This window comes from Lagenorhynchus albirostris, chromosome 5 (assembly GCF_949774975.1).
Source record: "Lagenorhynchus albirostris chromosome 5, mLagAlb1.1, whole genome shotgun sequence".
Lineage (NCBI taxonomy): Eukaryota > Metazoa > Chordata > Mammalia > Artiodactyla > Delphinidae > Lagenorhynchus > Lagenorhynchus albirostris.
The window spans coordinates 96,560,749-96,628,804 of NC_083099.1; the positions used below are offsets into that span (position 1 = coordinate 96,560,749).

The 68,056-nt window shown below is 40.4% G+C and overlaps 1 protein-coding gene and 1 non-coding gene across 6 annotated transcripts; both read right to left on the reverse strand.

The window, feature by feature from the left end:
* Positions 1 to 1,360: 1,360 nt before the first annotated feature.
* NXPE3 (neurexophilin and PC-esterase domain family member 3) lies at positions 1,361 to 54,584 on the reverse strand. Of its 5 annotated transcripts, XM_060150654.1 has the most exons (9): positions 54,484 to 54,576; positions 53,604 to 53,735; positions 51,094 to 51,282; positions 50,350 to 50,461; positions 48,754 to 49,042; positions 27,535 to 28,289; positions 23,203 to 23,276; positions 6,168 to 6,374; positions 1,361 to 3,013 (listed from the first exon to the last, which is right to left on the reverse strand). In XM_060150654.1, the coding sequence occupies exons 5-9, from the start codon at positions 48,844 to 48,846 to the stop codon at positions 2,463 to 2,465; spliced, it is 1,680 nt and encodes a 559-aa protein (XP_060006637.1). In that variant the 5' UTR covers positions 48,847 to 49,042; positions 50,350 to 50,461; positions 51,094 to 51,282; positions 53,604 to 53,735; positions 54,484 to 54,576; the 3' UTR covers positions 1,361 to 2,462. The 5 variants fall into 5 exon arrangements, with proteins under 5 accessions (XP_060006637.1, XP_060006638.1, XP_060006639.1 ...); XM_060150655.1 differs by lacking the exon at positions 53,604 to 53,735 and having other exon boundaries at positions 54,484 to 54,584; XM_060150656.1 differs by lacking the exon at positions 50,350 to 50,461.
* Positions 28,912 to 28,984, reverse strand: TRNAR-CCG (transfer RNA arginine (anticodon CCG)). Its single transcript has one exon. It is a non-coding gene; the product is annotated as a tRNA-Arg (tRNA).
* Positions 54,585 to 68,056: the final 13,472 nt, after the last annotated feature.

Below are 68,056 nucleotides of genomic sequence, written 5' to 3' on the forward strand. Positions count from 1 at the left end.
ATGATCCTTGAGTAAATGCTCAAAAGTTCTTTCCTAAAAAATAAAACCTCTTTACAAAATCCAAAAAATTCTAGTTGAAAAGGGCTATGGACTCTCACATACCTTAGTTCAAATCTAAACTCAAGTTCCTCATCTATAAAATGGAACTATTATCTGCACTATTAGACCATGATCAGAATTAAATGTTATGGGAAAAGCTCCTAAAATAATAGACAAAAAATATTATTTCCTTAGTTCTATCTTCCCTCTGTGTTTCTCAAAACATAGAACACCACCATTGCATCAGAACTCCTGGGCATTTGTCACTAAGGTTGATTCCACAATTCCCAGAGGCATAGCTCCTAATTCTGCATTTTTATCAAATATTCCAAGTGAGGGACTTCCCTAGTGACGCAGTGGTTAAGAATCCGCCTGTCAGTGCAGGGGACACGGGTTCGAGCCCTGGTCCAGAAAGATCCCATGTGTCACAGAGCAACTAAGCCCATGCGCCACAACTACAGAGCCTGCGCTCTAGAGCCCGCAAGCCACAACTACTGAGCCTATGTGCCACAACTAATGAAGCCCACACGCCCAGAGCCTACACTGAGCAACAAGAGAAGCCACCACAGTGAGAAGCCCATGCACCGCAACAAAGAGTAGCCACCACTCACCGCAACGAGAGAAAACTCGCACGCAGCAATGAAGGCCCTACGCAGCCAAAAAAAACTAATTTAAAAAAAAACTTAAAAAAAAATATTCAGAGTGATCCTTAGACATTCTAAAGGTTAAAGGCCATTAAAATTAAGCCATCTTAATATATTTAACTACCTGCTCCACTTCAGACTCAGAAAATAATTTAAAATCATATTTATTTATTTTATAAACTTGAAGGTGGCCCTCAAGGCTAGGAAAGAAAGATCTTAAACTCTCTGTTTTAAGTTAAAAACGCAGATTCTTTTTTTTTTTTTTTTTTTTTTTTGCGGTACGCGGGCCTCTCGCTGTTGTGGCCTCTCCCGCTGCGGAGCACAGGCTCCGGATGCGCAGGCTCAGTGGCCACGGCTCACGGGCCCAGCCGCTCTGCGGCATGTGGGATCTTCCTGGACTGGGGCACGAACCCGCGTCCCCTGCATCGGCAGGCAGACTCCCAACCACTGCGCCACCAGAGAAGCCCAAAACCCAGATTCTTTGACCCATTCTTCTAAGGGTGTATTTTTTCATGCTTTAGGCATCTGTCTTCATCTCTAAAGCCTCCCCAGTTTCTTCACATGTTCACTTAGGGATAAACAAAACTATATTGTAGCTCAAAAAGAAAAGAGTACTTACTAAAATGGCACAAATTAATTTAAACTTATTTAAAATTAATAAGGTAAAGACAGTCAAGTAAAATTGATAATTCAATTATTTTAAGAGAGCCAATAGGAACAGCACCTTTTACTTCCAAGCATGACAGAATGTGTGTACCTTATGCCCAAATCAACCCATCACAGATTTCAATATCTAAATTTAATTTTTAATTAGATTTTAATTTCTAATTTGGGTATGCAATTCAAAATAACAACCAAAAAAGAAATACTCAAAATTGATGGAAATAATTTCTACAACTTTATAACAAACAATACCAATCTTTACATAAAAGTCAATTCTTAAAACCCTCAAACTTCAGAACACAAAAATAAATTTTCCTTTATAGATTTTCCCCTTCCAGCTCCAAAAGTGGTTATTTTAGAATAAGTATTCATCCTGTAAAATTTAGCTGAATCAGATAAGTAGCAATTACCCAATGCAAATATCAATTCAATGCACAGATTTTATATATACTGCTTTCATATTTCCCTTTTGCTTCTTTTCTAGATAAAAGCCAGACACTGTAAATATTCTCATTAGAAAGTTCTGACCAAGGACACTGGCCTTTTCAAGTAATCCAGAAAAAACTGGGTCATCAAGATAAACTTCTAAGACACAGCAGTCTTCAGTGTGTTACGGGAGCCACTGACTAAAAGCCTTGGGGTTAATTCACTTCCCGCTGAAGATGTACCAATTATGCTATTCATGTAGATGTGCTCAATTTCCTTTACCAGACAAGATACAAACACTCCACTGCCAACCAAACTTGCCCCTTCCACTTAGGTCACAACATTTTTCACACTTTTTAGCACAGTATCCCCTCCCCTCCCAGGAGAAGCTAGTTCAAACACACTCATTAGTATCTTTGGTTACGAGGGCAATATAGTGTGTAAATGCTGTTAATAATCGTTCCCCCATAGATAAGTCAAGATGGGAAAAAATCCTATAGGTAGGTATAAATGTAATCTGCATTTTCTAAGCTCCTTACAAGTCATTATATAAAGTCCATCTCTTTTTTTAAAATTTTAAATACATATCAATGGCAGCCATCTCTCCATAGGGCCACCCATAAACTTTCCGTAGTGCAGGTGATAGAGAAGGTCACTGAATGTGATTTCTCCAGTCTCCTGCAGGGCAGACTAGCTCTCCAAGGGGCACACAAAGGACAAGAACATGTCCAGCTGGTTCTTCACAATAACTTCATCTGGATGTAGCTTGTGGGGCAGATAATGGGCCAGGGTCATCTCCCAGGCATCAACGAGATATACCCCAACTCCTGAGAACATCTTCCGAAGGATGGTGTCCAGCTGAAAGTTATACCAGTCGCTGTTGAAAAGGCTCACTTCAGGTCCCAGCTCTTGGGCGTTGGCTGTCCGGATGACTACCACAGTCTTAGGGCTTCGATCCAAGAGCTGGACCACGGCTCGACGGATGTTCCTGAGCCGCCGGATATACACTTCCAAGGGGAAGGTGCTGAAATGAGACCACACAGCTATGGCAACGACTGTGTTCTTCCCTCCCACGATGCCATTCAGCTCATTCGCCACATAACGGAGGTCATTGCTAAAGACGGTCGTGAAGCGGATCGGTGGACCGTGGCAGCGGTATTTGAGCAGGATGTTGTGCTTCTGGTCCACCGCAAGGAAGGGACCCACATTCTTCGGGCTACCCAAGTTAAACTCCACTAAATCTGAAACAAGGGAAACTCAGATTCATAAGAATGTTTAAACCAAGCGATATATTTTGATTATTCTTTAGTTAGTGGCTTCAAAGAACAATTTTTTTTTTTCAAAGAACAATTTTTTAAAATAAAATAACAAAAAGGTACAATACAAATGTAAAGGAAACACCTATTGCACGTCACTTTGGCCCCCTTGGCTTCAATGGACCTTTATATTTTAACATATTTATTACTTAAATCACTCCATAAGCACGACATTACAAGTAATACCATCAGCAATTGATTCTAGACCTGAGAAGCAAAATAACCTGTTTACCTCTAATTATTAGGCCAAGAAATCTTCCTGTTTGCACTGACTGTTAAATATCTAAACATCGATTTGGCATTTACACATTACTGTTCTAACAGATCAAAATTATTTCTTCCAGGTCAAGAACCAGGTCTGCTTTTTTACAAACACATAATAGTAACCAAATACCTCTTTTTGAAATAAGCAAAAGAAAGAAGCAACCACGCTTCTTTTGACTTTCAATTTCACCCTATGGATGGAAAACCCTGTTTATGTCTTAGAAAACTTCTCTCTCTCTGTCGTAACAAACACAGCAGCACAAGTTAGAATTCCCTTCTCTCCCTCTACTTTATCTAGGTTGTGTTTCCAAGTCCTGCTCCTCTGAAGATCCCAGGAATCAATGATTATTCTCCCTTATTACTCCTCAAAAAGGCTGTACAATTCATCACTGAACATTCACCCCATGAGGAAAGAGGGTCTGTGTCATATCCCTAAATATTCCTATAAGTGCCTTACACAGACCAGATTAAGTAACCCTTGGCAGCCAAACTGAATTCACATTTCCTAAGCACCTCTTCCGTGCCAGCACTATTGTGCTATAAGCCAGCAATGCAGGACTTTGCTGGCGGTCCAGTGGTTAAGACTCCACACTTCCACTGCAGGGGGCATGGGTTCAATCCCTGGTCAGGGAATTAAGATCCCTCATGGCACGGCCAAAAAGAAAAAAAAATAGAATAAAAAAATAATAAAATAAATTAGAATAGTTTCCCAGCTTTAAAAAAAAAAAGCCAGCAATGCTCAGATGGGTAAGTCACAGTCCTTGCCCTCAAGGAGTTTATAGTCAATTCTGAAGAAGTACCATCAAACTATAATTGTCCCATATTATTTACTCTTAAGGGTTAAAGTCAAGGTTTCACTTTTTTCTCCATGAGTTCCCAGGCTCCTCTTCTAAATTCTCATACCTAATTCATTACTACTTAGCATGTGGCCCCCCTTAAATTGAATAGAAGCTCAATTAACCATTCTTTCTTTTGATTAAGATCAAGCCCAACACAAGGCTTTATCGGGTAAAGATCTGTCTGCAAAGGGTAGGGTGGAAAATGCTCAAGACACACAATGTGATCATTGCTATGAAAGGAAATACCAAGCTACGTCATTAGAACTTAAGAATCAAGCAACTGGGGCTTCCCTGGTGGCAGAGTGGTTAAGAATCCGCCTGCCGATGCAGGGGACACGGGTTCGAGCCCTGGTCCGGGAAGATCCCACATGCCGCAGAGCAACTAAGCCTGTGCGCCACAACTACTGAGCCTGCGCTCTAGAGCCCACGAGCACAACTACCGAAGCCCGTGTGCCACAACTACTGAAGCCCATGTGCCTAGAGCCTGTGCTCTGCAACAAGAGAAGCCACCACAATGAGAAGCCCTCGCACCGCAACAAAGAGTAGCCCCCACTTACCGCAACTAGAGGAAGCCCACATGCAGCAACGGAAGACCCAACGCACCCCAAAAAAATAAATAAAATAAATCTATTAAAAAAAAGAAAAGAATCAAGCAACTGCAGGCTCCTGGAGGGCCCTGACTGGTCAACACCGAACTATGCCTAGCATCATGTCATACAAATGATTTCCCTTCTCCTGCTTTTGAACTTACGCTTCATCAACTAGAATTCTGCTATGTCTGTTTCAATAAAAAAAGGAAGCAAATCAAAACCGGAATTAACTTTCTATTTTGGGGGGTCATATCTACTTCCTCCTTTCCTTCCTTCTAAAAATTAAATTTGAAACTAAGTTGATGTAACAAATAAAAGAGAAAAAAGAAAAACATCACACACAACCACTCCCAACTGTGGGAAGTTGCTTTATGAAAAGCCCTGTCCATAAACAGCCATCAGAAACAGTTCCCTCTGCTCAATGTTATGTGGCAGCCTGGATGGGAAGGGAGTTTGGGGGAGAATGGATACATGTATATGTATGGCAGAGTCGCTTTGCGGTACACCTGAAACTATCACAACATTGTTAATCGGCTATACTCCAAAAATCAAAAGTTTAAAAAAAAAATTTAAAACACACAAACAAACAAAAAAACCCAGTTCCCACAGAACTATTCATCAGCTCTCTAAACTCTAAGTGGGGCCTTTAGTCCTGCTGCCCCAAATCCATCCCTCCTCACTCCATCCACACCACTTCCAGGAAGAGGAAAAGGCCCACTGTGAATAAGGGATGGCCCTCCCATGAGTGGGGTTTTATTCCAAGTCTGGAGAGCTTCCCCAGAGCCCAGCAGGGAGACCAAGAAGCTAAGAAGACTGGGACTGACCAGAATCTCCCTTGCTGGGAGGCAGCTCCACCTCAGAGTCACACCAATGGACGGCCCAAGGGGTGAGCAGGGATGGCTCTGCCGCATGAATGCATTAAAATGCACGACAGTTTCGCTGCCTCCTTCCACTTAAATCTATGATAGACTTGGAGTTGGACCAAACAGAACTAGAAGAGAAACAACTGGAAATGTTCACTTCTATCTCACAGCCCAGAATGCTAGAAGTGAAAGACACCTGTTAGGTGATAGTGTCCTGCTGCCTCAGCTCACACTTGGAGAAGTGAAGCCCTGAGAAGTAGATGACTCGTCTAGGGTCACACAGCTCATGAGTGGTATGAACTTCAACAAGCAGCCAGTGCTTTCATCGATGCGTCACAGCCCCACCATTGATCAGAAACTATCACTCATCTCTCCAAGGTTAGGACACCTCTTCAGTCCTACAGAGAAATAACTGCTTCCTCACCTGATGCCTTTCTTCAGGCACCGGACTGGGTCTGCTTATTTCAAAGCTGAATTTTGTATGTGTGGGAAAGAGTTATGAAACAAAAAGCAAAGTACCAACCTGGAACAAATGTAGTGAGGTATTCAAACCATTGCCTGATTGTCGAGTCACCAAATAAATACACCACTTTTCTCTGTAAGCATTCTGTAATGTTGTCAGGGTCATTAAACTGGCGCATCTTAAACTTTCTGGGCCTCCACTGATTTTTGTAATAATAGCCAGAAGGAAAAGTTCCTAAGCCTTGAGATAGTTCTAGGTTGTTGGTTTCTGGGAAAAAAAAAAAAAAAAAGATATTCTGAAATTCTCCTCCAATAAACCATACCTAAAAAATGTTCCAAGAAACACAATTATGCCCCTATGTTTGTTAGCTTGCTGGCTACAGATAACATTTCCTGCCATCACATCTCAAAGAAATCCCAGACTTCCCCCCTCCTACAAAAAGTTCTCCTTTGCACAAAAATAGGAAGATCTGAAGTGGGTGTGAGGGTGTTTGTGGACACGCTCAAAGGGGAAAGGGGACGTTGATCATTCCCTCTGATTACGCATGTTTTTCTCAAAGCCAAAAATAAAGGCAGGCCAAAACCAAGAAAATGTGTAGATGTAAGCATTGTCCAGCATTATCCCAGAACAGGAGAAGAACTTCTCATCCAAATGCCTGTGAGGCAAGTAAAAATTTAAATTCATATTTTACATATGCATAATAATATTAATCCACACTGTTTCTCAGCCCATTAAAAAGAAATGTTTCAATCCATGGGTCCTACAATAAAATATTAACTCGGAAAACCACCACTGAATACAGAAAACAAACCAATGACACACATTCTAAAGATTTACTGCCCACAACACAAAAGGTTCAGAAGTCTTTATGCACAATGAACAATATTAAAATTGTATCAGCAGTGTGTACTCATGGTTGTAGCCTAGCTACACATGATAACACAAGTGCCGGGATACCTTTCACAGAGAAACTCAACACCTTTCTGCCCTAACACCTCCCTCAGAAAATGCCACTGCAAAAATGGCACGCTTTACGTGCTTCAACAGGGATGCCTAATATTTCTTGCAGGTTTACTCTGCACCAGACACTGTTCTGAGCAATTAAATTTATTATCTCATGGGATGCTCACAATAACCCTTTAAGGTAGGTCCTATTATCCCTACCTTTCAAAACATTTAAGCAACTTGATTCAGAGATAGTATGTAGCAAAGCCAGGATCTAATCCAAGCCGGTGAGCCCCCAAGCCCATGCTCTTAACCACTGTGTTACATCGCCTCTCAAAAAGAGATGTTAATAGATATCTTTCTTTTGGGCTTTTTTCCTGAAAGAGTACATTTATTCATTTCTAACATTTATTATTCAAACCTGCAATCTTCAAATAACCACCAAACATTTTATATCACTCCCTACACAGCCCAAAGTTGAAATCTTGATCATATTCCAGTAATTTTAAAGCCTCACCTGTTAAACCACGATTTAAAATCCAAATGCTCAGAAATTTAAATTTAAATATGACTCAGAAATTTAAATTTAAGTGAGTCTCCTATTTGTGACTATTTTCAGCTTCTTTGACTTCTTTGACTATATTATCTCTATACTAAAAATGATTTTGGAAGGAGACCTTCAAGATGGCGGAGGAGTAAGACGTGGAGATTTAAATTTAAATTTAAATCACCTTCCTCCCAACAAATTTAAATTTAAATCACCTTCCTCCCCACAAATACATCAGAAATACATCTACGTGTGGAACCACTCCTACAGAACACCTACTGAACGCTGGCAGAAGACCTCAGACCTCCCAAAAGGCAAGAAACTCCCCACGTACCTGGGTAGGGCAAAAGAAAAAATAAAAAACAGAGGCAAAAGAACAGGGACGGGACCTGCACCAGTGGGAGGGAGCTGTGAAGGAGGCAAGGTTTCCACACACTACGAAGGCCCTTCGCGGGCGGAGATTGCGGGAGGCGGAGGGGGGGAGCTATGGAACCGCGGAGGAGAGCGCAGCAACAGGGGTGCGGAAGGCAAAGCGGAGAGATTCCCGCACAGAGGATCAGTGCCAACCGGCACTCACCAGCCCGAGAGGCTTGTCTGCTCCCCCACCGCGGCGGGCGGGGGCTGGGAGCTGAGGCTCGGGTTTCGGAGGTCGGATCCCAGGGAGAGGGCTGGGGTTGGCTGCGTGAAGACAGCCTGAGGGGACCTACTGCACCCCAGCTAGCTGGGAGGGAGTCCAGGAAAAAGTCTAGAACTGCCTAAGGGGCAAGAGACCATTGTTTGGGGTGCGCGAGGAGAGGGGATTCAGAGCACCACCTAAACGAGCTCCAGAGATGGCCGTGAGCCACGGTTCTCAGCGCAGACCCCAGAGACGGGCATGAGACGCTAAGGCTGCTGCTGCCGCCACCAAGAAGCCTGTGTGTGAACACAGGTCACTATCCACACCTCCCCTCCGGGGAGCCTGTGCAGCCCATCACTGCCAGGGTCCCGTGATCCAGGGACAACTCCCCCGGGAGAACGCACGGCACACCTCAGGCTGGTGCAATGTCACGCCAGCCTCTGCCGCCGCAGGTTCACCCCGCATTCTGTACCCCTCCCTCCCCCCGGCCTGAGTGAGCCAGAGCCCCCTAATCAGCTGCTCCTTTAACTCTGTCCTGTCTGAACGAAGAACAGACGCCCTCAGGTGACGTACACGCACAGGTGGAGCCAAATCCAAAGCTGGACCCCAGGAGCTGTGTGTACAAAGAAGAGAAACGGAAATCTCTCCCAGCAGCCTCAGGAGCAGCGGACTAAATCTCCACAATCAACGTGATGTACCCTGCATCTCTGGAATACCTGAACAGACAACAAATCATCTCAAAATCGAGGTGGTGGACTCCGGGAGCAACTGTAGACTAGGGGTTTGCTTTCTGCATCTAATTTGTTTCTGGCTTTATGTTTATCTTAGTTTAGTATTTAGAGATTATTATTATTGGTAGATTTATTGATTGATTTGATTGCTCTCTTCCTCTTTTTTTTTTAATATATAGATATATTTTTTTTTTCTTTTTCTCTTTTTGTGAGTGTGTATGTGTATGCTTCTTTGTGTGATTCTGCCTGTATAGCTTTGCTTTTACCATTTGTCCTAGAGTTCTGTCCATTTTTCTGTTGGTTTTTTTTTTAGTATAATTTTTAGCACTTATCATCATTGGTGGATTTGTTTTTTGGTTTGGTTGCTCCCTTCTTTCTTTCGTTTTTTTTATTACTTTTTAATTTTTTTATTTTTAATAATTACTTTTTAATTTTTTATTTTAATTCTTCCTTCCTTCCTTCCTTCCTCCCTTCCTTCCCCCCTTCCTTCCTTCCTTCCTTTTTTCTTCCATCCATCCTTCCTTTCCCTCTCTCTATCTCTCTCTCTCTTTCTTTCTTTCTTTCTCCCTTTTCTTCTGAGCCGTGTAGCTCACAAGTTCTCAGTGCTCCGGCTGGGTGTCAGGCCTGAGCCTCTGAGGTGGGAGAGCCGAGTTCACGACATTGGTCCACCAGAGACCACCCAGCCCCACGTAATATCATCAGTCACTGAGAGCTCTCTCAGAGATCTCCATCTCAACGCTAAGACCCAGCTCCACTCAACGACCAGCAAGCTACAGTGCTCGACACCCTATGCCAAACAACTAGCAAGACAGGAACACAACCCTACCCATTAGCAGAGAGGCTGCCTAAAATCATAATAAGGTCACAGACACCCCAAAACACACCACCGGACACAGTCCTGCCCATGAGAAAGACAAGATCCAGCTTCAACCACCAGAACACAGGCACTAGTCCCCTCCACCAGGAATCCTACACAATGTACTGAACCAATCTTACCCACGGCGGGCCAACACCAAAAACAACGGGAACTACGAACTTACAGCCTATGAAAAAGAGACCCCAAACAGAGTAAGTTAGGCAAAATGAGAAGACAGACAAACACACAGCAGATGAAGGAGCAAGCTAAAAACACATCAGACCAAACAAACAAAGAGGAAATAGTCAGTCTACCTGAAAAAGAATTGAGAGTAATGATAGTAAAGATGATCCAAAGTCTTGGAAATAGAATGGAGAAAATTCAAGAAAGGTTTAACAAGGACCTAGAAGAACTAAAGAGCAAAAAAACAATGATGAACAACACAATAAATGAAATTAAAAATTCTCTAGAAGGAATCAACAGCAGAATAACTGACACAGGAGAACACATAAGTGACCTGGAAGATAAAATAGTGTAAATAACTACTGCAGAGCAGAATAAAGAAAAAACAATGAAAAGAATTGAGGACAGTCTTAGAGACCTCTGGGACAACAGTAAACGCACCAACATTCGAAATATAGGGGTCCCAGAAGAAGAAGAGAAAAAGAAAGGGACTGAGAAAATATTTGAAGAGATTATAGTTAAAAACTTCCCTAATATGGGAAAGGAAATAGTTGATCAACTCCAGGAAGCATAGAGAGTTCCATACAGGATAAATCCAAGGAGAAACATGCCAAGATACATATTAATCAAACTATCAAAAATTAAATACAAAGAAAAAATATTAAAAGCAGCAAGGGAAAAACAACAAATAACATACAAGGGAATCCCCATAAGGTTAACAGCTGATCTTTCAGCTGAAACTCTACAAGGCAGAAGGGAGTGGCAGGACATACTTAAAGTGATGTAAGGGAAAAACCTACAACCAAGATTACTCTACCCAGCAAGGATCTCATTCAGATTCGACAGAGAAATTAAAACCTTTACAAACAAGCAAAAGCTAAGAAAATTCAGCACCGCCAAACCAGCTTTACAACAAATGCTAAAGGAACTTCTCTAGGCAGGAAACACAAGAGAAGGAAAAGACCTACAATAACAAACCCAAAACAATTAAGACAATGGTAATAGGAATATATATATCGATAATTACCTTAAATGTAAATGGATTAAATATTCCAAGCAAAACACATAGAAGTGGCTGAATGGATACAGAAACAAGACCCATATATACACTATCTACAAGAGACTCACTTCAGACCTAGGGACACATACAGAATGAAAGTGAGGGGATGGAAAAAGATATTCCATGTAAATGGAAATAAAAAGAAAGTTGGAGTAGCAATTCTCATATCAGACAAAAGAGACTTTAAAATAAAGACTATTACAAGAGACAAAGAAGGACACTACATAATAATCAAGGGGTCAAACCAAGAAGAAGATATAACAATTGTAAATATGCATGCACCCAACATAGGAGCACCTCAATACATAAGGCAACTGCTAACAGCCATAAAAGGGGAAAGCGACAGTAACACAATCATACTAGGGGAGTTTAACACTCCACTTTCACCAATGGACAGATTATCCAAAATGAAAATAAATAAGGAAACACAAGCTTTAAATGATACATTAAACAAGATGGACTTAATTGATATTTTGAGGACATTCCATCCAAAAACAACAGAATACACTTTCTTTTCAAGTGCTAATGGAACATTCTCCAGGACATATCCTATCCTGGCTCACAAATCAAGCCTTGGTAAATTTAAGAAAACTGAAATTGTACCAAGTATCTTTTCTGACCACAACACTATCACACTACATATCAATTACAGGAAAAAATCTGTAAAAAGTACAAACACATGGAGCCTAAACAGTACACAACTTAATAACCAAGAGATCACTGAAGAAATGAAAGAGGAAATCAAAAAATACCTAGAAACAAATGACAAAACATGACGACACAAAACCTATGGGATGCAGCAAAACCAGTTCTAAGAGGGAAGTTTATAGCAATACAATCCTACCTCAAGAAACAAGAAACATCTCAAGTAAACAACCTAACTTTACACGTAAAGCAATTAGAGAAAGCAGAACAACAACAACAACAAAAAAAACCCAAGTTAGCAGAAGGAAAGAAATCATAAAGGTCAGATCAGAAAAAAATGAAAAAGATATGAAGGAAAGAATAGCAAAGATCAGTAAAAGTAAAAGCTGGTTCTTTGAGAAGATAAACAAAATTGATAAACCATTAGCCAAACTCATCAAGAAAAAAAGGGAGAAGACTCAAAGCAACAGAATTAGGATTGAAAAAGGAGAAGTAACAACTGACACTGCAGAAATACAAAGGATCATGAGAGATAACTACAAGCAACTATATGCCAATAAAATGGATAACCTGGAAGAAATGGACAAATTCTTAAAAAAGCACAACCTTCTGAGACTGAACCAGGAAGAAATAGAAAATATAAACAGACCAATCACAAGCACTGAAATTGAGACTGTGATTAAAATCTTCCAACAAACAAAAGCCCATGATGAGATGGCTACACAGGCGAATTCTATCAAATATTTAGAGAAGAGCTAACACCTGTCCTTCTCAAACTCTTCCAAAATATAGCAGAGGGAGGAACACTCCCAAACTCATTCTATGAGGCCACCATCACCCTGATACCAAAACCAAACAAAGATGTCACAAAGTAAGAAAACTACAGGCCAATATCACTGATGAACATAGATGCAAAACTCCTCAACAAAATACTAGCAAACAGAACCCAACAGCACATTAAAAGGATCACACACCATGACTAAGTGGGGTTTATCCCAGGAATGCAAGGATTCTTCAATATATGCAAATCAGTCAATGTGATAGGGACTTTCCTGGTGGTGCAGTGGTTAAGAATCTGCCTGCCAATGCAGGGGACACAGGTTTGAGCTCTGGTCCAGGAAGATCCCACATGCCGCGGTGCAACTAAGCCCGTGCATCACAACTACTGAGCCTGCACTCTAGAGCCTGCGAGCCACAACTACTGAGCCTGCGTGCCACAACTACTGAAGCCCACACACCTAGAGCCCATGCTCTGCAACAAGAGAAGCCAATGCTGCAATGAGAAGCCTGTGCACCACAACAAAGAGTAGCCCCCGCTCACCACAACTAGAGAAAGCCCATGCCCAGCAATGAAAATCCAACGCAGCCAAAATCAATCAATCAATCAATCAATGAGATAAACCATATTAGCAAATTGAAGGAGAAAAACCACATGATCATCTCAACAGATGCAGAAAAAGCTTTGGACAAAATTCAACACCCATGGGCTTCCCTGGTGGCGCAGTGGTTGAGAATCTGCCTGATAATGCAGGGGACACGGGTTCAAGCCCTGTTCTGGGAGGATCCCACATGCCGCGGAGCAACTAGGCCCGTGTGTCACAACTACTGAGCCTGCGCGTCTGGAGCCTGTGCTCCACAACAAGAGAGGCCGAGACAGTGAGAGGTCCGCGTACCACGATGAAGAGTGGCCCCCACTTGCCACAATTAGAGAAAGCACTCGCACAGAAACAAAGACCCAACACAGCAAATAAATAAATAAATAAATTACTAAACTCCTTCCCCCAACATCTTAAAAAAAAAAAAAAATCAACACCCATTTATGATAAAAACCCTCCAGAAAGTAGGCATAGAGAGAACTTACCTCAACATAATAAAGGCTATATATGACGAACCCACAGCTAACGTTGTTCTCAGTGGTGAAAAGCTGAAACCATTTCCTCTAAGATCAGGAACAAGACAAGGCTGTCCACTCTCACCACTGTTATTCAACATAGTTTTGGAGTTTTAGCCACATCAATCAGAGAAGAAAAAGAAATAAAAGGAATCCAAATCGGAAAAGAAGAAGTAAAGCTGTCCCTATTTGCAGATGACATGATACTATTCATAGAGAATCCTAAAGATGCTACCAGAAAATGACTAGAGCTAATCAATGAATTTGGTAAAGCAGCAGGATACAAAATTAATGTACAGAAATCTCTTGCATTCCTATATACTAAGGATGAAAAATCTGACAGAGAAATTAAGGAAACATTCCCATTTACCACTGCAACAAAAAGAATAAAATACTTAGGAATAAACCTACCTAAGGAGACAAGACCTGTACGCAGAAAACTATAAGACACTAAGGAAAGAAATTAAAGATGATACAAATAGATGGAGAGATATACCATGTTCTTGGATTGGAAGAATCAACATTTTGAAAATGACTCTACTACCCAAAGCAATCTACAGATTCAATGCAATCCCTATCAAACTACCATTGGCATTTTTCACAGAACTAGAAAAACAAATTTCACAATTTGTATGGAAACACAAAAGACCCCAAATAGCCAAAGCAATCTTGACAAAGAAAAATGGAGCTGGAGGAATCAGGCTCCTGGACTTCAGACTATACTACAAAGCTACAGTAATCTAGACAGTATGGTACTGGCACAAAAACAGAAATATAGATCAATGGGACAGGATAGAAAGCCCAGAAATAAACCCATGCACATATGGTCACCTTATCTTTGATAAATGAGGCAAAAATATACAAAGGAGAAAAGACAGCCTCTTCAATAAGTGGTGCTGGGAAAACTGGACAGCTATATGTAAAAGAATGAAACTAGAACACTCCCTAACACCATACACAAAAATAAACTCAAAATGGATTAAAGACCTAAATGTAGGCCAGACACTATAAAACTCTTAGAATAAAACATAGGCAGAAGACTCTATGACATAAATCACAGCAAAATCCATTTTGACCCACCTCCTAGAGAAATGGAAATAAAAACAAAAATAAACAAGTGGGACCTAATGAAACTTAAAAGCTTTTGCACAGCAAAGGAAACTATAAACAAGACGAAAAGACAGCCCTCTGAATGGGAGAAAATATTTGCAAATGAAACAACTGACAAAGGATTAATCTCCAAAATATATAAACAGCTCATGCAGCTCAATATTAAAAAAACAAAAAACCCAATCAAAAATTTGTCAGAAGACCTAAATAGACATTTTTCCAAAGAAGGTATACCGATTGCCAACAAACACATGAAAGAATGCTCAACATCACTAATCATTAGAAAAATGCAAATCAAAACTGCAAGGAGGTATCACCTCACACCAGTGAGAATGGCCATCATCAAAAAATCTACAAACAATAAATGCTGGAGAGGGTGTGGAGAAAAGGGGACCCTCTTGCACTGTTGGTGGGAATGTAAATTGATACAGCCACTATGGAGAACAGTAGGGAGGTTCCTTAAAAAACTAAAAATTGAACTACCATATGACCCAGCAATCCCACTACTGGGCATATACCCTGAGAAAACCATAATTCAAAGAGTCATGTACCACAATGTTCATTGCAGCTCTATTTACAATAGCCAGGACATGGAAGCAACCTAAGTGTCCATCGACAGATGAATGGATAAAAAAGATGTGGCACATATATACAATGGAGTTTTACTCAGCCATATAAAGAAACAAATTTGAGTTATGTGTAGTGAGGTGGATGGGCCTAGAGTCTGTCATACATAGTGAATTAAGTCAAAAAGAGAAAAACAAATACCGCATATATAACACATATATATGGATTCTAAAAATAAAGGTTCTGAAGAACGTAGGGGTAGGACAGGAATAAAGACACAGACGCAGAGAATGGCCTTGCAGACACTGGGAGGGGGAAGAGTAAGCTGAGACAAAGTGAGAGAGTGGCATGGACTTATATATACTACCAAATGTAAAACAGATAGCTATTGGGAAATAGGGAGATCAGCTGGTGCTTTGTGACCACCTAGGGGTGGATAGGGAGGGTGGGAGGGAGACGCAAGAGGGAGGAGATATGCGGATATATGTATATGTTTAGCTGATTCACTTTGTTATAAAGCAGAAACTAACACACCGTTGTAAAGCAATTATAATCCAATAAAGGTGTTAAAAAAGAAAAAAAAAGAAAATTATTTTGGTTTTACTCCCTTCAAAGATGCTCTATTTGACAGTGCATACTTAATCTTTTTTCTTAGGTATCTGCTAATGCTTTGCAGGTTCAGGGTCTAAATTGAAAAGTACACAGACTTGTAAATGCTCTTCTGGCCAATGTGATTATCAAAGAAAAATGAGGGTTAGGGTAAACACTCGCTTGGCTTATTCAAAAGCAATTTCTCAACATGCTACCAAGTGTGGCTTTACCATGTCACCACACCTTGCCCAAAGCTCCTCACTGTATCATCACATCAAGGCTGCACAGGCCAGAGAGCTCCTGAGCAGACACCTGGGGCATAAAGAAAACATTTACTGGAATGGGAATTAAAAGTGATTTTGAAGTCACAATATTTACCACAGTTAAGTCTGTAGACTCAGTAGCTGAGTCTACTGTCAAATAAGGGTCATAAAGAAACGGGTATATCATACAGGAAACAATTACCATTTCCATTCAAATGTTAATTATATTTACTATCAGAGTTAAGTCAAGCAAAGCAAATCAATTACTGAACCTGACATTAATTCTTTAAACATGCAGCGCTAGATAACAGAACATATTTTTAAAGTGAAATGTGTTTACCTACATTGCCCTCTTATGGTCAACTGGGACAAAAACATTTCCTGACTAATATGATTTCAAGCAGTCTGAAGTTGTTTAAAAAGTCAGTGTTGCTTGGAGCTCAGAATGCATTTTCACATAAGATATCTGAGATATGAAAGCCCCTTAAATCAATAATATAATTCTTAATGTACTGTACAAGTGGAATGAAAATAATTAAAAAACAAAAATGAGTTATTACTCAATTTTATGGTTGTCTTGAACATTGATGGTGAAGGAAGTTTACAGGCAGGCGATTGTAAGAGCAGATATAAAGATCTTTATGCAAAATCAGGAGGGACAGTTTTGATTATTTGCAAGTAAGGTCCCTGCTTCTCTAAAATGTCCTGGCTTAATAAATAAATAAATAAAATAAAATAAAATAAAATAAAATGTCCTGGCTTCTCTTTAAAAGCCGACAGCTTACATTTTCCTCCAAAGGGCATCATCCCATATCATTCATTAGCCATAATAAGGGCTATTTGGACCACAAATGTGACAAAACGAGAGAGAAAAAGGCAGAGATAAATTTTCCTAAATGATCTAGAAAGAGCTGGACGAGAGGGATACTGTGTGAATTAAGGGTTGGAGGTGTGAACACAGGTCCCTTAATTTTCTGGCATGGAGTTAGAAGTAAGAACACTGAAAGGCTGACCAAAGGGAGAACGTGGTTCATGAGGGGAAGGAAAGACAAGTCAGAGAAGAAATCGAGGCAAACAATTCCCTGGCCAGGGAACATGAGCACAGGAGTGCCCGGGCACCACCTCGGGGAGGTAAGGAGTGAGGATAGCGTGCCAAGCTCTGGGCATGCCCCGTCCAGTGCTGGGAATGTGAGGAGGTCCTAGCTACTCAGCCACCATACTGGTTTGAGTTTCCCCCCACAAAACCTTGGGAAATTGATTTTTTTCCATTCTATTTTAGTCCCCTAAAACTATGCATTTTACAAAGGAAAGATAAAAATGCTAATGTGAGGTAGAAATACCTGTAGATTCAGAGAATGTTGAAAGGGACCTCAGAGAATAGCTAGTCCAAATATCTTTTAGAGGTAAAGAAAGCAAGTCAGAGTGACTTGCCAACGTTTCTCAGAGTTGAAGAGACAGGAGGTAGCAGAGATGGGACCATTTACAGAGACCTACATTTATTATTGAAACGGCTGTGGGCTTCCTTCCCCCAAATGATATCAGTTTGCTGGATGTTATGTGTAGGATGTGAGTCCTTTGATTTCCTAAGTTAATTGGACCTGGACCTTGGTTTCATTATCTGTAAAACGGACAAACTACTAGTTATTCTGAAGGGCTGTTGTGAAAATTCGATACTGTAATAGTGTGAAAGTGCAGTTGTCACAATAAGGGGCCATACTGGAATGCTGGAAATATTCTATACACTGTAAACATTCTATATCTTGATCTGGGTGGTAGTTAATTAGTTTTCTATTGCTGTGTAACAAATCACCACAAACTTAACAGCTTAAAAACAAGGGGCATTTATTTTCCCACAGTTCTGCACGTCAGGAATCTGCACGTGGTATGGCTAGGTTCTCTGCTCAGGATCTCACAGGTGGAAATCAGGATGTTAGCAGGGCTGTGTTCCTTTCTGAAGGCTCTGGAGAAAAATCTGCTTCCAAGTTTGTTCAAGTTGTTAGCCAAATTCAGTTCCTTGTGGTTATAAGATTGAGTTTCTCATTTCCTTGCTGGTCGTCAGCCAGGGAATGCCCTTCAGCTCCTAGAAGCTGCCTACATTCCCTGCCCCATGGCCTCCTTCATCTTGAAAGCCAGCAATGAAGTATCTCCCTCACATGGAATCCTTTTCACACTTTCAATCTCTTTCTTCTGGAAGAACCTGGTCCCTGTTAAGGACTTATCTGGTTAGGTCAGATCCACCCACGAAAATCTCTTTTTTTTTTTTTTTTTTGTGGTACGCGGGCCTCTCACTGTTGTGGCTTCTCCTGTTAAGGAGCTCAGACTCCGGACGCGCAGGCTCAGCGGCCATGGCTCACGGGCCCAGCCGCTCCACAGCATGTGGGATCCTCCCGGACCGGGGCACGAACCCGCGTCCCCTGCATCGGCAGGCGGACTCTCAACCACTGTGCCACCAGGGGAGCCCAATCTATCTTTTTTTAAAGTCAACTTTGTCATATAATTGAAGGGACGGGTTTATATAAGGGCATGGATCATTGGGAGTCATCTTAGAATTCACCCTACAAAGATATGTACACATGTAAAACTCCGTCGTACTGTATGCTTATGATCTGTGTGCTCTATTGCATATGAGATAAATTTCAATAAACAGAGAAAATAGTAAAAAGCTATAAAGATGTTGATATTTATCCTATTGCTATTAAATCTAGTCCTATCCTAAACTTTCAGTAAACTCCCCCAAAAATATGAGCTCTAGTTTAGTTGCTGATGAGGTTAGAAGCCATCAAGGTCCCACACCATTAGGCTATAATGGTCTGAGGACCACAGTGCAGATGCTTATGAAAATTCAGTAGTAATTCTGACACTGGAAAAGCCTGTCAGAAACCAGATGCTTGCCCTTGATAAGATAGTCTAGTCTAATTGAAAGCTGTGTTTCTTTGCTTTTTACTGGAATTATGTGTGCATGGGGGTAGCACTGGCAGCCTCAAGCAATCCACCAGACTCTAAACATGCACCTGAGAAGAGTTTTACCTTGTACAAAAATCAATTAACTAATATATAAATTATGAAGTGTCATAGGGAAAATAAAACCTTCAAAATATAGGATTCATAAGTGAAATAATATAAGTGTAAATATTATGAACACTTCCAAGGCCTGGGCAAAGAAAATATAAGATGGACCTGAAATATCCTGTGGTACCATAAAGTAAGGAAGTGCTCAAAAAAAATAAGTTAATTAATTAAAAGAATGAGAGCATGTCATGGGGAGGGGGAAGGGTGAGCTGTGACAAAGCGAGAGAGAGGCATGGACATATATACACTACCAAACGTAAGGTAGACAGCTAGTGGGACGCAGCCGCATGGCACAGGGATATCGGCTCGGTGCTTTGTGACCACCTGGAGGGGTGGGATAGGGAGGGTGGGAGGGAGGGAGATGCAAGAGGGAAGAGATATGGGAACATATGTATATATATTTTGTTATAAAGCAGATTCACTTTGTTATAAAGCAGAAACTAACACACCATTGTAAAGCAATTATACCCCAACAAAGATGTAAAAATAAAATAAAATAAAATGGAAATAACAATCCCTGTCCTACTTATCACATTGAAAATAAAATTATAAGTGATAGATAAATGTAAGTTATTTGCATTGAATTAAAACATACGTGAATGGAAAAAAAAAAAAAGAATGAGAGCATGTCAAAAGGGCACAGAAGCCAAACTAAAAAAGTTCTCAACTACCAAAAGTGGAACAATTTGAACTGAATTGGATTATAATCCAAAGAATGAAATAGTCAGGAGTCTATGATGATAAAATTAAATTAATGGTGAAGAAGGGACAACTCTTTCTTACAGAAAAATTTCAATTAATAAATGTCTTAAAAATGAGAGACAGAGCAAGTCACCATTAGAACACCACAGAAATAACTGCTGCAGGGAAGATCGAATGATGAATGCTAAAATTAGTAGGTGAAAGGTTAAGCAGAAACAGAATGTTTACATAGTCTCTGTATTCGTTTCCTGTAGCTGCTGTAACAAATTACCACAAATTTAGTGGCTTAAAACAACACAACTTTATTCTCTTACAGTTCTGAGGCCAGGAGTCCAAAATCAGTATCGCTGGGCCAACACCAAGGTGTTAGGAGAGTCACGCTGTCTCTGGAGGATCTAGGGAAGAATTTGTTCCCTTGCCTTTTCTAGAGCTATATTCTTTGGCTCATGGCCCCTTTCTCCATTTCTAAAGCCAATGTCATGGCATCCTCAAATCTCTCTCTGCTTCCGTCTTCACATGGCTTTCTGTCTTCTGTATGAAATCTCCCTCTGCCTCCCTCCTAAAAGGACACTTGTGATTGCATTTAGTGCCCACTCAGATAATCCAGATAATCTCCCCCACAGCTCAAAACTCTTAACTTAATCACATCTGTAAAGTTTCTTTTGCCATATAAGGTAACATTCACAAATTCAACGGATTAGGATCTGGATATATTTAGGGGCCATTATTCAGCCTACCACAGTCTCAAAGTACCTCCCCAGAATACTGAGTAAATACAAAGATAAAAATAATTAGTTTAGGGAATTCCCTGGCAGTCCAGTGGTTAGGACTCCATGCTATCACTGCTGAGGGCCTGGGTTCAATCCCTCATCAGGGAACTAAGATCCCACAAGCCGAGAGGCACAGCCGAAAAAAAAAAAAAAAAAAGGAAAGAAAGAAAACTAATTAGTTTACAGTGGAAAACCGAGGTAGACACCACTTTAACCAAGTGATCAAGGTTAACATTGTTAGCAATACATATCAACATCATGTACCCCCTCAAAAGGATACAACATCATTTCTGTCCTATTCTTTCCAAAAATGCATAACCTCATTCCAATCAAAAGAAAACACTAGACAAACCCAAGTTTAGAGAGATTCTAAAAACTATCTGACCAATGCTCTTCAAAAGTGTCAAAGTCATGGAAGACAATAAGAGCCTGAGGATCTGTCACAGAGGAAAGACTGAGGAAACATGCAACTAAATGCAATGTGAGATCTGCACTGGATTCTGAAACAAAAAAGGACATTAGTGGAAAAACTGATGAAATCCAAATAAACTCTATAGTTTAGTTAATAACATTATATGGATGTTAAATTCTTGGTTTTGATAAGTGTTCTGTGATTTCTTAAGAAGTTAGCATAAGGGGGGACTTCCCTGGTGGTCCAGTGGTTAAGACTCCACACTCCCAGTGCAGGGGGCCTGGGTTCGATCCCTGGTCAGGAACTAAGATCCCACATACCTCAACTAGAGAGCCCGCATGCCACAATGAAGACCCAGCACAGCCAAGCAATTAATCGATTAATCAGAAATTAGCATAAGGGAAACTTGGTGAAGGCTATATGGGCACTTTGTACTATTTCCACAACTCTTCCTTAAGTCTAAAATTATCTGAAAACAAAAGATTTTAAAAAGAGAACAAAGGGAATGAAGGAATTAAGAGAGGAAGGCAGGGAGAGAGGGAAGAAGGAAGGAATTAAAGAAGGAAGAATGTGAGCCCTTCGTTTAGCATCTTTGAGTGCCCCCTGCTGGTCACTAAGGTGAATTTAGGTGAAGTTCCCCCAAGCCGGACTTCGTTGATTTATAAAGTAATTGTCCTTCTCTTTTCTTTCCAATTATTTACCTGCTCTGAGACAGTTTTATCAAAGCCAGGCTACCCTGCTCCTACTGATTCATGGTTTCTTTCTTCCTCTAAAAATCCATCAAAAGCCCCACTAGTTACTGAATCTTTCTTCTCTCTAAACAGAATGTACATCACAAACCCACAACCACTTCCTGGCTGAATCCCAAGACCTGTCAGGTGCAAGTAAACCACCCAAAGCTCCTCCCACTGGACAGCCAGGGAATCACAAGGTGGGTGAGCCAGATAACCAGGGCTGTGGAAGAGGGGGATAGATCTGGTAGTGGGACGGGGCCTCCGGAGGTGTCAGATGTGAGGATATGAAGGGTTGAGCACTACTGGGTGATCCCATGTTTACTGATATCTCGGCTGTGGGGTTAAGGGCCAGGCAGATAAAAGGTAAGCAATTTCTATTAACGATGTTTCGCATATGTACCCTCTAAAATTAGTAACTTACTGGGTTCAAGTAAATCAAATACAGCTCTTCACTAGGAAAAGATCAGGATTTCTTGTGGCACATGACAGCGAACACCAGAGATACAGACTGACAGTGTCCTGCCTGCATCTGGGCCTCAAATTTTATTTAGCCCACACAATAGTTTTAAAGTTTTTAACTGGATGCCAATGTTTTGAAATCTGGAGATATTAACATTCAAAAATTCATTTCTGGTTTTTCATGAAAAAAATCTATAGATCTGGCTATGCTGGGTCTACATTTTTGCATAGCAACAATGTTTGCATAGCAACATAGGAACTGAGCGGACACCCCCTTTAGATGGTCCTTGCTCTGCAGTTCCCCCTTTAGATGGTCCTTGCTCTGCAGTTCCCCCTTTAGATGGTCCTTGCTCTGCAGTTCCCCCTTTAGATGGTCCTTGCTCTGCAGTTCCCCCTTTAGATGGTCCTTGCTCTGCAGCTCCCCCTTTAGATGGCCCTTGCTCTGCAGTTCCAGTGTGGGTCAATACCCACACTGGTGGGTTCATATGTGTTATATACCTCATCCCTGTGGCATTGGTGTTGGCACTATCTGCTCTGTAGGATACTACATACATGCTTTCAACAGCTAAAAGGACCTCGTCTGCCATCTGCACTTGATCTTAGCCAAAAGGCCAAGGAGTGATCACCTTCCATCTGCATAACCTCCTTAATAATGTTCATCCTTTCTTTCTACAAGTCACTATAGCTCATTATACCTATTATGCAAAAACAAAACACATACATTTACTCTTCTAAATTTCATTCTTTTACTCTTAATAGTATCCTATACAATGGATCAGAATCACCTGGAACGTTTGTTAAAACACAGTTAAAACCGTGCCCAGCAGTAACCGGGACATATTAAAAAAGGAAAAAAAAAAGGGCTTTGTAACATCAGTGTAACTACAGAGCCTCAACACACTTAGCAGGAAAAACAACAAATCATCAAGCTCATTCCTTTTTACCTTTTATACTGCTGGGAATCACAGTCACCCAATCAGGTCCACTGGAGTTGATTGGCATTTTGATATTGACACCACTTGAAAGAGGAATAAAAAGAGTACAAGCTTAGATTCAGGAACATTTATTTTCTAATATGTATCTTTATTTTCAAATTTTTAAATGGACAGGATTTCACAAAGCTTTACTAAGATGAAATATTCTTATAAATGTTACTCAATAAAATTGATAATTAATAAACTAGGTATATTATAATAAGCAGGTTATATGGATACATAAACTGAATAAGAATTAAACAAGTTTTTAATTTTTCACTGCTTCACCCTTAGAGTGCAAACTCCAAAATGACAAATTCTATTTGAATTACTTACCTCCCTTGGACTCAGAGAATGGCTCACACTGATGAGAATGTCTATTTTGTCACTACTTAGTTTTCAGGCTGCAAGACTACGGAGCATTAAGTAATACGTCAGATTCCTTAGGCCTTGCCCAGAGCTGAGTCCTACCTAGGGACATGTGTCCCCAGATACGTGCTCATGCATGTACTCTGTTCATCATTACTATGGCTCTGTAGTGTCTGTTCCCCTTAATAAAACATGTACTCCTCAAAGACATGGATTATGTCCCATTCATCTTTCATCTTCAGTACTTAGCACAGGCCCTGGACTAGAGTCCATACTCAGAAAATATCTGATAGAGGGCTGTGTGAAAAGGTGGGGGACAGTGGAGTCCAGGAGAAGTATACTGAAAACATGGTGTAACTATTCCAGAAACTGGCTCATAATAATTAGGCCTCTTGCACTTAGACCAAAAACAAACAAAACAATAAAATGTTAACTTTCCAAACTCGATATGGGAACTTGCAGTCACGATATTTCATTTCATCAAAAATCAATTCAAAACAGGTTTGTTCTTAAATAATTCTTAAGCTTCTACTATGTGCCAGGCACTATTCTAGCTACTAGGGATATAACAGTAAACAAAACACACAGCATCAGGAATTCCCTGGAGGTCCAGTGGTTAGGACTCTAGGTTTTCACTGCCGAGGGCCCAGGTTCGATCCCTGGTTGGGGAACTAAGATCCCACAAGCCAAGTGGCACAGCCAAACAAAAAAAAAAAACAGCATCTCCTCCTTCATGGCACTGACATTCTAATGAATAAGGGAGAATTATAGGGGGCTATGTTAGAGAATAACAGCATTTCATAGATTATAAAAGAGACAATTAATATACATGACTTTAAGAGAGCACATATAAACTACTTTCATGAGTTTAAAGCTTTAAGGTAAGGAAAAGAAGAAACCTTCACCACTGTAATTTGCTTGTAAAAATGTTTACTCTCAATCTAATCACGCAGAAACAATAAAGCAGCAAATCCAATTTAAGCAATATTCTACAAAAACAGCAACATCAAAATTGTCAATGTCGTAAAAACCAAAACAAGTTAGAGAACTCTTCTGGACTAAAAGATTAAAGAGACAACTAAAAAGATTGTGTGTGATCAGAGACTCAGTTAAAATAAAAGAGATAGCAATAAAGGATATTATTGGGACAACTGGATAAACTTGAATATAGACTGCATATTAAATAACAATGTTGTGTCAATGATAAAAGGCCCAAGTGTGATCACTGTGTCATGGTTATACGTTGGAGAAGGTCCTAGGAGATGCATACGCCTGGGGTGCAGTGCCATGATGTCTGCACCTTACTCTCAAATGGTCTGAGGGGAAAGAATTATACACAAATACACACATATAAACACATAGAAAGAGAGAAAGCAAATGCGGCAAAACATAACAATGGTGAGTCTAAGCTAAAGGTATATGGGTGCTCACTGTTGTTATTCCTGCAGGGGTTCTACAGATTTGAACATTTTGTTTTTTTTTTTTTTTTTTTTTTTAGCGGTACGCGGGCCTCTCACTGTTGTGGCCTCTCCCGTTGCAGAGCACAGGCTCCGAACGCGCAGGCTCAGCGGCCATGGCTCACGCGCCCAGCCGCTCCGCGGCATGTGGGATCTTCCCGGACCGGGGCACGAACCCGTGTCCCCTGCATCGGCAGGCAGACTCTCAACCACTGCGCCACCAGGGAAGCCCCTGAACATTTTTAATACAAAGTTAGAAAGAAAAAAAAAGTATAAATCATGCTAAAATAAAAGGGAAGCTTTTAATGTGATAAGCTCATTCTTTCAAAAGACGTCCTCTTATTATCAGAATCTTTTAAGCAAAGTATTATGGTTCTTTCTAAAACCAACACTTTTTTTTTTTCCTCGAGAGATTAGATCACCTTAATTGTCCAACTGTCATTTGGGAACCAAAGACCAAGGCTAAGCTTCTTAATCCTTTCTGAATTAAACAACATTACGAGCCACCAAGGAAGAGAGGTAAAAATGAGCGTAGCTTAACATATTCAGGCCATGAGCTCAAAATACTGCACTCAAAGATCCCTCAAATGATCAATTTCAATCTTTCTCTTTTTCTTTTCAGTTAGCCTAATGCAAAATTTCAGATTTTTAACAGAGCAAACAATGCAAAAAAAAAATCTGTATCAGGACTCTGTCAAATGTTTGGTTTCCAAAAACTTATGCCACCTCAAATGCTTTCGCGGAAAACTTCCAGGTAAGTAGAACCTTTTTTAATGATTCTACTACAAAGTACCCTCAGCCAGCCTCATCCAGGATATGCAAGTAAAGGCAGGGGCAGACATTATTTTATCCTTCTGGATTCACAGGTGTTCTTTGGTTTTAATGGTAGGATTTAGTGTTAGGAACATTTTAAATTTTACACGAACTTAATTCTCTAACCTTTTTCCCACTTTTTTCCACGTGGAATTTCAGTAAATTACATGCTATGCTTCCTCCTCTTTGCTAAGCCACTAAGTAGACTGACAACACAACTCTAAAAGGGAGTAAGACTTTAAAAAATGGTCCACATAAAAAAAAAAAAACTTTAAAAAAAAGTTATTTAAAATAAAATAAAAGGGGGTAACTGAAAAGTCTTCATACATAGGCACAAAGTACACAGAAATAAAATCATCTGCTCATAGTCATTGATAAATAATGTGTCTAAGATCTGAACCCAAGAATAAACCTAAAGTCCTTTTGTACTGAGCCACAAAAAACTAGGCAGTCCCCTCAAGAGTACAGTGAATACACTGGGAGTAGTGCTCCCTCTGCTGGCCTTCTGAAAGCATGGCATCAAATATGTACTTAAAACTGTTACCACCAAAAGCTGACTCAGGGAGTAAAAAATCAGAGTTTTATTTTAGAAGCTCATACAGACCACACATCTTATGTGATCCCTCTCTACAAGGGAATATTTTTTTATATAAATTTTTTGATTTTTTATTTTTATTTTAATTTTGGCTGCGTCAGGTCTTTGCTGCTGCGTGCGGGCTTTCTCTACTTGCAGCAAGCAAGGGCTACTCTTCGTTGCAGTGCGCCGGCTTCTCTTTGCGGTGGCTTCTCTTGTGCAGCATGGGCTCTAGAGCGCAGGCTCAGTAGTTGTGGCGCACGAGCTTAGTCTCTCCGCGGCATGTGGGATCTTCCCGGACCAGGGCTCGAACCTGTGTCCCCTGCACTGGCAGGCAGATTCTTAACCACTGCGCCACCAGGGAAGCCCAAGGGAATATTTTTAAAGTACAGATTTCATTTAAAAATAAAAAATGTTTTACATTCTCTCAAGTAATTGTACTTTCTATGTTATTTTTCTTTTTATTCCTTAAGAATGTTATTTTATTTCAGAACTATATGGAATGCAATAATTTCAACAACTATTAACCTTCAAAAATACAGTTTGCTGTGGTATTCCTGGCTTCCCATGCTTATCATTATATCAGTCCAGCAATGTTACCATATTCATAGTCTTTTTCCTATCCATAAATGTTTATATGATTTTAACAACTAATAATATGTCACTTAAAACTTTTTTCAGTTTATTAGACATGAAGCTAAAACACTACCCTGACTATATAAAACTTTTTTCAGTTTATTAGACATGAAGCTAAAACACTACCCTGACTATAAGACCTCTAGCAGCCCTGTTCTTGGATGATTTTTTTTATCTGTTCTGTGAATAAGTGATCTTGCTTATACAGATATACTATGTAATTCTGAAGTTAAAGATATTAGGGTAAAAGAACAAAAATTTAAGGTCATTAATTTGAACTGAAATAAGCACACTAATCATAAAATATATTTATTTTCTTACCACCTCTCTTGAATTGGGCCAAGTTCAGAAAGATATAAGAAGCACATAACCAAAACAAGAAAGTCTCCTAAGTAGGACAAAGACAATGAAAAAGGACCTCTTAAATTACCCCCTAGAGCAAGGAGCACGTACCTCTGGAAGAAAGCATTCTCTGCAGCAGTTAGGAGGCCCTTCAGGTATCCGCCCTTGAAATGGTTAATTCTGCTACTGCAAGGGAGCTTCTTTGGTTTGAAGCAGAACCAGGGTTCTCCAGTATAGAGATCTGTAAAGTTGCACAGGGGAAGACTCCCAGGAAGACACACATTACACTCTGTAGTTTCAGAAATTCTTCCTGAACGGAAGAGGCTCTTGAAATAGACCCTGTCTGGTTTCTCTTCCTGTAGATTCTGAAGAACTCTGATTCCTTCACTGGGGTGGACCAGAGATATGGACACTTTAACTCTGCCTGGCCAGAGCAGAGTAAAAAAGACCTTGTAAAACCCATTCTGGTAGTCCACCACTCTACCCACGGCCCCTGCCTGCAGCTTAGGGGAGTGGATTCTGGCCTGCAGGTAGTCTCCACCATACTTCTTGGGCTTTCCTTGAAAATCCTGTACATGAACCAGCACCTCTAGCTGGCTTCCCACCTTGAAGAAGGCTGCAGAGTTCAATATGACAAAGTAGCTGGAAGAAGGGTCAGTGCTCTTCAAAAAGGGGACTGGGCCCACATCAGGCACCTGCCACTGTAAGGCGGCCAACAAGGAGTCCTCCTCCAGGCGCTCCCGGCTGGACAGAGTCTGGTGCTCATAGCCACAGTAAGGATTCCGGCTAATTCCTGTCACCTGGGAGAAAACAAACTGTCCACCACTGTCGATGAATGTGGCTGATGCAGTCTCATGGTCCAAGTACTGAAGAGAAAGACACAAACAACAGAAACCACAGCTACAATAAATCTCCTTATAGTCAACAAATAAATCCCTGCTTCAGCTTAAATTTTAATAAAACTTACTTGAGATGACATTGTTTCAAAAACCACAGCTCACCAGTTTTACAGATTCCCACAGCAAATATCAGAGAAAAATCCCTTTGGTGCTTCCAGAAGGAGAAAGGGAAAAGGAATCATTTTGAAGGACAGTAGTCCCCCTTTATCCACAGGAGATATTTCCAAGACCCCCAGTGGATGCCTGAAACTGCGTCACATCAAACCCTATATATACTGCTTTTTCCTATACATATATACCTATGATAAAGTTTAATTTATAAATTAGGCACAGTAAGAAATTAACAATAATAATAAAATAGAACAATAATAATAATATACTAGAATAAAAGTTATGTGAATGAGATCTCTCTCAAAATATCTTTTTTTTTAAATTTATTTGGCAGCGCTGGGTCTTAGTTGCGGCATGCAGGATCTTTGTTGCCGTGTGCAGGGTCCTCATTGCCGTGTGCAGGATTTTTCAGTTGCAGCATGTAAACTCTTAGTTGCAGCACGCGAAGTCTTCGTTGCAGCATGCATGTGGGATCTAGCTCCCCAACCAGGGATCGAACCCGGGCCCCCTGCATTCGGAGCACAGAGTCTTAGCCACTGGACCACCAGGGAAGTCCCTCTCTCAAAACATCTTATTGGTGTACTGTCCTTCTTCTTCTTGTGATGACGTAAAAGGATAAAAGGCCTACGTGATGAGATGAAGTGAGGTGAATGATGTAGGCATTGTGACGTAGTGTTAGGCTACTACTGACCTTCTGACAACACATCAGAAGAAGGATCATCTGTGTCAGGTGATCGTGGATTGAGCTACAGTGATGTCAGTGGTTGAGGATCCTGGGTGGGAAACAGCAGGATGGCACAAGATTTCATCACGCTACTCAGAACAATGCACAACTTCAAACTGGTAAGTTGTTCATTTCTGGAATTTTCCATATAATATTTTCAGATCATGGTTGACCATGGGTAAATGACACCACAGAAAGCAAGACAGTGGATGGAGGGAGTACTGAATACCAGAGTATTCCATTCTTCTTAACAAGGCCTGCCCTCAAGCCAAACTATTTTACCAGAGCCTAACCTACTGAGGTTTTACCAGAGCCTAACCTACTGAGGTTTTATCAGAGCCTAACCAAACTGAGGTAAGGAACATACCCAACTCCAGCCCACTCTAACCATTCTATCCAATTTAAGGGTTGGGGGTAAGACTAAAAAACAATTCTGAAGTTCACAGACTCACCAGAGGACTGAGGATCATAGGACTATAAAATGTTTCACCTCCCTTACACCTCACCCCCACACCACTAAAAGCCTATTTATTGGAGTTCGTTTTACCCAGTACATCATGTCCAGCTTTCAACAAAAATTACAAGACATACTAAAAGGAAAAAAATACAGCAATTATCAAGGGACAGGAGGGAGGAATTAGGAATATTTTGTTATTAATAATGTACCTGCACTACCCATGAAGCAGTATGGTATTATTTGATAGTGGACTTGAGTTGCTTGTAAATGCATACTGAAAACTCTAGGGCAACCACTTAAAGCCAAATGAGAAGTATAACTGATACACTAAGAAAGGAGACAAAATGGAATCTATAAAATGTTCAATTAGGGACTTCCCTGGTGGTCCAGTGGTTAAGATTCCGCCTTCCAATGCAGGGGACACAGGTTCCATCCCTGGTCGGGGAACTAAGATCCCACATGCTGTGGGGCAACTAAGCCCACGGCCACAACTAATGAGCCCAAGCACCTCAACTAGAGAGCCCGCAGGCCACAACTACAGAGCCCATGCGCTCTGGACCCTGCGCACCACAACTAGAGAGAAGCCCGTGCACCACAACTAGAGAGAAGCCCGCACGCACGCCACAAGAGAGTAGCCCGCACACCACAACTAGAGAGTAGCCCTCGTGCTGCAAGAAGAGCCTGTGTGCAGCAACAAAAGATCCCTCATGCCACAACTAAGACCCCATGCAACCAAAAATAAAAATAAATAAATAAAATAAGTATTTTTTTAAATGCTCAATTAAAACCACAAGAGTCAGAAAAAGAGCAGAAGACAAAAATAGGAACAAAGAACAAGGACAATGAATAGAAAACAGTAACAACTATGGTAGATATTAATCCAACTATATCAATAATCACCTTGAACACCAATGGACTAAAGACACCAGTTAGAAGACAGAGGTTGTCAGACTCAATTATATGGTGTCTCTAAGAAACTTACTTTAAATATAAAGACTTATATAGATTAAAAGTAAGTGGATGGAGAAAGATATACCAGGCTAGCACTAATCAAAAGAAAGCAGGAATAGTTATATTAACTTCAGACAGAGTAGACTTCAGAGCGAGGAAAGTCATCAGAGATAAAGAAGGATATTATATAATAATAAAAGGGTCAGTTCTCCAAGAAGACATAACAATCTTTAACATGTATGTGCCTAACAACAGAAAGTCAAATATGTGAGGCAAACACTGATAGAACTGCAAGAAAAAATAGATAAATTCACTATTGTAGTTAAAGACTTCAATACCCCACTATCAGAAATGGATGGATCCAGCAAGCAGAAAGTCAGTGAGGACACAGTTGAACTCAACAGCACCACCAATCAACTAGATATGATGGACATCTATAAACTACTTACCTAGCAACAGCAGAATACACATTCTTCTCAAGCTCACATGAAAGATGCACAAAAACAGATCATAGTCTGGGCCATAAAACATACCATAAAAAATTGAAAAGAACAGAAACCATACAATGTCTGCTCTCAGACTACAATGGCATTAAAGGAGAAATTAATAACAGAACGATAGCTAGGAAATCCCAAAATACCTGGAGATTAAACAACACGCTTCTGGGAATTCCCTGGCAGTCCAGTGCTTAATACTCCACGCTCTCACTGATGAGGGCCCAGGTTCAATCTCTGGTTGGGGAACTTAAAAAACCCCACAAGCCACGAGGGGTGCCCAATAAATAAATAAATAAATAATAAAACAAACTAAACAACACACTTCTAAATAAAACAAGGGTCAAAGAAGAAATATCAATAGAAAATTTAAATCTTTTTAGTTAAATGAAAATGAAAACACAACTTATCAAAATTTATGGGATGCCATAAAAGTAGGTCTTAGAGGGAAATTTACAGCACTGAATGCACATTATTAGAAAAGAGGAAAGATCTAAAATCAATCATCTTAACTCCAACCTTAGGAAACTAGAAAAAGAAAAGCAAATCAACTCCAAAGTAAGGAGAAGAAAAGAAATTAGAAATTAGAGCAGAAATCAATGAAACTGAAAACAGGAAATCAATAGAGGAAAGACAATGAGGCCAAAAGCTGGTTCTTTGAAAATATCAATAAAATCAATAAGCCTGCAGCAAGACTAACTATGGAAAACAGACAGGACACAAATTACCATTATCAGAAATGAAAGAAGAGACATCACTATAGATCCCATAGACATTAAAAGGATAATCAAGGGACTTCCCTGGTAGTGCAGTAGTTAAGAATCTGCCTCCCAATGCAGGGGACATGGGTTCAAGCCCTGGTCAGAGAAGATCCCACATGCTGTGGAGCAACTAAGCCCATGCGCCACAACTACTGAGCCTGCGCTCTAGAGCCCGCGAGCCACAACTACTGAAGCTTGCATGTCTAGAGCCCATGCTTCGCAACAAGAGAAGCCACCGCAATGAGAAGCCCGCGCACCACAACCAAGAGTAGTCCCCGCTCACTACAACTAGAGAAAGCCCGTGCGCAGCAACAAAGACCCAACATGGCCAAAAATAAATAGGTAAATAAATAAATTAATTTTTAAAAAAAGGTAATCAAGGAATACCACGAACAACTCTATACCCACAAATTTGATAACTGAGATGAAATGCACCTATTCCTTGAAAGATACACTCTGCCAAAACTCATGCAAGAAGAAACAGATCATCTGAATAGGCTTATAATCTCTAGTAAAGAATCTGGATCAATAATTAATGACCTTTCAAAACGGACACCACCAGGTCCAGGTGGGATTCATTGATGAATTCTACCAAATATTTAAGGAGGAAATTGTATCAATTCTCTACACTCTCTGTCAGAATATAGAAGCAGAGGGAATACTTCTTTCTATAAAGCCAGCATTACCCTAATACCAAAACTAGATGACATTACAAGAAAACTACAAATTTCCCTCATAAACACAGATGTAAAATCATCAACAAAATATTAACAAATCAAATCCAACAATGTGTAAAAAGAATTATACACCATGACCAAGTGAGATTTATCCCAGGTATGCAAGAAAGTGCCTTAATAGAACTCCAGTGCTTCCCAAAGACCATGTCTTACACCCTCTTAGAACTGGTCCTTAATCTTCACTTTGGCCTTTCTGCTTAGAAGACAACCTTATAAGGACTTCAGTCTTTTCTAGTTTGGACATTAATTGCTATTTATATTGTGGCATTTTGCTCTATATATCGTACAACACAATGGCTTTCTAATATTTTGTATCTCAAAATTTTATACTCTATCTCTAAATTTCAGATGTTTAAGCTCTTTTCTTATTAGTGAGCAGATCTGCCTGTTTGACAATAAAGTTTTCTACCAAAAAAAAAAAAACACCTCACCTTAGAGCCTTGTAAAATTTCACAGGTAAAGAAGAGGTCCTAATAGCTTCCAGAAAGGAGAACAATGTTACCAATAAAGAAACAAGAATTAGATTCGCATTAGCCTTGTCTTTTGCTACACTGGACACTAGAAGACAGTAGAGCAAAGTTGTAAGGTTCTGAGGGAAAAGGATTTTGAATACGGCATTCTAAATACAAATCATACATGAGGGCAAAATAAAGACAGTTTCAGACATGTAAGCTTTGTTCCCATGTGCCCTTTCAGAAAAACATTATTTGAAGATTTAACCCAGTAAAATGGAAAGAAAAATCCAAGGAAGTGAAAGACATGAGCAAGAGTGAAACCAACCCAGGAATTCAATGAAAAGCAAACTCAGAATAACAGCTGGGCAACAGGTCAAGACAATAATGAGTGAACACTGAAACAGGAAGATAGAGGGCTCTGAGGAAAAAGAACCAAAATGCCTTGAAGAAGCAAGTGGAGGGACTTCCCTGGCAGTGCAGTGGTTAAGACTTCGCCTTCCAATACAGGGGGTGTGGGTTTGATCCCTGGTCAGGGAACTGGTATCCCACATGCCTCACGGCCAAAAAACCAAAACATGAAACAGAAGCAATATTGTAGCAAATTCAATAAAGACTTTAAAAATGGTCCACATCAGGGGCTTCCCTGGTGGCGCAGTGTTTGAGAGTCCGCCTGCCAATGCAGGGGACGTGGGTTCGTGCCCCGGTCCGGGAGGATCCCACATGGCGCGGAGCGGCTAGGCCCGTGAGCCATGGCCGCTGAGCCTGCGCGTCTGGAGACTGTGCTCCGCAACGGGAGAGGCCACAACAGTGAGAGGCCTGCGTACCGCAAAAAAAAAAAAAAGGAGAAGAAGCAAGTGGATTCAATTCAACAAATCATATGAAGGAAAATCCTCATGACATGTTACAGAAGGTGGTATTCTCTCTCATCAGAAAAAAAAAGCAATTAGCACTCCAGGAAAAAAAAAAACAAGAAGAGGTATAAGAAAGTCATCATTAAAATATGAAGCAAATTAAAATGCAGCATGATTAAGCAACTGAGGTAGTGTATAAAAAAGATCCATTTGACCTTGATGTTTGGGAAATTCTCCATCAAGAGATATAGATTTGGTTTCAAAGGATCATGTTCTATATTGACTAACATTTACATGATTATCATAATGTTATTTTTTTTTAAGTATAAGGATCAATCCAGGGCTTCCCTGGTGGTGCAGTGGTTGAGAATCTGCCTGCCAATGCAGGGGACACAGGTTCAATCCCTGGTCTGGGAAGATCCCACATGCCACGGAGCAACTAAGCCCGTGTGCCACAACTACTGAGCCTGCATGCCACAACTACTGAAGCCCGCGCGCCTAGAGCCCGTGCTCCACAACGAGAGAAGCCACCGTAATGAGAAGCCCGCGCATCGCAACAAAGAGTAGCCCCCGCTAGCCGCAACTAGAGAAAGCCCGTGTGTAGCAACAAAGACCCAATGCAGCCAAAAATAAATTAATTAAATAAATAAATTTAAAAAAAAAGAATCAATCCATAAAGATTGATATAATTAAGGCTACACGATAGCCTTAATTATAGTTAGAGCAATAAAACTAAAGATTATAAAGCCTGATGATGCAAAAGTTATACGCTAGCTAACGGAAGTCAAATGTAAAATAATGCAGAAGTGATTTTCTTCCTCACTTACAGGAGGGAGTTAAAATGTGCTATCTAATGCTATTAGGGAAAGAAAAGGTCTAAATACATTATTCTAATGCACAGAAATAAAAATAATTTTATAAAGTTTAGAAAGAGAGTGACAGAAAGTGTGAGTCAGCAGAAGACCTCATCTTTCATTATCTTAACAGGAACAGCAGTATCAACCAACATGTACTAAGCACCTATGTGCCGGACACTCTTTTGAAGACTTTACATAAATCTTTTAATACAATGTTTAAATTATCCCATGAGATAAGTCCTATTATTATGCCATATGATAGACAGGGAAACTGAGGCAATGAATGGCTTGATAATTTGCCCAAGGTCACATAGGTTAGAAGCAGCAAACCTGGACTAGAACCCAAGCAGTCTGAGTTCGGTCTGTGTTTTAACTTAACCATCCATGCTGTACTGCCTGATGTGGAAAGGTCAGAAGGTACAGTGTAAAGCTGACAAAACAAGATATAACTGTGTAATGTGTAATTAGCACTAACTAAGCAAATAATTAAAAACAAGCAGTTACATCCAAGAAACAACATTGAGAGTGACGACTGGGGAGGGAATTCATTTATGTACTTAATACCACTCTCTATTTTTTCAAGTGTTTTATACTTTTCATTAATTATTTTCTTAATAGACAGAAGGACAGATGAACACATGGATGGGAAAAATAGCTATGTACCTGCAATACTGTGATTTGTAAGAAATATACATTTGGTCTTCATCCACAGTTCCTGGCTCACAGCTCCCAAAATCCTTGGCAGCGATAAGAGCAATGGGAGCATCTTTTGCTGTAATATTTGGTTTCGTGTCCTCAGTTCCTGAAAACACTTCAGAGTCATAAAGGGGAAATGGGTGCCTTGTTCTTCGTTACAAGCCCCTTTCCACCACAGCAGGGTGTATGTTACTTTGGTGGCTTTTGGAAAGCACCTGAGGATGGGGGCTGGTTGGGTTGTCAGGAGAACCAACCATGATTAGAGGGTTGGAACCTTCAGTCCCATCCTGGACCTCCACCCCTGGAGGCTGAATCAATAACACCTATGGAATAAAGCCTCCATAAAAACCCAAAAGGATGGGGTTTGGAGAGCTTCCGGGTTGGTGAACACATGGAGATTCAAGGAGAATGGTGCACTCAGAGCATGGAAGCTCTATGTCCTTCCCATATACCTTGCCCTATGCATCTCCTCCTTCTGGCTGTTCCTGAGTTATAATTGGTTATAATAAACCAGTAATCTTGTAAGTAAAATGTTTCTCTGATTTCTGTGAGCTGCTCTAGCAAATCAACTGAAGCCAAGGCAGAGACCATTGGAACTTCTGATCTACAGTCAGTCCAAAGCACAGGTGACAACCTGGACTTGTGACTGGCATCTGAAGTTGGGCCTGGGGAGAGTCTTATAGGACTGAGCCCTTAACCTGTGGGATTTGATGCCATCTCCAGATAGACAGTGTTGTTACCAAACCAAACTTGGGTCCACTCGCCTGCTCACAGTAAAGCCAATCTACTGACACCAGGTTGTGGGGAAGTAAAGTGCAGCGTTTATCGTAAAGCGCCCAACTAGGAGTCCAGGGCAGCTAGTGCTCAGAAACACCCCAACTCCCGAATGGGTTTCAGGGAAGCATTTTTAAAGGGAAGGTGAGGGAGGGGAGTCACAGAGTATATGATCAGCTCGTGCACAATTCTCTGACTGGCTGATGGTGTGGTAGCAAGGTGGTGTCACAGGGGTTAACATTACCAATCTTCAGGTTCCAGATGGTCTGGGGGCTATGTGCTCATGATCATCAAATAGTTAACTTCTTCCATTTGGTGGGGGTTTTAGCATCTGTAAAACAACTCAGGAATGTGGATCAGATACTGTTATCTATGTATTTCAGGGAGGAACTATGGATACTGTGACTGCCATGTGGCTGATTTACTGTTTCAATTGTTACCAGTTCTCCTGGCCCAACTGCTACTTTTGTCACTATATTGTCCTTTCAATCATTAATTCTTGGGCCAGGCTTTTGTGACTCTCGGGAGGCCTGAGAAACTACAGCTTTTCTACAAAGGAGAGGCAGGCAGAGGACCTGGGGGAGGGGGTCTGTCCAGGAAGGGCCCATAGGGTCCTGCTCAGTTACAGTGTCAGAATTGACTTGAACTGTAGGTCACCCTGCTGGTGTCCAAGAATTGCCTGGTGGTATGGAAAAATCTCCCCTACCCACATTGGAAATTGGGTGTAGGACCTTTTTAGTACCTAACCCAGGGAACTGAATCTGACATTATGCAATAAGTTAAATTGCAAGGGAAAACAACAACAGCAAAGCAAAACTGAAAATCACTCTCCTCAATAGCTAGTATTACCTGTTATAAACCACTTAAACAAGCCTCAGGCTCCCCATGACCGCCTGGAGGGGTGGGAGAGGGAGGGTGGGAGGGAGGGAGACGCAAGAGGGAAGAGATATGGGAACATATGTATATGTATAACTGATTCACTTTGTTATGAAGCAGAAACTAACACACCATTGAAAAGCAATTATACTCCAATAAAGATGTAAAAAAAAAAAATCCTATACGAGGTAAACGTAATGCCAAACAAGGTAAAAATAATCCCAAAATACAAAAGGATTTTTAATGATCTTCTTAGATTCTGTATTTTTTCCCTTTCATTTTACACTTGTATCCAGACACTCTCAAATGGAAGAATTTCATTGGGCTCCTTCATTTTAAAGGAACACACAGTATTATTTGTTCATTAAAAAGGGTAATAATGACTTTGAAAATTTTTCCCTGGCAGAGTTGACATCAGCGCCATGACATGGCATAAGACACTCCTCCTTTTTAACAACAAATTAGGCACCCATCCAAAAGACAAAAGTGCCTCTGTGGGAATTGAAGGATCCAGTACCACATGCCAAGGGACCTAGGAGGAGTCTCAACCACATGTGTATCTGGTAACAGGCAGATAAACCTCAGTGAAGACAGCACAGCCAGTGAACTTGTCCCAATCCCTCTTGGCCATAGTCAGGGAAAACCTGGAGCGTGCTGACCCAGGCAGATACCAACAGATGAGAAAGAATTTGTAGAAATCCAGTCTTCCCAAGGGGAAATCCCAGAAAGAAAAAAAATACAAGTTTGGATGTGACTAAGAGGGTACGAGGAACTTTGCCAGCACCGCCCCTCCCCACACATAACAAGTCCAGGGCTGAACAACCCAGGAGCGCTCTCTTCCAAGAGGGAAAAGGAGAGTGGCAAGTCAGTGCCCAGCTACCCCCACTGTGAGAGAAACCCACTTAACTCAGCAGCACCCCAAGTACTGAGGTGGGATCTCCATGACTGGAGGGAGGGAAGGGATCAGGAAAGAGGCAGATAAGAATACCAAAGGGCACTGAAGGGATGCAGTTCCTGCTAACTGTGCTCAGGACTTTAGCAGGGAGTCCGCCCATGAGCCCATGGGAGACCCTCACCCGACAATCTTTCCACAGAGCCCACGGGCACTCCCAATGCCCTGAGTGCTAAACCCACACCTCCCCACACTCTGGAACCAGCAGCTCCTGTGCATGCTCCCAAATGAGGCAGTAAGTGAGACTCTGCTAAACAGGACACTATCAGTCTCTGTGGACAAGGGAGAAATACAAACTTAAGCCATAGTGCCTCCTTCTGGAAAACAAAAGCTTAACAGCAGCTAGCCTGGTGGATTGTAAGAAAAGGTTAAGAACTGCGCCACAAGAAGAAGCAAGACATGGGAAGCAAGTGTACCCGTACAAGGGCAGAAAAAACCACAGATAAAACAGGACTAATGAACATTTTATCCCATCCAAAGGCAACTAGTAAGACGGGAGGAGGTATCTGCTATTTCAAGTGTGAAAGCAGCAATGCAAATGTACAAGGAACTATAAAGAATCAAGGAAACATGTCATCACCAAAAGACAACAATAATCCTCCAATAACCAAGCTCAAAGGCACAGAATTAACAACCTAGAAGATAAAGAATTCAAAATAGCTGTTTGAGGAAACTCAATGAGCTACAATGAAACAGAGACAAACAAGTCAAAATATACATGAACAAAATCAGAAACTTACCAAGAGATAGAAATCATAAAGAAGCAGCAAATGGAAATTTTGGAGCTGAAAAATTCCATGAATAAAATGAAAAAAATGCAATAGAGAGCATCTATAGCAAAGGAGATCATATGGAAGACTGAATAAGGGAGCTAGAGGACAGGAACTTTGAAATAAACCAATCAGAAGAGAACGCAGGAAAAAAAGAATGAAAAAGAGCATAGAAAGCTTACATGACGTATGCGATGCCACCAAATGTACAAATATTAGAATAATCAGGGTTTGAGAGAGAGGAGAGAGGGAAAAGGGGGCAGAGTTTATTTCAAGAAATAATAGCTGAGGACTTCCCAAACCTAGGGATATACTTGGACAACCAAGTTCAAGAAGCTAAGAGATCACCCTATTATCTCTATGCAAAAAGACCTTCTCCAAGACACATTATAATGAAACTGTCAAAAAACAAGCGTAAAGAGAGAATCCTAAATGCAGCCAAAGGAAAAATTATTGTAATCTACAAAAGAATGCCCATTCAGCTCTCAGTGGATTTCTAAGCAGAAAACCTACAGGCCAGGAGAGAGTGGATGACATATCCAAAGTGTTGAAAGAAAAAAACTGCCAGTCAAGAATACCCAGAAAAGTTATCCTTCAGATGTGAAGGAAAAATAAAGACTTTCCTTGACAGACAAAAGCTGAGGGAGTTCATCACCACTAGACCTGCCTTGCAAGAAATACTGAAAGGAGTTCTTCAAGCTGAAATGAAAAGATGCTAGTGATATGAAAACATACAAAAGTATACAACACACTGGTGAAGATAAATATACAGATTTAGAAAACTCTAATTCTGTAATAGGATGGTGTGTTAACCACTTAACTATAGTATAAAGGTTAAAGAAAATAACTACAGCTACTATAACTTGTTAACAAATACACAGTACAAAAAGAGGTAAACTGTGACATCAAAAATATAAAAGGGAGGGAATAAAAAGGTGGAGCTTTGTGTGCAATTGAAGTTATGCTGTTATCAGCCTAAAATGGTCTGCTTTATCTATGAAATGTTTTATGTAACCACGAAACAAAAACATAAAGAAAATTCACAAAAGCGAAAGAAATGAAAACAGAGCATACCACCATGGAAAATCACTAATTTACAAAAAAAGGAAGGCACAAACAGAGGGGAAAAGAAACAATGAAAATGCAAAACAAATAGAAAGCAATTAATAAGCTAGCATTAATAAGTCCTAATGTATCAATAAATACTCAAAATGTAAGTGGACTGAATTCACCAAAAGGCACAGAGTGGCTGAATGAATAAAAAAATAAGACCCAACTACATGCAGCCTAGATTCACTTTAGATTTCATGACACAAAAAGACTCAACATGAAGGGATGGAAAAAGACATTACATGCAAATAGAAACCAAAAGAAAGGGGGTTATCTATACTTATATGAGACAAAATAGGCTTTAAACCAAAACCAGTAACAAGAGATAAAGATCATTATATGATGATAAATGGTCAATACATCAAGAAAATATAACAATCATAAATCTATACCTACCCAATGTCAAAACACCTAAATCTATTACACAAATACCAACAAAACTGAAGGGAAAAATACACATGAATATAGTAATAGTAGGGGGTTTCAATACCCCAGTTTCAGCAATGGATGGATCCCCCAGACAGATAGTCAATAAAGAAGCATTGGACTGGAAACATATATTAGATCAAATGAACCTAAGAGACGTTTATAGAACATTCAATCACAGCAGTAGAATATACATTCTTCTCAAGTGCACATGGAACATGCCCCACTTTAGATCACATGATAGGCCACAAAGCAAGTCTTAGCAAATTTAAGAAGAATGAAATCATACCAACTATCCTTTTTGACCACAGTGGTATGAAACTAGACATCAACAACAAGAGGAAAGCTGGAAAATCTACAAATATGTAGAAATTAAACAACGTACTCCTGAACAACCAATAGATCAAAGAATAAGTTGAAAAAGAATATTTTTAAATATCTCAAAACAAATGAAGCTGGAAATAACATACTAAAACCTATGGAAAACCTACCACAAAAGCAGTTCTGAGAGGGATGTTCATAGCAACAAATGTATATATTAAGAAAACAGATCTATCTCATGCAACCTAACTTTACACCTCAGGGAAGTAGAATGGCCAAGTGGGATTTATCCCTGGGATGAAAGTATGATTCAGCATACACAAAACAATAAATGTGATACACCATATTAATAGAATGAAAATGTATTTGATAAAATACAACATCCTTTCGTGATAAAAACATCGCAACCAACTGGGTATAGAAGGTAAATTTAATAAAGGCTATTTACAACAAACCCACAGCTAATATCACACTCAATGGTGAAAGATTAAAAGCTTTTATTCTAAAATCAAGAACAAGACAAGGATGTCCACAGTCACCACTCTGATTCAACATAGTACTATAAGTGTCAGCTAGAGTAATTAGGCAAGACAAAGAAATAAAAGGCATCCAAATCAGAAATGAAGAAGTAAAATTGTCATTATTTGAAGATGATATCATCTCATACAGTTGACTCTTGAATAATGCAGAGGTTAGGGGCACTTACCCTCCACACAGTAGAAAATCTGCATATAACTTATAGTCAGCCCTCCTTATACACAATGTCTCCACATCTGCAGTTCCACATCCATAGATTCAACCAACTGTGGATTATGTAGTACTGTAGTATTTACTACTGAAAAAAATCCATGTATAAGTGAACCCATACAGTTTAAACCCATCTTGTTCAAGGGTCACCTGTATTTAGAAAATCCTAAAGACTCAATCAAAAACCTGCTGGAACTAATCAACAAATTCAGTAAAGCTGCAGGATATAAAATCAACATACAGAAATAAATTGCATTTCTATACACTAACAACAAAACATCTGGAAAAAAATAAAGAAAACTATCCCATTCACAGTAGCATCAAAAACAGTAAAATAATTAGGAATAAATTTAACCAAGGAAGTGAAAGATCTATACAATGAAAACTTTGATGAAAGAAACTGAAGTAGACATAAACAAATGGAAAGAGAGCCCATGTTCATAGATTGGAAGAATTAATATTGTTAAAACACCTATACTAACAGAGTCATCTATAGATCCAGTGAAAACCCTATCAAAATTCCAATGGCATTTTCCACAGTAATAGAAAAAACAATCCTAAAATTTATGTGGAACAACAAAAGATCCCAAATAGCCAAAGCAATCCTGAGAAAAAAGAACAAATCTAAAGGTATCACACGTCCTGATTTCAAACTGCACTACAAAGCTATAGTAATCAAAACAGTATGGTACTGGCATAAATACAGACATATAGACCAATGGAATACAATCAAGAGTTTAGAAATAAACCTCCACATAAACAGTCAACTAATATTTGATAAGGGAGCAAACAAATACTCAATGATGAAAGCATAGTCTCTTCAAAAATGGTGCTGGGAAGACTGGTTAACCACAAATAAACAAATGAAATTGAACCCCTATCTTACACAACTCACAAAAATGAACTCAAAATGGATTAAAAACAAACATAAGATCTGATACTGTAAAATACTAGAAGAAGAAGTGTCTTGGCATGGGTCTTGGCAATGATTTTTTTAGATATGACACCAAAAGCACCAGCAACAAAAGCAAAAATCAACAAGGGGTATTATATCAAACTAGAAAGCTTCTGCACTGCAATAGATAGCTCCAATAAAATGAAAAGATAACCTATGGAATGGGAGAAATATTTGCAACCTATATATCAGATAAAGGGTGACTATCTAAAATATATAGAGAACTCATACAACTCAATAAGAATAACAACAAAATCCAATTTTAAAAATGGGCAGAGGGTGACTTCCCTGGTGGCACAGTGGTTAAGAATCCGCCTGCCAATGCAGGGGACACAGGTTCAAGCCCTGGTCCGGGAAGATTCCACATGCCGTGGAGCAACTAAGCCCATGCACCACAACTACTGAGCCTGCGCTATAGAGCCCACGAGCCACAACTACTGAGCCCACGTGTCTAGAGCCCGTGCTCCGCAACAAGAGAAGCCACCACAATGAGAAGCCCATGCACTGCAACAAAGAGTAGCCCCCACTTGCCACAACTAGAGAAAACCTGTGCACAGCAACAAAAACCCAACACAGCCAAAAATACATAAATAAATAAACGGGCAGAGGAACTAAATAGACATTTTTTCTAAAGAAGACATCCAAATGGTGAACAGGTACATGAAAAGATGATCAACATCACTAATCATCAGGGAAATGCAAATCAATACCATGATAAGATATCACATCACACCTATTAGAATGGCTACCATAAGGAAGATAAAGAAGATAGGGAGAGAAGGGAACCCTTATACACTGTTGTTGGGAATGTAAATTAGTTCAGCTGCTACAGAAAACAGCATGAAGGTTCCTCAAAAAATTAAAAATTGAACTATCATATGATCCAGCAATCCCATTTCTGGGTGTATATCCTAAGGAAATGAAAAAAGGTATAAAAAAAGATATCTGCACACCCATGTTCACTGTAGCATTATTCACAATAGCCAAGATATGGAAAGAACCTAAGTCCACTGATGGATGAATAAAGAAAATGCAGTGTGTGTGTATATATATATATATATATATATATATATACACACACACACACAATGGAATATTATGCTAAGTGAGATGAGTCAGACAGAGAAAGACAAATACCCCATATCACTTATATGTGAAATCTAAACAAACTGAACTCCACAATTCCCTGGCAGTCCAGTGGTTAGGACTCCATGCTTTCACTGCCAAGGGCCCGGGTTCAATCCCTGGTTGGGGAACTAAGATCCCACAAGCCACATGGTGCGGCCAAAAAAAAAAAGGAATAAAGTGTTAAAAAAAAAAAAGCTGAACTCGTGAAAACAAAGAATAAAATGATTATCAGGGGCTAGGGGATTGGGGAATTAAGGAGATATTGTTTAAGGGTACAAGCTTGCAACTAGTAGATAAATAAGTCCTAGAGATCAAACGCATAGCATAGTGACTGTAGTCAACAATAGTGTATTATTGTATTAATATAAATATAATAAGTTTATGTAACAAACTTCAAAGTTGCTAACAAACAAGATCTTAATTGTTCTCACCATAAAAAGAAATGATAATTATGTGACATGATAGAAGTGCTAGCTAACACTATAGTGGTAATCATATTACAATATATAAATGTATCAAATCAACACATCATACACCTTAAACTTACACAACGTTATATGTAAATTATATCTCAATTTTTTAAAAACAGAAAAATTTCCCTTACCTACTGATTACATTTTAGGAAATATTCCAGCCTCCCTCTCCTTTTTAGTTGTTGTGAGGCTATAACAAACCACTAAGGACCAAACCATGCACTGTGCGCTCACAGCATGCCTCCTTCTCCTTTCTTTTTCCTCTCTTCCTCTCCCATGGTCACTCTTGTTCCTTGGGTAGCCACCAGCTACCAACTCAAGGCCAGCAAACTGACCCATACAGCCCAATCCAAGAATCACCAGATGCTTGGTGCTAAGTCACCTGAATTTTACTTAAAAATGAAAAAGAATGCAAAAATGTCAATTTACTTAATTTTCCCAAATGATAACCCTATTCTAGGCCAGTAACAAGGGCAGCTTCAAGGTCTGCCATCTTTTTAGATTCAGAGCCAAGAGGAAACACTAATGGTCACTCTTGGAGCCACTGTAAGGTGTGGACTGGAATGAACACTATGCTTGCCTGTTCCACAGGCCTGTTTTACTCCTGTCTACTGAAACACAACACTGCTGTTTACTGACCTGTCAGCTCAGGGGCGGGCCTGACTGATCAAAGAATAATCCCAAGTGACTGATTCAGGAATGGGCCTGTGACCCAATTCTGTTCTATGAAAAGCTGCTGCATGTTTCTGATGGATTCATGCACCCGAATCCAGACACCACCAGTACTCTGGGAACAGCTCTCTGAATTTTACTTGCCAATGAAAAAAATGCAAGTAACTCTTGAGAATATTTTTGGGGAAAAAATTGTATCTCAAGCTGGACATGTACAAGAAAGCAACCACCTGTTGCTGTGGCAGCAACCTAAAATCCAACCATGAAAGAGGATGCCATAGACAAAGCTAATGCACAGAGGGCACAGCTGAGAGACTTACAGAGAAATGGAGCCTGAACTATGCTCAACATAGCAAAATGAATTATGCCCAACTATACCTCCTGACTTCTACTCTAAATGAATATTATTCCTTAATATTAAAGCCAGATTGAATCAGCTTTATTTGCAGCCAAAAGCCCTAATACACTGGTATTGGTTTCATAATCAGAAAACATATATATTTAAAATATCAATGAATAAGGAAAAAACAAATAAATACAGGCCATGCTCAATGAGAGGTTAACAGAGAACTAACAGAGAATTCTCCCTACAAACTTTTGCTAGATATTGATATACATCTCCTTCTCATATGTGATATTTTTTCTCCCATGGTTTCTACCTGCATCATTCTAATCTCCACTTCCATCAACATATCACCGCCACCTTCTTGCCACTCTCTTATAAAGACCCATGTGCTTATATTGGGCCCACCCAAATAATCCTGAATAATATCCTTATCTCAAGATTCTTAACTTAAACTTGTCTGCAAAGTCTCTTTTATCAGATAACATATTCACAGGTTCTGAGAATTCAAACACTGACATCTTTGGGGGCTTTATTCAGCCTACCGTATATACCAACATGATAATAAGTCCTTTACATTCGGAGACGTCTAGAAATTCAGAAATCTGTGAATTCACTATAGTAGTTGCTCTACTCACAATCACCTAACTAGAGAGGTTTTGCTAGTTTGTGGATCTTATTTGTTCCTCTATTTGTTTAACTGAATTTGGCCAAATCTTAGGAAATGTGGGGATTTTGGTGTGATACATCTGAGATGGAGCAGACGGGATGCCCCAGGATTTGTATTTTTTAAACATCCATGAATTATTTCAAATTTATTCAACTTTCATTCAATAAATCTTTATTAACGTTTCAGAAGCTGAAGAATTTAAAGTATCTAACCACATTTTATGTTGGAAAACTAAGTAAAAATGTAATAGTCGTGACAAAGGAAATATTCCTTTCTTAAATTTCAAAAAACTCCGCATATACAATATAAGGGAGACTAACGTGAGCATGAGATGAGGAAACAAAAACATGAAAGAGACCTGTTACCAATGGAAAGAATATTTGCTGCATTTAGTGTTGTTTGTTTGTTTTCTTTGTTTATCTTAACCAACTCTGAATTTGGCATATTTGAAAATGCTTTTTCTCCCCTTACCACCTGTGATGGTTAATTTTCTTATGTGATATTTTTAATTAAAATTGAATCTGTGCTTTTTAGAAAATACTCAGATACTGTAATTGCAAGGAGAGTACAATCAGGATCAGAAGCCTAGGACAGACCAGGGATTAAGGGACGGGAGATGGCCAAGGTTCAGAGCCTTTCCCACTCCCCACTCCCCACCCCAAGCTTCTTTAACAATTATCATCATAGTAATAAATTGAACAGTTTAAAAGTCATAACAGTACTCTCAGCCTGGACAAGATAACCTCTTTAGACGAGGGGAAGTGTCTCACCACACTCCACTAAAAGATCTATTTATATTTTCAATATTAAAATTGTCCTACATCATTTATATTACTGGTACCTCCCTTCTCCATTATTGTTCAGTTTGTGTTCGTGCAGATAGCTACAGCTGTTAGCGGACATTCTCCAGAAGTTTCCAAGAACTACAGCAGGGCTATTAGGGGAATTCCTAACAATAATTCCTAACATTTCTTCCTGAGTATAATGACAATAACGATGTGGGACTATGGCCTAACCTCTCAAGTCTCTCTTTCTCCTACCTCCTCGGCCATCCTAGACCTACACAACTATCCTCTCTTTTCTTACACCCAGGCTGTTGAACGTGGTAAAACAAAACACACACTCACAAAACCAACGCAAGTAAGCGCCATGCACACATATGATCTTGAAAGTTATTGCCCCTCTATCATCGTGCAGGGTCAGCTCCATCTTCCACCCCCATTCTTTCAAGCCCCTATGTACCAACCTCCTGGGCTCCACCCTCCTTCCACCTTCCACCTCCTGTCTAAGCAAGAACTCCCTCAATGTCTTACCTTCCAGCAGCAAATGTATCTACATTGCCAACCATTATGACATTTTTCCCTCTTAGGTCAGAGGAAGGAGCATGGCTCCTCCTACATAATTAATAATAAAATGATAACAAGAACACTCACAATGTACCATGTCCCTCATTCTACATAGTTATTGCTCCATCTGTACTCTAGGTCCCATCCTCTCCTCCTCCCCTTGGTCCATTAATCCTTCTCTCCAGCTCCTCTATGAACTCTTTCCCCTCAAATGCAAGTCCCTCAGACTTCCACTTGCAGCCAAGATACAGAAACAGTGAGATCCACTCCTCCACCTGAAACAGTGGTTTTCCAGACACTGCACATCAGACAACAAAAGACATGATGCCTGAAAGATGGGAAGTACAGGAAGTGATCCCTATGACTAATTGCCCTTTGCTTACAGCCTTGAGAGCATCTCCAGGCTGCAGCAGCAAGAGGGGAACGCAGGTGGAGCCTGGAGAACCCCCTAAATTGAGGAGATGAGCTGAGAGTCTTAGAAGACCAAGCTGATTAGAATCCACAGGACAGTAACAGTAGGAGACAGCTGCACACAGAACTCAGGAGATCTACAGAGAGTCCTAATTAAGTATTCAGCAGAGTACTGAAGAGCACATGTGTGTAAGGAAACTCCTGGAGGCTGGGGAAAGAACCACACGAAACCATGAGAGAAAACAGTAACCTGAGCTCCCACAGGGCCAGGATGTTTGAGAGACACAAACATTCAGTTTACAGCAAAATCCAAAAACCAAAAAAATACTGTAATTAAGTTCGACCTATAACCTAAGAAGTACCACAAGCCAACAAAATTAAAGTACAGCATCAGTTTAGATAAAAAATACTCCACAAATTTTGGTGATATGTGAGTTCATGAAGGGAATGGAAGAGAGGGGGAGAGGCGACTACTACTAAGTACCTTCTCGGTGCCAGGCACTTGTGAGGGTTCAATAAGACATGGTCCCTGTCCTGAGCACCACACCCAGTCTTCAAAACAGACTCATCGGACTTCCCTGCTGGCGCAGTGGTTAAGAATTCACCTGCCAGTGCAGGGGACACAGGTTCGAGCCCTGATCTGGGAAGATCCCACATGCCGCAGGGCAACTAAGCTCGTGCACCACAACTACTGTGCACCACAACTACCAGTGAGCCTGCACTCTAGAGCCTGTGAGCCACAGCTACTGAGCCCGCGTGCCACAACTACTGAAGCCCGCACGCCTAGAGCCCGTGCTCCGCAACGAGAAACCGTCGCAATGAGAAGCCCGCATACCGCAAGGAAGAGTAGCCCCTGCTCGCCATAACTAGAGAAAGCCTGCACACAGCAACAAAGACCCAAAGCAGCCAAAAATAAATAAATTTAAAAACAACAAAAAACAAACAGACATCATCATCTCCCTCCCCTGAAATACTCCAGCTTTCTGCCAGGAGTCGGCTAAAAGGTCCCCTTCTTGAAAAGACTTTCTTTCATCACTCTAAAGCTACTCTAGAGAACCCACTTTCTTTTCTCTACAGTACTTCTCACAATTTCTAATTATCATTTATTATTATATTCTATGATTACTTATTACTCTTATTTTCTCCCATGCACATTTAGAATACGAACTCCATAGTGAAGAAACCACCGCACCTTTGGTGACTAGCACAGTATATAACCGTTGAAGGCACTCAAACACTTATTGAATGAATAAAAACAGGAACTGTGACTAAGTTTCTGGATGATCAACATTTTCCAGGCTAGTTAGCCCCAAATCCCTCGACTTGGTTCCCTTAGTTATGAAGCAGCATGCTGAGTACTCACCTCCACCTGAGTGACATTGATGACCAGCACTACCACCATCAATACTGCAAGCAGACAGCAGAAAAAACGTAGTTTGAAGAAACTGATCCACATTGTCTGGCTGTGTCTTGATCACCCATGGCCGACACCATGCTCCCTTCACTCCTTAAAACGCCATGTCTTTGTTTTTCTGAGCGGCAGATGAGCTTTCAGTTTGACTTGCTTCTTTTCTGCTAGTTTACTTACGAGTTCTTTGTATAAAAGAGCAACTGAGGTTGATTTAAGAAGCACATTTTTCTCCAAAGGACTCCTTCGAAGAGGGGAGATGAGAAAACAGATTACCAATTACAACAGCTTAGAGTGGAGTAAAAGGAAAGACACCATATTTCCTCTTCCTTAACCTTACTGAAGACCCAAAGTCATAAGAGAAAGCAAAGAAACAGAGCACAGTAACATCTATTCCATATCTGGACAATTTACTTAAACCCAGCTCCAGGCTTCTGTGTAAATACAGGATATTTGTCCTACTACCTATTTAGGTTTTAACTTTTAAGAGAGCAAAGAAGAATATCTTCAAACCCTTAGAAATTACAAAATTCAAGTGTTAATTTTCTAAAGAGGTCTAAGTAAATAAAACCACTTCCCTTCCCTTACAGTTTAAGTTTTATTACATTACTAGAGTAATTATATTTAAAGAGCAGTAAGAAGAAAACCTGTGATTTTATGAGAAGATCTGGGATTAGGTGCAAACCATTCTGATAACCTCTGGAAAACAGGGATGCCATCCCTCTGTATGGCAGGGGACAGGAAACACCCTTTGGGTTTCTGGCTCCCTCACCACACATGTGGTTCTGATGCCCCCTCAGCTGAGTAACAAGGCACAGGAGGAAAGACACCTGCCCTGAAAATGTAGGAGAGGAAAGCTAAGCTTCAGGAGTAACAGCTCACCGAAATCCTTCATCACACCTGCTAGAGGCAGAAGACTTGAGAGTATGTGGCTCCTAACTGTTCTTCCATGTAATTATTTTAAAATGCTCTCCCCAGCTGCTTCTATGATATAGGTAAGCAGTGAAAATGCTAGTGTTTAGTTCCCAGTGAGGCTTTCCATGCAAGGCAGGATAGAGAGGTAAAGGTGAAAAGGGTACATAACCACAGTGCAGAGGACCTCAGACTCCCTCAGCTGCACCAATACTCCTACAGTTTTGTGTTGGACCTGGCAAGCCCCCTCTTCCCTCACTCCTCCACTCTTCTGGTCTAATACGTTCCCATACCACAAGTCCCATACCACAAGGACATACAACAACACTTCCTCACCCCAGCTTCATAAAGGAGACAAGGCTAAGCTATTCCAGTATGCTTTCCATCCTCAGAATTCCCACAACACTTATGTTTTTTACTTCTCAGCTGATCTCTGTATTTCTATTCATTTCTCATCTCCCCAACTACTCTATACCAATTAAGACTATATTTAAAAAAAAACAGAAACTATATATCAGAGAAAAGCAACTTAAGGATAACAATGTATCATACTTTTTGATTCCTTCCCAGTACTTAGCTCTTTACATGATATACCAAAGATAATACTCCACTGCACCACGGTAGCCGTGGTCTACGTACTGTGGAAAGGCCAGCAGCTCAGAGGACGTCAGTGTGGTTCAGAGCTGTTCAGCAGCAACACAGCAATGGTCAGTGGCGCAGAAGGACGGCACAAGGGCAGCAGACTTCAGAGCTAAAGGAACGAAAGGCCTTATAGGCAGCAATGCAAACATGCAAGAAGCCCCTCACAGCCAGGGACTTCTTATAAAAATCATTATGGAAGGTCATGCCAGGAAAAGATCTGACTTCCTGCTACAAGTAGGTGGAACACTGAGATTGAGAGATCCATCTGTACACCTAAGTAGATACAGCCTGAGGTGTACTAGACAGACCTCTCTTTGAAAAGACACATACTAAAATGTTGATGGTTGTCACCTCTGGGTGGTTTTTGTTTTTCTCCTTCATCTTCACCAGGAAATAAAACTCACAAATATAAAGAAAAAAGCTGGTTTCTAAAAGTAATAATTAAAGATGAGCTTATAAGGAGAAACAAGGCATTAAATCAGATATGAGAAAACAAATTTAAAATGAAAGATTCCAAAGTGAAAAAAGAAATCTGTAACAGATTTCTGGGTTTTTCCTACAAATATAAAACCGAGCATTATAGCAAGAAATCTATTTGCAAAGAGAGCAGGAAAATATCATTTGGTATCTCAAATTGCCTTAGAATTGAGTAAGAACAACAGTGCTAGATAGGAATGACTCTAAAAAAAAAGCTTCCTAGATCAACCAAAAAATAAAAAAATATAATTGAATTTAATTTACCTTTTTTTTTTTTTGGAAATTTCCAGTTCCCAAGAAGAGATACTTATTAGAACTAAGAAATTAGGGTTTACATCTAACTTTCCTTCCAGTGTAAAATCTGAACTCAAGCAATTGTGAGAGCCCTTATTCTTTTCTTGTCACATTCGAAGCACATGTTGGAAGTTTTTCATTTTTATACCATTCTTCCTGCTGCAACAGAGATAAGCACATGAAATACAGGTTAAAGATACTGCAAATGAAGCAAAGGAAAATATATTTGAAATCAAGAATACAATTTTATAGCAAAGAGATGTACATAGATTTCAGTACAAAGTAGTGGGCGGAATAAGGATAGGAACATTTCCTTTCCTAGTAATAAATTTAAAAAAAAAAACCAACAATAAGTGGCTACTTATATTCATGAACTTAAATAGGGCAAATCATTCTCAGGTCTGAGCTAAAGGTCAAAACCTTATAAATAGCAACATAACTGGAAAAAATATAAACCACAGATAAAAGCTCCATATGTTATTTTTCTTTTTTTTTTTAATTTTTATTGGAGTATAGTTGATTTACAATGCTGTGCTGATTTCAGGGGTACAGCAAAGTGAATCAATTATACATATACATATATCCACTCCTTTTTAGATTCTTTTCCCATATAGGCCATTACAGAGTATTGAGTAGAGTTCCCTGTGCTATACAGTAGGTCCTTATTTTCTTATAGACTAGAATCATCATGTAGTTCAATGACCCATCCTACCACTAGAGAAAACAAGAAGTATCTGGACACATCTAAAAGTTGTGATCACTCCATGAGGAATCTCAACTTGAGCAGTCTTGTTTTCAAATCTTTCTGAAATGTTAGAGCACCACTTATTCATGCTTCATATTTATGTTCAAATGACAAGCAAAAAGTAAAATCCATGGTCTGCTGGGTCTGTTTTGCCAAATTTTGATTAAGACTATTTACCAGCCAATCTAAATTCTTTATGGCCTGTGGCAACAACCCTATACTGCCATTAGGTACCTGACCTCTTACCCCCATCTCACAAGAGAATTACAAATTGATTGCTTATATCACTTGGAATTACAATTGTCAGTAACACAAATGAAATACTTGAGTTCAGTACTAAAAAGAAAATTAGGGGCTTCCCAGGTGGCGCAGTGGTTAAGAATCCGCCTGCCAATGCAGGGGACACGGGTTCCAGCCCTGGTCCGGGAAGATCCCCCATGCCACGGAGCAATTAAGCTCGTGTGCCACAATTACTGAGCCTGCGCTCTAGAGCCCGCGTGCTAAACTACTGAAGCCTGCTCGCCGCAACTAGAGAAAGCCTGTGCGCAGCAACACAGACCCAACGCAGCCAAAAATAAATAAATAAAAATTAGGCAGCAACCCCACCCTCTGGGGGGGCTAACAATCTTAGACAACCACTACACAAAAACAATACATTACTGAACAACCACACACCCAGTTTCTGGAACAGTCCCCATCCTAAATACTCTGACCTGCCAGCCACATAGATGTACTTGTCAGAGCAAGTATCTGGAATTTTAATTCAGAATACAAGGACCCCACACATAAAAGACAAAAGCACAGATTTACATGGAATATACCCCGACTTAAATGTTCATATCTCGAACTTTCCAAAGATCAGCTGTATTTCATAGGGTGCTGAGTAAAACCTTGAAACTTAACAGGGGAACGTCTAGAGAAAGAACTGGAGACTCATCCAAGACCATGATGATGATGGGTCAACCAAATAAGATCAATCCTTGGATAAAAATGAAGCAGGGACCGGAGTCTACACAGGGACAGAAGTCTACAGGACTTGTTTCCCCATATTCCATTCCATTTCTCTTTCATGTACCCCCATCTCACATGCCCAAAATGCTGACTCACCTAGGCCTTCTCTTCTTTCAAAGCAGCACCCCAATGCTTTCATAATACCCGGGGGCAGTAGGGTAGAGAAGTAAACAAATCAGTTAAATAAGTCACAGAGCAATAAGCGCTATAAGAAAAAAACAGGGCATGTTGATAGGCGGTGGTCTTTAACCTTGCATGCCCATTAATTATCATCCCAGAAGCTTAAAAAAATACCAATGCCTGCATTCCACTCAACCAACTGGGTCAGAATCCATAGGAGTAGGGCCCGAGAAACAATTTTTATTTAAGGTCTGCAAATAATTATAATACACTGCCAGGTAGGAGAACCAATGGTATAGAGTGGCCAGAGGGTCTTATTTGTACAAATTGCTCAGGGATGGCCTTTCAGAAATGATGCTTGAATTGTAACTTACATTGTCCCTCCAGGACAATCCGATTCTGGGTCAATGGGGATAGCCAACCCTACTTCAGGGATCTGTCCCTTCGTTTCCTTTCTCAATAACAAATACCTGCACTGTATCAGGCCCAGAGAGGTTGTGAGGATGAAAGACACAGAAGATGTTAAACACAGTCAAAGGAAAGCGGAGCCCAAACACTATGGAGGAACAGTGTGCTGTTCTACTGCGTGGACTGAGACAGTTACCAGGGTCTGGGAGTGCCGCCAGCTTCAAGAGCACGCTGATGTTCCAAATGATAATTAACCACAGTGAGAAGGGGAGAGATCCATCAGAGCAGCGTGATCCTTTATTCTTTAGAAAATGTGGCAACAATCCTCCTTTAGAATAAATAATGAAAGCAAGGAAAATTTTACAGACAATTACAAATTTTGTATAAATCCTGTGAATCCCTCTTACCACCACACTAGTGGTCTTTGATCAAGTGGAGATGAGCGACAGGCCAGGCAGAGTCTCCACATCACACCTTGTAGAGTCACACTTTACCCAAGTGACCTCAATCTGATGTCCCAAAACGACAGCTCAGTAAAACCAGAATAGTCCAACGCATTAGAGGACCGCCAGCCAAGAGGCAGCTGGGTCTCGGAGCAGCGATGAGACTGGAGATGCGGGCAGAGGAGGGAGGCGTCTCCAAGTGCCCCGCACTCGCTTAGAAAAGGTGTTAGGGGAAGGGGTCTTTAGCGGCCCGGAAGTCTGGGCTCCGCCGCGCTGCGGCTGCTCCTGCGGGTGTTGCAGCAAGTCGAGAAAGCTGAGGATGGAGATGCTCGCGCCCAGCCCCGCCCAGGGACCGGCTACAGCTCGGGCTACTCCGGACCAAGGCTGCGGCAGCCGGTGGCTTTAACTCTGCCCCGCCTTGGGCCGGAGCCTCCCGTTCCAGGTTCAGATGCCCCAGCCATGGCCCCGAGGCTGCAGCTCCTCTGCACCGGGCCGGGAGCTCGGGAGCCAAAGCGCGGAGGAAGGGGCTTAGCAGCCGAGAGGCGCCCGGGAGGAGCCAGGCAATGGTTCGCTCGGGCGGCAGAGGCTCGGCCCGGCCCGGCCCTGGAGCACAAGCCGCAGGCTGGCACTCACCTCCGCTCTGGCCTCCCGACGTGCGCTCTCCGGCTGCCGGGTACCCCAACGCCCGCCGCAGCTGCACCAGGCCGCCTGGCCCCGGCTTCCGGGACCAGCTGTGTCGCCTCACCCCCGACCCCCGGCTGCGATTGGTTAAGCTCTGGGAGGGGCGGACCGAGGGCGCTGACTGACAGCCGCGGGCTTGGAGCGCAAGCGTCCCCCGGAGCAAGGACGCAGAGTTGGCGCCTGTCGAACTCCGCACCACTGGGCTCACGCGCGAGGGTGTCCTGCTGCTGTCGCCCTGTGGTCTGAGCTCTGGCCCCTATCAGGACCCCAGCTCCTGTCGCCCTCAGACATCAGGGTTTCCCCAGGGAGCATCCATTTCGAAGCTTTTGTCTTCTCTGCCTAAGTGACCAAACCCCAGATGCCCCTACTTGGGCCGTCTTTCCGCTCAGTGGCGCAATGTTTTGTTCCCTGCACCAGAGAAATAAGATTTGCCAAGCTGGGGCTTCCCTGGTGGCGCAGTGGTTAAGAATCCACCTGCCAATGCAGGGGACAACGGTTCCAGCCCTGGTCCGGGAAGATCCCACATGCTGCAGAGCAACTAAGCCCGTGCACCCCCAACTATTGAGCCTGCGCTCTAGAGCCTGTGAGCCACAACTACTGAGCCCGCGTGCTGCAACTACTGAAGCCTGCGTGCCTAGAGCCCATGCTCCACAACAAAGAGAAGCCACTGCAATGAGAAGCCTGCGCACCGCAATGAAGACCCCAGGCAGCCAAAATTAATTAATTTTAAAAAAAGATTTGCCAAGCTCCAGCAGAGAGCCATTGGGTCCTTGAATCTTTCCTTGCTTGAAATTAGTGGACGTATTCTGTTAGCCCTTAAAACAACCCTTTTGCTTTTACTCGCCCTGTACGTGACATGGGTCTTCCAGCAAAAAGACCTGAATACTCGCCCCACACACACCCGAATTCTAGGTAATCCTATTTTGGACTTTCTTCTAAGCAGTAAAACATCTGTAGCAACTATGTGAAATTCAGGAACTGAGAGTCCTTCGAAGACAGAAGCACTTGCTCAGGAAACCGGAAGAGATGGCAGGGGTGCTCCGTGTTCCTCAGGGCTGGGAACACAGTGGGGTTAACCCCAGTTTATCCCAGCAAAACGCAGCCTCTAAAAGTAGACTGCCCCACCCATGCGCTCTAGGGCCCTCCCTTGCCAACTGCTGAGCAGGTGTGCTGCAACTACTGAAGCCCTGGCCCTAGCGCCCATGGTCCACAACAAGAGAAGGCACCACAGCAAGAAACCCGACACCACAACGAAGAGTAAGTAGCCCCGCTCGCTGCAACTAGAGAAAGCCTGCTCACAGCAACAAAGACCCAACACAGCCAAAAAGACAAACAAACAAACAAACAAAAAAAAAACAAAAGTAGACTGCCCAAGACTATTGTTCCAAGGTCAAAATATTTGACATTTACTGACCACAACGGACTCTATGTGCTCATTCAGAAGTTTTCATGTCAGACCTGCATGCATGGGTGACCCATATGACTGGAATAAAAGGAGGTTCTACATGGGGCAGTCTCTTCTGGAGTAATCATTTCATTCTTCTTTCTCGAGGATCAGCCTTTTGGACTCATAAAAGGTGGTTTCCATTGCCTCTGTGCCTAATGATCAACAGCCCCATATAATAGGCTTCTACTCTAAGTCCCATCTTCCAGTAGGTGGACTCCCTGCCACCTGTCTTTCACAGTTTGGCTGTCTGGCAAGTGGCTAATACTTAAATAGGACATGTTGGCTCCTAGTCATGATTTTGGACCATTGGTGAGCCTTATTAACCCCCATTCACACAGGCACTCAGAACCCTAAGGCATGTTAGTGATCTTATATTTTACAGTTATTACAGACACAAACAAGAGTGGCAGGGACCAGAGATGCCTGTCCATCACTACTAGATTCTTAAAAGATCTCTGACTGCAAAGTCACCACACTCCCAGTGGAGAGTACTACTGTACAAAGAAAAACATGCACTTTGGATCCTAGCCTGACTCAGTCTAATTCACAGCTTTGTCTCTTAGTAGCAGTGCCATCCCAAACAAAGTACTTAACTTCTCTGAGTTCATTTCCTCAACTGTAAATTAGGGGCAACACCACCTGCACTTAGGAATAAGTGAGAAGACAAATGAAAAGTACCTAAAGGAGTGTCCCAAATCTCTTCCTGTTGAATTCCCTATCTCAGGTCATGACATAGCATAAGGAATTTCTAAATGTTGCATTTATGATAACCTAATTTTGAGCTGGGAGAAAAAAACGAGAACATAGGTTTGTATATTTTGTTATGAAACCAAAGGAACTGGTCATTTCTGACCTGTCTGCAGAAATGGTTTAGATGCTAATGTTACTAAATTTTATTTCTCTAAGTAAAACAAAGAATGGATCCTAAGTTTAGATAAACAAAAGCAAATTAAGCTTGTTTATGATGCAGCTAACTTGAGGGGTATTCACCAGCAAGTCTGGCTCCATCTCTGATGGCAGAAGCTTGCTGCATAAGCACTCCTGAGTCCATGTCAGCTCCTGATTCAGTTCCTTTGCTTCCTCTTTTTGAACAAGTGACTGAAATTTGGGCCAGAAGAACCATCAAGCCATTGTTCAAAATAAGTGACTGCTGTCACATTGGATACCAACCACCTTATTCCAAAACACCACAGACAGTGAGAGGATGCTGCCAAGGGTGGAGACTAGAAGAGGTATTTGGTGCCTGTATTAGTCTGCTCAGGGTGCCATGGGCTGAGTGGCTTAAACAACAGAAATTTATTTTCTCACAGTTCTGGAGGCTGGAAGCCCCAGTTCAAGATGCCAGCTGATTCAGTTCCTGGTGAGAGTTCCCTTCCTGGCTTGTAGATAAGCCTTCTCAATGTGTCCTTACATGGCAGAGAGAATGAGAACTCTCTGGTGTCTCTGCCTCCTCTTATAAAGACACCATTCTCATCAGGTTAGGGCCACAGCCTTATGATCTCATTTAACCTTAATTGCCTCTTGTTGGGAAATGCAGTCTTTCAGGCATGAGGCTTTGGCTTGGAACACTTCCTGACCAAGAGGTAAAAGCTTGTGGCTTGTGCTGAGCTTGTTGCCTTGTTTGGGAATATTTTTCCCTGTTTCAGACTTAATGCGTATTCCTTTGCTCCACTCTCCCCAGAGAGTTCCTTCACCCCTTCCACCATATGATGACACAGTGAGAAAATGGCCATCTATGAAATAGGAAGCTGGCCCTCACCAGACACTGAATGCCTTGTTCTTGGATTTCCAGCCTTCAGAACTGTGAAAAATAAATTTCTCTTGTTTATAAGCCACCCAGTCTATGGTATTCTGTTATAGCAGCCCAAACGGACTGACACTTACAGTATACAGTCAAAACAATTTTCCAAAGTTACTTAGGTCATCTCCCTTTTTCCTATCCCCTTCAGTGAGTTTATGTCATACATCTGTAAAACATATTCATTTGGGGCTTCCCTGGTGGCGCCGTGGTTGAGAGTCCACCTGCCAATGCAGGGGACACGGGTTCGTGCCCCGGTCCGGGAAGATCCTACATGCCGCGGAGCGGCTGGGCCCGTGAGCCATGGCCGCTGAGCCTGTGCGTCCGGAGCCTGTGCTCCGCAACGGGAGAGGCCACAACAGTGAGAGGACCGTGTACCGCAAAGAAAAAAAAAAAAAAAAAAATTCATTTGTCATAGTCCTCATTCCATCTTGAGATCCCCTGATATCCTAGTTAAGATGGGGGGTAAAATTTGCATATAGTAAAACTTCAGTCTTTGTGTACTGTTGCATAGGTTTTGACAAATATCTAGAATCATGTATCCACAGCCACAGTACTGTATAGAATAGTTTCATCACCTAAAAATTCCCACGAGCAGCCTCACCTGCCCTCAACTCTCGGCTACCACTAATCCTGTTTTCTCTCCCTATAGTGTTGCCTTTTTCCAGAATGTCATATAAATGGAATCATGCAATATGTACTCCCAATATTTTGATTAGCAAAAAGTTTGGAAACGATTACTCTTGCTGATTCAGATATATCTAAAACAATTACCAATATCCACCTAATCACCAAACTGGGAGTCAGCTTCAGTTTACGGCATTTTAAAAGGACTCCTCTCTCAGCTCTGTATGTTAAATTATCTAAATTTGGAAGAATCTTTTTTTTGGCCGCACCATGTGGCACGCAGGATCTTGGTTCCCCAACCAGAGATCGAACCTGTGCCCCCTGCAGTTGAAGTGTGGAGTCTTAACCGCTGGACCACCAGGGAAGCCCCTAGAAGAATCTTTTTTGAGGTGCAAAAAGATTTTCTTTTCCTTCAAAGACAAAAGAGAAAGTACACAGAAAGCCGTGTTATTCTGCTGACTTGCTTTCAATCCCCTCTGTTTTCTTTTTTTTCTTTGGCTGTGCTGGTTCTTCGTTGCTGCATGTGGGCTTTGTCTAGTTATAGTGAGCAGGGGCTACTCTTTGTTGCAGTGCATGGGCTTCTCATTGTGGTGGCTTCTCTTGTTGTGGAAGGCTCTAGACACGTGGGCTTCAGCAGTTGCAGCATGTGGGCTCAGTAGTTGCAGTGCACGGGCTCTAGGGCTCATGAGCTTCAGTAGTTGTGGTGCACAGGCTCAGTAGTTGTGGCGCACGGGCTTAGTTGCTCCATGGCATGTGGGATCTGTGTAGGCTGCGGTCCTCTGACCCCCGAGGCCCTCCTGGTTCACTCATTCCTAGGCTCCTAACTTTTACTATGGGCCCTTGTTATCTGGACCTGTTCCCCCTGGTCACCAGTGTCCCCTCAGATATCCACAGGATATCATGCAGCTACATCCATAGATAAGAGACCTTGCACCCTGCCTGTTGGGTAGCCCAAGGGATGCACAGAGGTCAGCCTGAGGCTGCACAATCCCCTCCCCAAGGCAGTAGGATTCATTACTTCCACTTTGGCCAGATTAGGCTGCTCAGTCTTCTCTGATAAACTGTGAATTTTCTCCACTGCGTCATCCAGTGGCTGTTGTGTCATCCTTCCCTGTGCTGCCAGAGCACATGGCCTGAGCCTCTCTTTGGTCCTTATCACAGGCTGCCCTGTGTTATTGTCCATGTTCTGACCTAGCCTAGGCCTCTGCTAGGCTGTGAACTCCTTGAGGGCCAAGTTTGTCTGACTCCTTTCTGCATCCTTTTTACCTTGAATCACGACAACTTATTTATAAATATATTTTTCTATTATATTCTGAATTCCCTGCAAGTAAGGACTGTGTCCGATTCCTCTCTTTGTCCACTGCACCCGGCACAGGGCCTGGCACAGAGTAGACAACAGTAAAGTTATGCTGAATGAACAAAGGAGCCAAAGGCCCTTGGCCTTCTGGAGCTGAGAGGCCAGAGCAAGTTTCCCCAAGGGAGAAGCAAGTTGTGTCCCTCTGTGGCTTGCACTCTCAGCCTGCTGAATACTCCTAAATGAGTCTTCTCTGTGGGGGCCTGTATCCAGGCCAGTCACAGTACTTCCTGGGAATGACCTGCTCTCTGGCTTGAGCTTGGTCCTGCCTGGATGTCCCAGGATCACAGCCCAAGTCTAAAGCCGAGCCTTGACCTAGGGTTCTCATTTCACTGGCATTTCCCCTCTGTCCCTATTTGGATTTTCTGTAACTGACCGCCTCCAGGGAGATGCTGGGGCTCAGCGTGTTTGAGCGTGCCTTGGCTCTATGCTACCATGTGCTATAAATGATATCTGTACTGTAAGAACTACCATGACTCTTTGAAACAAGGAAGATGAATAAAGAGCTTTATTCTGATGGCAATAAATAAATAAATAACCTGGTTTCAAGACTTAGTGTAAAGCTATAGTAATCAATATAGTGTAGTACTGATATAAACAAATAAATAATGGAATAGAATAGAATCTAGTTATATTTTAAAAACAAACTCATGGAAAAGGAGATCAGATTTGCAGTTACCAGAGGTGGGAAGTCAGGGGAGGGGGTGTTGGATAAAGATGGTCTAGTTATAAAATAAATAAGTACCAGGGAGGTAATGTGAACACAGATGTATGTTATGTACGGAAGTGGTTAAAGGAGTAAATCTTGAGTTCTTATCACAAGGAAAAAATTTTTTTCTTGAAGTTTGTATCTATATGGATGTTCACCAAACTTATTGTGACAATCATTTCACGATAAATGTTAAGTCAAATTCTTATGCTGTATACCTTAAACTTATACAGTGTTATACGTCAATTATATTTCAATAAAACTGGGAAAAAAATTTTTCCAGACAAACAAAAAGTGTGTGAGTTCATCCCCACGAGACCTGCCTTACCAGAAATAGTAAAGGGTATTCTTCAAGCAGAAACAAAAAGATGCTGACATCGTAAAAACATGAATGTGTAAAACTCACTGGTAATGCTATAGTCAAAATAAGATTCTCTAATATTTCAATGTTGTTGTGTAATTTACTTACAACTGTAGTTTAAAAGTTAAAAAGGAGGGAATTCCCTGGTGGTCCAGTGTTTAGGACTCAGCACATTCACTGCCATGGCCTGGGTTCAATCCCTGGTCAGGGAAGTAAGATCCCACAAGTTGAGTGGTGCAGCCAAAAAAAAAAAAAAGTGAAAAAGGAAATGTACTAAAAATGACCATAATGACAAAACAAAAAGACAATCCACTGAATGGGAGAAAATATTTGCAAATGATATGACCAATAAGGGATTAATATCCAACTCAACATCAAAAAACAAACAAACAAACCAATTAAAACATGGGCAGAAGAACTGAATAGACATTTTTCCAAAGAGGAGATGCAGATGGCCAACAGGCATATAAAAAGATGCTCAAGGTCACTAATCATCAGAGAAATAAAACCACAATGAGATTATCACCTCTCAGCTGTCAGAATGGGTATCATCAAAAAGAACACAAACAACAAACGTTAGTGAGGATATGGAGAAAAGGGAACCCTCCTACACTGTTGGTGAGAATGTAAATTGGTGCAGCCACTGTGGAAAACAGTACGGAGGTTTCTCAAAACACTAAAAATAGAACAACCATATGACCCAGCAATTCCACTCCTGGGTATATATCTGAAAAAATCAAAAACACTAATTCGAAAAGATACATGCACCCCAATGTTCATAGCAGCATTATTTACAATTGCAAAGATACAGAAGCAACCTAAGTGTCCATCAACAGATAAATGGATAAAGAAGAAGTTTATATATACATACATACACACACACACACACACACACACACACACACACACACACACACACTGGAATACTTAGCCATAAAAAATGAAATTTTGCCATTTACAGCAACATGGATGGACTTGGAGGGCATTATGTTAAGTGAAATAAGTCAGACAAAGAAAGATATATACTGTATGATATCGCTTATATATGGAATCTAAAAAATACAACAAACTAAGTGAATATAACAAAAAAGAAGCAGATTCACAGAGAACAAACTAGTGGCTCCCAGTGGGGAGAGGGAAGGTGGGAGGGGCAATATAGGGGTAGGGGATTAAGAGGTACAAACTATTAGGTATAAAATAAGCCACAGGATACTGTACAACATGGGGAATATAGCAAATATTTTATAATAACTATAAATGAAATATAACCTTTAAAAATTGTGAATCACTATATTGTACACCTGCAACTTATATAATATTGTATATCAACTATACATCAATAAAAAATTAAGTAAATTTTAGAAATAAATAAATGAAAAAGAATGTATTACTAAAAATGATAATGGTAACTTAATCCAGAAAAAAATTCAGAATATTTAAATTCTCATGGTTAGAGAAAATTAAAATTTAAACTTATATGCATATATTGTTACAGATAAGCATGATATGATGATCAACAAAATATTTTCAAACACAAAATATATTATTCTAGGATAAATATCTTTGGGAGTATAGTGGAATAGAAATATGAGTTAATAAAAAAGGAACAATGGAAATTTTCTAATTCTTATGAAAGAGTGTATTAATGTATTTTAAATGGATTATGGTAGTTATAAAATTATAGCATTTGATTTCTCATGAGACATTTAGAAAAATGTTATAATAATTTCATTTTTAAATGTCAATTCTTACAATGTGCCACAAATTAAATGCTTTGTAACAAAAAAAAAATACAAAAACCGTAACTACCAAAATTTCTTATTGGATATACAATGTTAAAAATGTATCATCAATAACCTAAATGTGAGGTTACCTAAAAGTATACTAAAAGTATAAAGTTTCTATATGCTATCAAAATGATTATCAGCTTACAACAGAATGTTAAAAATATAAGACACTTTATGTAAGCTTCATAGTAATCACACACAAAAGAAAAACTGTAGTAAACACAAAAAAGATTACAATAAAGGAGTTAAAGCACACCACCACAAAAAAAGTCATCAAATCACAAAGGAAGATAGAAAGACGAAGCAAGGAAAAAAGAATCTACAAAACAGTTAGAAAACAATTAATAAAATGGCAATAATAAGTCCTTACCTATCAATAATAACTTTAAAAATAAATGGTTTAATTCTCTAATCAAAAGACAGAGAATGGGGCTTCCCTGGTGGTCCAGTGGTTAAGACTCCACGCTTCCACTGCAGGGGGCACAGGTTCAATCTCTGGTCAGGGAAGTTCCACATGCCACGAGGTGCAGCCAAAAAAAAAAGACCAAGAATGGCTGAATGGATTAAAAAACAAGATTCAATGACATGCTGCCTACAAGAGACTCACTTTAGTTTTGAGGACACACACAGTGTGAAGGAATGGAAAAAGATATTTCAAGCAAATGGTAACCAAAAGAAAGCACAAGTAGCTATACTTAAGACAAAATAGACTTTAAGATAAAAATGGTCAAAAGAGACAAAGAAGTTCATTATATGATGATAAAGGGGTCAATTCATCACCAAGACATAACTGTAATTAATATTTATGCATCTAACTTCGTGGTACCTAAATATATAAAGCAAATACAAACAGAACTAAAAAGAGAAATAAAGAATAGTACAATAATAGTTGGAAATTTTAATACTCTACTCTGAACAATGGATAAATCATCCATGGAAAGAATCAATAAGGAAACAGCAGATTTGAACAACACTATAGACCAAATAGATCTAACAGACATAGAGAACATTCCATCCAACAGTGACAGAACACACGTTCTTCTCAAGTGCACATGGAACATTTTCTAGGATAGATCGTACGTTAGGTCACAAAACAATTCTCAACAAATTAAATAAGATAGAAATTATATCAAGTATTTTTTCCAACCACAGTGAAATGAAACTAGAAATCAAGCACAGGAGTAAAGCTGGAAAATTCACAAATATATAGAAATTAAACAACACACTCCTGAAAAGGTACATTAAAAAATATCTTGAGACAAATGAAAATGAAAAGGCAAAATACCAAAACTTATTACAACTGATACCACACAAATACAAAGGATCATAGAGACTAAAATGAACAATTATACACCAACAAATTAGACAACCTAGAAGAAATGGAGAAATTCCTAGAAACATAAAATCTAGCAGGAGTGAATTAAGAAGACATCTGAGAAGACCAAAAATGAGTAAGGAGATTGAATCAGTAATCAAAAACCTCCCAACAAAGAAAAGTCTAGGACCAGATGGTTTCACTGGTGAATTCTATCAAACATTTAAATAATTAATTCCAATCCTTCTCAAACTCTTCCAAAAAGTTGAAGAAGAGAAGACACTCCTAAGCTCACTTTATGAAGCCAGCTTTGTGCTGATACCAAATCCAGATAAGAATACAAGCAAAGAAAACTACAGGCCAATATCCCTAATGAATATAGGTGAAAATTTCCTCAACAAAATACCAGCAAACTGAATTCAAAAGTACAATAAGAGGATCATACACCATGCAAGGATGATCTTTCAACAAACACAAATATATATAATTTATATATAATAGATATTTATTTATATATTACATAAATATTACATAAATATAATTATATAACATACAAATATATAATATGTATGTATATATACCTGACATTATTATAATTATATATTATTAAATAATTATATGTATTATATAATGTATAATATATAATTACATGATATATGCAAATATATAATTTATATATACTATATAATTTAAAATACAAATATAAGAGATTTCCCTGGTGGTCCAGTGGTTAAGACTCTGCACTTCCACTGCAGGGGGCATGGGTTTGACCACTGGTCGGGGAACTAAGATCCTGCATGCTGCACACCGTGGCCAAAAAAATAAAAATAGAATAGAATAAAATACAAATATGATACTTCACATTTATATATACAGTTGACCCTTGAACAACACGGGTTTAGACTGCATACGTCCGTCCACTTATACACAGGATTTTTACAATAAATACATACTGCAGTATTACGCAATCCTCAGTTAGTTGAACCCTCCGAGGTGGAACTGTGGATACAAAGGGCTGACTGTAAAGTTATACCAGGATTTTTGCCGTTGCAGGGGGGTTGGCACCTCTAACTCCTGTGTTGTTCAAGTGTCAACTGTATATAATAATTATATATTACATATGATATACATAATAATTATATATAAATATATACAAATATATATTATATATATATAAACATATATAATATATAATTTAAAATATAAATGTGATACATCACATTAATAGAATGATAGACAAAAATCAGATGATCATTTAAGCAGAAAAAGCAGTTGACAAAATCAACATCTATTCATGACAAAAAACTCTCAACCAACTGAGTATAAAAGGAATATACCTCAGGACTTCCCTGGTGGGGCAGTGGTTAAGAATCTGCCTGCCAATGAAAGGGACTCGGGCTTGAGCTCTGGTCCTGGAAGATCCCACATGCCAGAGCAACTAAGCCCGTGCACCACAACTACTGAGCCTGCTCTCTAGAGCCCGTGAGCCACAACTACTGAGCCCACGTGCTGCAACTACTGAAGGCTGCATGCCTAGAGCCTGTGCTCCACAACAAGAGAAGCCACCATGATGAGAAGCCCACGCATTGCAACAAAGATTAGCCCATGCTCACCGCAACTGAAGAAAGCCCACGTGCAGCAAGGAAGACCCAATGCAGCCAAAAATTAAATAAATAAATTTATTTTTAAAAAAAGGAACATACCTCAACATAATAAATGCTACGTATGACAAGCCCATATCCAACATCATACTCAATAGTGAAAAGCTCAAAGCTTTTCCTCTAACATCACGAATAAGGGTGCCCACTCTCACCACTCCTATTCAACATAATACTGAAGTCCTAGCCAACGCAATCATGCAAGAAAAAGGAAAAAAAAAGTATCCAAATCAGGAAAAAGTAAAACAGTCTGTTTGCAGATGACATTATCCTATACAAAAAAAAAAAACCCCTAAAGATGCTACCAAAAAGCCATTAGAACTAATCAATGAATACAAGTGAAAAGTTGCAGGATACAAAATCAATATACAAAAATCAGCTGCATTTCTATACACTAATAACAAACTCTATGAAAAAGAAAAAAACAATCCCATCACAATAGCATCAAAAACAATACAATGGGGGTCCCCTGGTGGCGCAGTGGTTGGGAGTCTGCCTGCCGATGCAGGGGACACGGGTTCGTGCCCCGGTCCGGGAGGATCCCGCATGCCACAGAGCAGCTGGGCCCGTGAGCCATGGCTGGAGCCTGTGCTCTGCAATGGGAGAGGCCACAACAGTGAGAGGCCTGCATACCGCAAAAAAAAAAAAAAAAAAAAAAATACGATGGTGTGTTAGTTTTTGCTGTAAAGCAAAGTGAATCAACTACACACATACATACACTTTGGAATAAATTTAACCAAGGATGTGAACTTCTTTACACTGGAAACTGTTAGGACTTCCCTGGTGGCACAGTGGTTAAGAATCTGCCTGCCAATGCAGGGGACACAGGTTCAAGCCCTGGTCTGGGAAGATCCCACATGCCGTGGAGCAACTAAGCCTGTGTGCCACAACTACTGAGCCTGCACTCTAGAGCCTGTGAGCCACAACTACTAAGCCCACATGCCACAACTACTGAAGCCTGTGCTCCACAACAAGAGAAGCCACCATAATGAGAAGCCTATGCACCGCAATGAAGAGTAGCTTCCACTTGCCGCAACTAGAGAAAGCCCATGCGCAGCAACAAAGACCCAATGCAGCCAGAAATTTAAAAAATTTAAAAAAAAAGAAACTGTAAGACATTGATGAAAGAACTTGAGGAAGACACAAATAAATGGAAAGATATCCTGTGTTCATAGATTAGAAGGTTAATATTGTTAAACATCTAAATTACCCAGAGCCATCTATAGATTGCAATCCCTAACGAGATTCCAATGGCATCATTTTACAGAAGTAGAAAAAACAATCCTAAAAGTCATATGGAACGACAAAAGAACCCAAAAAGCCAAAACTGAGAAAAAATAACAAAGTAGGAGGCATCACACTTCCTGATTACAAAGCGATAGTAATCAAAACAGTATGGCACTGGCATAAAAACAGACACATAGACCAATGGAACAGAACTGAGAGCCCAGAAATAAACCTTTGCATATACAGTCAACTAATATTTGACAAGAGCCAAGAATACTCAATTGGGAAAGGATAGTCTCTTCAATAAATGATGTTGGGAAAACTGGATATCCATATGCCAAAGAATGAAACCAGACCCCTATCTTATGCCACTCACAAAAATTAACTCAAAATGAGATTTAAACATAAGACATGATACCATAAAACTCTTTGACAATTGCTAAGAGAATAGATCTTAGAAGTTCTCAACACATACACACACACACAAAATTGTAACTGTGAGATAATGGATATGTTAGCTAACCTTATTGTGATAAACATTGTACACCTTAAACTTACACAATGTTGTATGTCAAGTATTTCTCAATAAAACTAGAAGAAAAATTTTAATAAAGTTGGAAAAAAACTCAAAAACACATCATAGCAAATACATACAATGGAATACGACTCAACAATAAAAAAGAATAAACTATCAGGTGAATCGCTAAATAATTATGCTGAGTAAAAGAAACCAAAGCAGAAGGAAGGGTTATGAAATGATTTATCCTTCAGGGGTGATAAATATGTTCATTTTCTTGACTGTTGTGATGGTGTTATGGGCATGTGTCAAATGTATCAGTGTCCACTTTAAATATATGCAGTTCATTTTATGTCAATTATATATCAATAAAGAATTTTTTAAAATTTTAAGGTATATATATCATCTTTTATTTCCTGCTCTAATCAATTTTTAACTAAACAACTGTATTATTGTGCTTAGGATGCCATAATAAAATTCCACTGATTGGGCTTCCCTGGTAGCACAGTGGTTGAGAGTCCACCTGCCGATGCAGGGGGCGTGGGTTCGTGCCCCGGTTCGGGAAGATCCCACATGCTGCAGAGCGGCTGGGCCCGTGAGCCATGGACGCTGAGCCTGCGCGTCCGGAGCCTGTGCTCCGCAACGGGAGAGGCCACAACAGTGAGAGGCCCGCGTACCGCTTAAAAAAAAAAAAAAAATTCCACTGATTGAGTGACTTAAAACAA

Bases quoted from the DNA above. Each gene is read 5' to 3' on its own strand.
- NXPE3 (XM_060150655.1), bottom strand. From the start codon at position 48,846: ATGTGGATCAGTTTCTTCAAACTACGTTTTTTCTGCTGTCTGCTTGCA. The intron at 23,277-27,534 runs GTACGTGCTCCT...TCCTCTTTCAAG, and splicing joins GAGAATGCTTTCTTCCAGAG to TGGTGTCAATATCAAAATGC. The intron at 3,014-6,167 runs GTTGGTACTTTG...CCCTTGTTTCAG, and splicing joins CCTCACTACATTTGTTCCAG to ATTTAGTGGAGTTTAACTTG.